The sequence below is a fragment of the Zalophus californianus genome, chromosome 5 (genome assembly GCF_009762305.2).
Source record: "Zalophus californianus isolate mZalCal1 chromosome 5, mZalCal1.pri.v2, whole genome shotgun sequence".
NCBI classification, from domain to species: domain Eukaryota; kingdom Metazoa; phylum Chordata; class Mammalia; order Carnivora; family Otariidae; genus Zalophus; species Zalophus californianus.
The window spans coordinates 843,334-913,441 of NC_045599.1; the positions used below are offsets into that span (position 1 = coordinate 843,334).

General features: G+C 55.2%; 2 protein-coding genes and 1 non-coding gene across 7 annotated transcripts; 2 read left to right on the plus strand and 1 right to left on the minus strand.

Annotated features, from left to right (window-relative positions):
- Positions 1-17,688: 17,688 nt before the first annotated feature.
- On the minus strand, positions 17,689-44,214 carry ZNF496 (zinc finger protein 496). Of its 5 annotated transcripts, XM_027624364.1 has the most exons (11): positions 44,073-44,214; positions 43,611-43,710; positions 42,828-43,039; positions 41,706-41,821; positions 40,952-41,378; positions 40,425-40,608; positions 38,748-38,824; positions 24,554-24,686; positions 24,044-24,151; positions 23,189-23,302; positions 17,689-18,463 (listed from the first exon to the last, which is right to left on the minus strand). In XM_027624364.1, exons 5-11 carry the CDS (start codon positions 41,339-41,341, stop codon positions 17,718-17,720), a joined length of 1,752 nt encoding a protein of 583 aa, XP_027480165.1. In that variant the 5' UTR covers positions 41,342-41,378; positions 41,706-41,821; positions 42,828-43,039; positions 43,611-43,710; positions 44,073-44,214; the 3' UTR covers positions 17,689-17,717. The 5 variants fall into 5 exon arrangements, with proteins under 5 accessions (XP_027480165.1, XP_027480166.1, XP_027480167.1 ...); XM_027624365.1 differs by having other exon boundaries at positions 43,611-44,077; XM_027624366.1 differs by lacking the exon at positions 44,073-44,214 and having other exon boundaries at positions 43,533-43,632.
- LOC113938899 lies at positions 44,043-49,805 on the plus strand. Its single transcript, XM_027624368.2, has 3 exons — positions 44,043-44,179; positions 44,572-44,761; positions 45,026-49,805. Exons 2-3 carry the CDS (start codon positions 44,581-44,583, stop codon positions 45,802-45,804), a joined length of 960 nt encoding a protein of 319 aa, XP_027480169.1. The 5' UTR covers positions 44,043-44,179; positions 44,572-44,580; the 3' UTR covers positions 45,805-49,805.
- A 16,936-nt stretch (positions 49,806-66,741) lies between these two features.
- On the plus strand, positions 66,742-66,849 carry LOC113938931. The gene has a single exon (XR_003525061.1). It is a non-coding gene; the product is annotated as a U6 spliceosomal RNA (small nuclear RNA).
- Positions 66,850-70,108: the final 3,259 nt, after the last annotated feature.

The following is a 70,108-nucleotide window of genomic DNA, read 5'->3' on the forward strand; positions in this document are numbered from 1 at the left end:
GTCAAACCATCATTGTCTTGCAATCAGTCAAGGGTGTGTTTTTGCTGGCTCAGGGCAGTCCTTATTTACTTGAGGGGGTAGTTCTGGAGGATGCTTTGCCCTTGGGGTCTTCCACCTGAGCCAAGAGACAAGGTGGAAAGAACCCAACTAGAAAGTTTGAGGTCAAAATGGAGGTGGCCTAAGACCGCTTTCATTTTCTGACCCCACTGAGTAAGGGCAACTTCCCCAATATGTTCTCTCTGTCACCCTATCACAGCATAATTTAAAAGGTATTTGTGCAATTTGTTATCCAATGCCTGAGATGGCAGTTGCTCGCTCAGCATGAGGGAATGCCCAGACTACCTAGATGGGCTTCCATGAATTGGAATCTTGGGTCTGTTGTGTCTCATACATGCCCATTTCTTAACCATTGTGCCTCCCTGTGAAACGAGGGACTAATGGTGCTTGCTCTGCAGGATGATCACGCAGATTCGAGTTGGCATGTGGAAAGAGCTTCCAAGCTTTTCTAATCAACATGGAGCAGTTGCCGGGACAAGTAAATACACAAGTTTCCTCCAGGTAATAGGAAGGTGCCTGAACTTCCTTTTCTGCCTCTCAGTTCATCAACCAAAGGGAGGGGCATATTGTGGTTTAGATAAAGTCTTGCACAATGCAGGTGGCTTTCTCTTCCTAGCTCCAATGACCCCAACCTAGGGCCGAGCTTAGGTTACAGGTGCTGCAGTCACTGCTGCACCTCTGTCTACCCAAGGCCAGGAGGCTGTTACTGCGCAGACCTCTGAGGCTCAGAGCAGTTAAATGAGTCCCAGGAAACCATTTAGGGTCATCAGAAAGTAGTGGGACCAGAATCCAGTCAGTTCTCCTTCTTCGGTCTCTCCTCTGCACTCAGGTGTCCTTCTGGAAAACAGATGAAAAGACAGAGGCTGGGGAGGGGCAGGAGATTAGAGGTGGGAGAACTGCATGCCTTCAAGATGTCTGCGGTCAGCATGTCCACAGCTCACTCTGGAGGTTTGATCTGATTATCACGACAAAATGTGCACAAGATATCCAGAAATGGGCACTACCACCCAGCTTCTGCTGTAGCCCTGAAAGCAATGCTCTGGAGTTCCAAAAAGAGCTGCCACTCTGAGTAAAGAGTAGATGGCACCCAGGAGTTTATGTCCACCTACCAGCACACAGCAGCCAAGCCAAGGGGTCCTGGCCTTTTATAAGTTCCTCACCACCTGGCCTGCTGCTGAGGTGGCAAAGTTGAGGGATAGGCAATGAGAACAGCCCTAAGTCTTCCAGGTAAAACCCGTCCTCTCTTCCCGTAGTCTCCCCTCACATTCAAAGTACATTGGGGTCTTCCGATTAGACATTATCTTTTTTCAAATTTTTCCTTTTTCCTTCTCTGGATTTATCATGACTACGCCCTTACTTTCCAGAGCCTGAAGCTCACCCAGGGCTGCAGCTCAGTCTTCAGCCACACCCTGTGACCTGGGCACTGACCTGCCTGGAGGAAACTCCCTGGCCAGAGCAGCACCCCCCAACACACACACACACACACACACACACACACACACACACACACACACACACACACACACACACACCCCTTTCCAGGAGGACCTTCCCCCAGGCTAAGGGGGATGAGCTCAGATTGGGGGAGGAGCAGGTTCTCTGGCTTCAGATAAGCATTTGTCTTAGACTTCTCCTTCCCAAGTGTCCACTGATGTAGGAAAGAACATTAGGGTTTAAAGCCAACGGCCAAGAAAGAATTCTTGACATGCCTTCATTGCAAAAAGGTGATTTTATGAAACCCCGGAGGCAGGACCTGTGGGCAGAAAGAGCAGCACTGGGGTCATGAGGAGAGGCCCAGTATATACTTTCAAGTTGGGAGGGGGTTAGGGATAGTGTGAGTCTCTAAGGAATTTGGAAGCAAAGTTTCCAGGACCTTGAGAGGGCTAGCTATTGTTGGGAAAAGGTCATTTATTACCGTCTAAAAAAACCTTAGTCTTGAGACCCTTCAGATGTATAGCGGTGGGCCATATGCCTGGGGGATGATGGGAGGCACTGCCTTTAGGCAAATAAGGAATTCCAGGAACTCAGATGCCTTTAGCTCAAAACTATACTTACCCCCACAGTGGCATATTTTGGGGGGTTTAGAGATAAAGGAAGTTTCCAAAGGAATTTTTATACGTTAAAGTAGACTCTCATGATCCTGGGGGGTCGGGCTAGGATTACCTGTTGCCCTTAGCAAAGTATTAACATCCAGGCAGGTGAATCCTTAGAGGAAGCTCAGTCACTATTCCTGTTTCAAGGACTTGTCAGTGGGCTCTAGGTAGTAAGGACATTTAATAATTTTTCTTTTGTTTCCCACATCATCCATGAAGATGCAGAAAAGCAGTTTTCTTTCCTCTGCCTCTTAAAACCTGGCTCAAAATCTCACCTCCACGAAAACATAGTGACAACAATCATGCGTTCCACGTTCTCAGACTGTCCAGCCTAGCAGGAGAGAACTGCATCTCTTACATTTATTCCCCCTCCAAGGGGACTCCCAGGGATGGGGTGGAGGCAGTGGTAACACACAAGGCCTTTTCTGCCACCCATGGCCAGTAAAGCAGTGATTGGGCGAGGCACTTCCCAGGAAGCACTGAAGGGCATCAGGATGTGCCACCCCAAAATATGCCTCTGTGGGGGTAACTCCAGTTTTGAGCTAAAGGCATTTGAGTTCCTGGAATGCCTTATTTGCCTAAAAGCAGTGCCTCCCAAATGAACTGATATCCTAAATCCCCTCCCCTCCTGGGAGCGTCACCAAAAGTCCATAAAAGGTTGACTTTTATCACAGGAAAGGCGACTAGAAGTCAGCACCACACCCACACAGACTTTGTTGTAAACTATGGTACCTCCCATCTGTTCTCCTAAGGGCCCTTTCAATAAAGTCCTTTGTGTTTCCATAAGCACCCTTTCTCCCCACCCTTCTAAGAAGTCATTTGTTCTCCCCTCTGGCCTTCCCCACCACCTATTAAGATGCTATATAAGCCCCAAACTCCAACCACCACCTGGAATCACAGTTCTCTATGAATTTGTCTACATGTGCATAAAAATCCGTCTTTTCTCCTGTTTATCTATCTTTTGCCAGTTTTATTTGGAGGTTCCCAATTAATGAATAGAAGAGGGTAGAGAAAGAGTTTTTTCTCCCCAGCAGTGCTCAGTGAAGACCAGCTGAGACCAGGCACAGAAACTGGGTTTTGAAATGTGGAAGTGCGACAGGAAATTGGGCCCAAAGAGAACAGGATGGTACAGATGACCATGTACGCAGAGCAGGTGCCAGCCCTGGGTGAGGGAAACCGAGCTTCAAGAAGAGATGCCCCAGCTGCAAGTAACAGAGGTGCTCTGAACCTGGGGGAACCTGCGCCAAGTGATGTGAAGAACAAAGGCAAAAGAAATGCAGATGAAATGAAATTTCTTTACAATTTGCAGCCCATTGACCAGTACTTGAGACAGGCAAGAGTATGGCATTCCTCCACGAACTCACAACTGCCTTCTTATTAATGCTTTGCTGGAGGCAAAGCTGGCTTGACAATAGCCAGCCTCCAGGAGTCTTTTTTAACATATGAAAGTCCTTTGGGAAGCAAGGTTTCCAGGATCCTGAGAGGGGCTAAGTAGTGTTAGGAAAGGTAATTTATTACTGTCTAATAAAACCGGAGTCATGAGACCCTTCAGATGTATATCGGTGGGTCATATGCTTGGGGAATTGCAAACATGTATCTTGCGGGGGGGTTGGTGGTTAGAGATAAAGGAAGTTTCCAAAGGAATTTTTATATGTTAAAGTAGACTTACAGGATCCTGGGGGGTTGGGCTAAGATTACCTGTTGCCTTTAGCAAAGTATTGACATGGAGGCAGGTGAGTCCCTAGAGGAATGTCACTCTGCCTGGTTCAAGGACTTGTCAATGGGCTGTAGATAGTGAGGAAATTTAAAATAATTGTTTTTCTGCCTTTGTGTCCCACATCATCCTGTCCTCATGTTGAGTTTTGCTCAGTTTGTGAAAGTCGCATTCATAGTCTAGGCAATTTAATCTCAGCATGTCAGGTAGGAGAAGAAGGTGGTGGCATGGAGTTTCAACCTTGCCACTCAGAGTAGAAACAATGGTTGAGCCTAGAGTTGGGAGAGAGGTCCCTGATTTGGAGCATAGCCTCTGAATGGAGGAAAACAGGCCACCACAATATTCTTCTCAGCTTGCCTTCCTGCTTCTCTAGGAGGTGGGCTTGGATAAGCTCCTGAGCAGGGAGATGCAGAATAGGAGGTATCAGGATGGGGGCAGCTGGTGGCAGGAGGGGGGCAGGAAGGAAGGGAAGGAAGAAAACAGATTCATGGGTCTGTTTTCTTTCCGTCAACTTGAGGCAGTGAGTTATGGAAGCTGTGGAAGAGAGAAGAGGGCAGGTGTTTGTTTAGGCCTCTGGGTGGACACCCAAGTATGGAGCAGGGGAGATGATCAGGGGCACTGGCTTCTGGAGCCCAGAGGTCAGGTGCTCACCAGGGGACATCATGTCCACCTGTCCCCTGTAAGCTGCCTTGAGTAGGCTGCCCAAACCATGGCATGGGTGCCATCAGGGAGCCAGGGATGCCCTGGGCCTGTCCAGAACCCTCCTGAGAGAAACCAAGGAGGCCTCTCTGCCAGCCAGTCAGTTTCACCCATGCAGCATGTCGGAAGCTCAGCGAAGTTTCATCTCACCTCTAAAGGTCATCTTCCTGCCTCCCAATTATTTACCCTCTTGAGGTTCAGTCATTCTTTGAACAGTCACATCCTAAGAAGATCCTCTAGATTGTGCAGAGATAATACATAATATATAACATACAGTTCCTCCCACCCCCTTCTTCTTTCCCTAAGTGGGGGACAAAGTCAGCAAGGAGGGGAATGGCAGGACTCTGGCAAGAGGCAGGACTGGTGAGTGGCCAGGAGCACGAGAATGGGGTGTCCAGAGCTGTGTATAGCCCTGACCCATGGCTTCCGCTGGCTGTGCCTAGGGTTGGTTCTAGCTGACCCCATCGTGACAATGCTCAGGACACTCAAGGGACTCTTGAGAATTTCAGCACTAATTGAGAGGCTTGGAACAGAGCTCTGTCCTGACCAGACCTGAATTTACTTTCATGATGAAGAGCCAACTGTAGACCTGGCCGGCCATTAACCTGGCCATAGGGCTAATTTGGAACCCACGTTTTTAACTCACTCAAGACTTCTTGTCACCAGCTACCTGAGAAAGTGGGGATTTTGCCTCTGTGGCACAGAATGGGTCACCTAAAGAAGTGGGAATCTAAGTGTGATGGGTGATTGTATGTGTCAAAGTGGGGGGGTCGTGGTGGGCAGATATTTGGTCAAAAAATTTTTGGATGTTTCTGGGAAGGTGTACTTGGATGAGACTAACAGTTAAATCAGTAGGTGTTGAATAAAGCAGATTGCTCTCCGTACTGTGGGTGGGCCTCAGCCAATCAGATGAAGGCTGCTATGGCCTGAATGTTTGTATCCTCCCCAAATTTATATGTTGAAACCTAATCTTCAGTGTAATGCTCTGAGGAAGTGGAGCCTTGGGAGGTGATTAGGTCATGAGCTTCTTGACGGGATTAATGCGCCCTATACGGAGATCCAGAGAGCTCCCTCACCCCTTCCACCATAAGGTCCCAGCAAGATGTCTGCTTATGAACTAGGAACTGGGTTCTCACCAGACACCAGATCCACTGGAGCCTCATCTTGGACTTCCCAAATCCCATAACTGTGAGCAATGTTTAAGAAACATTGCCTTGCCCCCCAGTCTCTGGCACTTTTGTTATTGCAGCCCCAACTAGGACACTAGCCTTAATAAAATCCTGGCCTTTCTCAAGAAAGAAGAATTCTGCCAGCAGACCGCCCGTAGACTCTAAATGCAAGCCTTCCTGAGCGTCCAGCCAGCCAGTGCCCCCTGTAGATTCTAGACTTGCTAGCCCCCACAATCATGTGTGCAACTTCCTTGAAATAAATTCCTATTTTTCCTTTCTGTGTATACACATCCTGTGTTGGTGCCATTTCTGTGGAAAATCCTGATAGATACTGTTAAGATTATTTATTTATTATTATTTTTTAATTTTCTAAAGATTTTATTTATTTATTTATTTATTTATTTCAGAGAGAGAGAGACAGAGAGAGCAAGAGAGAGCAAGAGCGAGGAAGGAGAGGGAGAAGCAGACTCCCTGCCGAGCAGGGAGCCCGATGCAGGGCTCGATCCCAGGACCCTGGGATCATGATCTGAGCTGAAGCAGATGTTTAACTGACTGAGCCACCCAGGCACCCCAAGATTGCTTATTTTTTTATAAAAATAATCTCTACACTCGCTCAACATGGGTCTCGAACTCACGACCCCAAGATCAGGAGTTACACACTCCACTGACTGAGCGAGCCGGGTGCCCCTCTTGACAGAGACCATTAAAAAACAAAACAAAGCTCAACTGAGTAAATTTAAAGATCTAATTGGCTTTATTCCGTGATTCATGAATTAGGCAGCATTCCATCTAGTGAATAGAAGGGAACTCTGAGGTGCTCTATAAAGTGGAAGGCTTTAATAGGCAGAGAGGGGCAGGGTCAAGGGAGTCATAAGCAAAAGAAATTATTATTTCAGGCGAGGTCACCTTCCTTTGTGGTAAGGGTGAGGATCTATCATGCAGATTACCTTCTAGTGTTGATCAGGAAATTCCAGACTGAGGGGTTGAAAATTCTACTCTAGGAGAGGCTGAAACTGCAGTTGGGTTAGTTATTAAGTCTTGATGGAGCTTAGCAAGAGGGACTCCACTTTGGGCCTGTTGTTTCTTTTTATCAACACACTGAGGTATCACCCTGTCTCTCTTCTCACCAACCCTGGTGTTGCAGACTGGGATCCTGGCCCAGCAGCTGACATCCTGGGTTCTTCCTCCTGGTCTAGGATCTCACACAAAGCCAAACTGTCCCCTCCTACCAAGGAAGGTTCAGGTAAGTATTCTTGGTTCTTTCAGGTTTAACACTCTGGACTCTTGACTGAAGAGAATCATTTCCTGGGGGAGCATTTCTTTATTGTGGAAAACCAGACTCTCAAGGGTGGTTTTAATTAGTCAGCATGGTAGAACATTACTAATTGACTGGCTGGATTTGATTATAATCCTCCCATGAAAGAGTCAGATCCTCAGTAATCACCATAGCAAGTTGAACGGGGCCCCCTCAAAGATCTGTTTCCTGAAGCTTGTGAATGTAACCTTATTTGGAGAAAGGGACTCTGCAGATTAACTAAAATAAGGTTCTTGAGATGAGACCATCAAGGATTATGGGTTGTTCTTAATTCCAATGAGACAGAAGATGTGGTGAAGAGACAGAGGCAGGGTTTGCGATCCTGCAGCCACAAGCCAAGGGATGCCTGGAGCCAACAGAAGCTGGTGTAAGGGAGGGATGTCACAACAAATTGTCACAAACCGTGTGGCTTAAAACATCCAGAGTGTGTTCTGACACAGCTCTAGAGGCCCAAAGTCTGAAATCAAGGTGTTGAAGGCTCTAGGGTTTGATCATTTCTTGCATCCGCCAGCTCCCGTTGGCTCGAGGCTCCCTCAGCTTGTGGCCCCTCACTCCAGTCTCTGCCTCTGTTCTGACAGAGCTTGCTCCCGTGTGTCCCCTCTTCTGTGTCTCTTCTTGTAAGAACACTTGTCGTTGCATTTCAGGTAACACTGGAGAACCTATTCCAAAATGTTTAACCTGATTACATCAGCAAAGACCCTTTTTCTCTAAATAAAAAAGGTTTTGGAGGTTAGGACATGGACATATGACCTTTTTGAGGGATAGAATTCAACCCTCTCATTCCCATCCAGTTTCTCAGTGTCTTCTCTTACTCCCCCCTGGGGCCATGTTTTACCCCATTTTATTTGTAGCTTGTTGTTGTCTTGTTTATACCAGATTCTCAGGAATCTTTAATGAACATTCTTTCTCCCAAGAATATTTGTTTAACTTGGGATTTCACTCTTAGTAGTGAGGTCTCCTATGGAGTCTCAAGATTAATAACACAAGAAACAACAGATAGTGGCAAGAATGTGGAGAAAGGGGAACCCTCTTACACTTTTGGTGGGAATGCAAGCTGGTGCAGCCACACTGGAAAACAGTGTGGAGTTTCCTCAAGAAGTTAAAAATAGAACTACCCTACCACCCAGCAGTTGCACTACTGGGTATTTACCCAAAGGATACCAAAATACTAATTTGAAGGGGCACCTGCCCCCCCCCTCCCGTGTTTGTAGCAGCATTACCTACAATAGCCAAAATGTGGAAAGAGCCCAAATGTCCATCAACAGACAAAAGGATAAAGAAGATGTGATGCACATATGCAGTGGACTTATTACTCAGGGCAGGTCTTTCTGCCCACGGGTCCTGTCCCCATGCTTTAATAAAACCACCTTTTTGCACCAAACAAACAAATAAACAAAACAAAAACAAAAAAACAATGGAATATTACTCAGCCATCAAAAATAATAAAATCTTGCCATTTGCAGTGAGGTTGATGGAGCTAGAGAATATTATGCTAAGCGTCATAAGTTAGTTAAAGACAAATACCATATGATTTCACTTCTATGTGGAGGTTAAGAAACAAACCAAGCAAACATAGGGGCGAAAATAGAGACAAACCAAGAAAGAGACTCTTAAGTACAGAGAAGAAACTGCTGGTTACCAGCGGGGTGGTGGGTGGGGAGATGGCTAGATGGGTGATGGTCATTAAGGAGGGCACTTGTTGTGATGGGCATATACCTGAGACTAATGGGGGAGCAAATTCAGCAAGGAGGGGAATGGCAGTTATTCCACTCTGTAATAACTAACTGGAATTTAAATAGAAACCTAAAAAAAGAAAAAGAAGGAAACCTATGGTGCCCCGTTGGGTAGTGAGGTGTGGATATTTGTGGCTACTCATACCAAGAGTCCCAGGAAGAGCATTCAGGAGATGTGGCCATTGGTCTGAATGGTTCTGCATCAAATCAGCCACCTGGTCAACCCTGAGGTCTTACTATCAGGACCCTGACCAAGGTGTTCATGAGTCTCAGGTTCTACAGCTCTAAAGCTGGCTCTCCATGAGGCATATTCCTCGCTTTTTCTTCCTCCTCCTCCTCCTCTTCCTCCTTCTTCTTCTTGAAAGGGAGAGGGGTGGGGAGGGCAGAGGGAGAGAGAGAGAGAGAATCTTAAGTAGGCTCCATGCCCAGCACAGAGCTGACCCAGGGCGTGAAATCACAACCCTGAGATCATGACCTGAGCTGAAATCATGAATCAGACACTTAAGGGACTGAGCCACTCAGGCGCCCAAGACAAAATCCCTTTATGTCTTTCCTACTATTTTTATCCCTTGACCTTTAATAATTGCTTCTGTGCTTGGGGTTGTGCTGGTCTCCTGTTTCCAAGGGTTGTGTGGATAAATTGTGAATACAAATGTGTTGGAGGACTGGTTTCCTGGGAGTAGGAAACAGAGCCAAATACACATACTTTAGCCTAAATTATTTCATGTCTTTTCAGACTCTCTACCTCATCTGCTTCAAAATGAGGGGCTAGAAGAGCCCCTCTGACGCTCATTTCTTTTTCTTTTTTTTTTTTTTTTAAATGTTTTCTTTATTTAGTCATGAGAGTCAGAGAGAGAGGGAGAGAGGCAGAGGCAGAGGGAGAAGCAGGCTCCCTGCCTAGCAGGGAGCCCGATGTGGGGCTCGATCCCAGGACCCCGGGATCATGACCCGAGCCGAAGGCAGACGCTTAACCATCTGAGCCACCCAGGCACTCCTGACACTCATTTCTTTGGGGGGCAGGGGCCTGCCTTTCCGGTGACTCTGCTATTTTGTTGACAGCTTTGTGCCAGTGGGGCATCCGGAAGAATCCACACGGACAGCGACAAGGAGCCGGCCTCCTGGGAAAGCGCCCCAGTCGTATTAAGGGCTTAGTGAATGCAGCGAAGTGAGTCAGTGTGCTCGCCCAAAGCATTTCTCTTCTTTAGGCTGATGAAGCATTTGCAAACATGCACCGGGGCTGCAAACCATCTAAGAAGAGGCAGGCAGGGGGTCGCATGGTGGGAGCTTCCACAACTGGGAACTGAAGGAAGCATGACTAGGTCACTGTCAGCAAAGACCACTGGGGTTTCCAGTTCCCGCGCGGGTCTAACACGTAGCATGTGAGGTTTAGCACAGACTGAGGAAGGTAATTGTGGATGGGAACAGCAGTATTGCCCTGTAGCCCCAGGAGGGGTCTGTCTGGAGCAACAGAGAGTTCCATATTTGTTGGCTAGTGTTTGACACGCTCATACCCCCGTTCACCACTCCTTTACATCTGGGAGTCCGCTAAGACACGTAGAGACAGGCTTTCCCTGTTGTAGACACAAAGGGGGAGGGTGCAGAGAAATACCTTCTCGAAAATCACACGGTATTAAACCCAATCACCTGCAACCCTTTACCACACCAGGGCTAACTCCCTGAGTACGAAAGATTTCTCGAAAAGTTCTCTTTTCGGAGTTGCCTCTGGTTAGAAACGTTTAGGATTTGAAGGTCTGACGTGTGAGAACATTCACCTGCAGGCATTCCTTCCCAAGGTCTGAGCTTGAGTCTCCATCTGGAGACTAAAGTCACGGCCATGTAGTGTTTTGTTTTTGCAGGGGTGGTGTTGGTGTTTTTGGTGGGGTGTGGAGCCAACGGCCACAAAAGAATTCTGGAGACGGCTTCAGTGCAAAAAGTGGTTTTATTAAAAGTACAGGGACAGGACCCGTGGGCAGAAAGAGCCGCTGCAGCCCCGGGATTACGTCCCTTGGGGTTGGTGGGAATAAAATAAGGGAAGTTCCAAAAGGCCTTTCATATGCTAAAGACTCACAGGATCTTGGAGGAATGTCCCACTGCCTATATCCCAAGCATTAGTCAGTGGGCTGCCGGTTACAAGGACCTCTCCCTACATTTCCTTCTGCCTGTTTCCCACATCAATGGGGCTGATCTCCTGGCCCGCCCGGTGCCGGCCACCCTGGCATGCATCGTGGGGCTGCGGGGGGGATTGGCATCGGTCAATACAAAATCATGTCCTTAGGGAGGAGCCCACCATCTTTGAGTAAAATCCTCAAAGCCAAGGCCACTTTGTTGTTCCCCTAGTGTATGATTGTGCGATTCTCTTAGCTGCTTGAAATTGGGGTGGATCAGAAGTACTAGTTAGTACTACTCAAACCAGCCATTCCCAGGAAAGCGCCTGTCCTGCAGGTCCAGGGGCCTCTGCCGCCCGCGGCGTTTCTGGGAAGCTGGCAAGCTGACCTCCGTAAGCGAAGCAGCACAGGCAGGTGCAGCCAGGAGGGGGCGTGGCGCCGCGGGCACAGGACAGGAGCAGCATGGGGCCACCTCCCCGAGACACGGAGGCACAATAAAGACTGTATCTGCTCTCGGTCCCGGCTCCTGCACAGGACCTCAACTATCCGGAGGGGCAGACGTGTCTGTGTTATGCTGATGGGGCGATTCGTGCTGGGGGTCGGGGGTGTAGCCTCAGGATGGGGCTGGTCACCAGGAAAAGCAAGCACTTGACGCAGGGCTTGGGACCTCGGGCCAAACCCAGTCACACGGGGCACTGTGATGAAACTCCGACAAGAACTCGGAGCGGCTCGGCTCTGGGGAGCTTTCGGATGCGGAACACAGTGTTGTGCTGGGAGGCGGATGCACCCTGACCCCACAGAGAAAGGGCACAGAGCTCTGCACTGTGACCCTGCCTGCCCCTGCCCCGTGCATGCCTTCCATGTGGCCGGTCCTCCGGTGTATCCTTTACACTAAAAACTGACCGTGAAGACAGTGCCCTCAGTGAGTCTGCTGCAAGATGAGGGGTCACTGGAGCCCCGATTTGCAGCCAGCCCAGAGGAAGTAAGAGTGGCCCCTGAGACGTGTGGTTGACACCCAAAGTGGGGACCGTCTAGTGCAGGATTCCGCCCTTGAAACTGCGGGATCTGATGTTAATCCCCAGTCAGAGTCCGGATAGAATTGAATTGTTGGACGCTTACTCGGGGGAAAGGAATTGGCATTAGGACACTGCGTGGCAGGCTGTCCTGGGCTCCTGGACAAGCTGGTTTCCAAGCCTCCATGTCAGCTCCTAGAGGGAAGAAGCGATGGGGTCCAGCCCTATGGGGCACACATCAAAGTCCCATTTTAACAGACACTGAGCTGCCGAGATAAACGGATGAACACATTGAGGTTCCTGCCTTTGGTGAGAAGCTGTGGAGAAAATTTTGAGAAGATGCACTATCATCTACGTGCCCTCTTAGTCCCAGCTGCAGCGTGGGTCTGTGCTCACCTTCTCGGAGCCCCAAGCCTGCCTACCTGCCTAACAGCGTTTCACAGGACAGGGCAGCTACACACGGGGACTGGAGACTGCCTTCAGGATGCTGCCCCCCAAGCCATGCACCCCTGTCCGGGTGGCTGTATTTGCTGGAACACCTGGTCTGCCTCTACAAATTTGGTGAGTGCCCATGCAGACTTTGGGCTTCTTGAGCGCAGACTAAAGGAAGTTGGTAGTGAAGGTTTCGGATCTTGGCCACAGAATATCATCCTAATAGCAGCCAAGCCGTTTTAGAAAAATACGAGTAGCCAACAGGGCCACAATATAAATATGGTCCAGCCACCCTCCGTCCCCAGCTCCCATTGCTACCCTGTCCACCCCACAACTAGAGGACCCAGTGTTGGCTGAAGATGCAAAGTGCTGGTAGGATTTCCACCTGACTTTAGATACTTTCCCGCTGCAGATGGTCTTCTTGGGGAAAGAGCCGGGGAGAACACAAGTATCCAGAAATCTCACTCTGAGTTTACCTTCACACTGGGCTGGAGGCAGGTCTGTCTCTCCTTAGAGCCACACTTTCAGAAGCGCTCCGCCTTACTTTGGGTGGGATCAGCTGGCCCCAGCTACCAGTTGTCTTTTCTGACCTGTATGGTTTTCAAGCAGGCCTCCCAGTCCCTCCATATTTTGACAGGATGGAGCAAGACCTGAATATATACCTTGTTGTTTTTTTTAAGCAGAACGTGAAAAACAAAGGCAATCCCTTGACAATTGCTTGTGTGGTGAGACAGCCCCTGCCTCCAGGAGGTCTCCCGCCTGCCTGTGAGCCCCTCCGCTGTAGCTAAAATGTTGCGGGTAAGCCCCTGGCTCTTCACACTTGTGTGTTCCTGAGGAATCCGCTTTCTCATCTCCTCTGCAGAGAGTTCTGCCTCTTACGTGGAATTTCTGCGGCTTCAATGCACTGTGGTAATTATATGCACGTTAAACATGGTGCCCTGTTGTAGACTACGGTTTCCAGAGGATTGAGTTCCCCGTGGGTGCTGGATGGTCAGAGCAGGTATGGATAGACCCCCAGGGCTCTGCCCTTGATGAACTGATCTCTGATAACCAACGTCTGGAGGCTGGGTGCGCTGCGAGCGGGGTGGGGCAGCAGGAGGCCCGGATCATCCAGTCTTTCCCCCACTGCCCCTTCCCTGCCCAGCCTGCCTTCCTGATCCCTCTTCCTAACTTGTTGCCTCGTTACATGGAGCACTGGAGGGCACTGACCGCTCCTTTATTTTTTAATTTTTTCAAACATTTATTTATTTTAGAAAGAGCACGTGAGGACGGTGGGGGTTAGAGGGAGAGGGAGAATCCTCAAGCCAACTCCCCTCTGAGCGTGGAGCCCAGTGGGGCTGGATCCCAGGACCCTGAGATCACCACCTGAGCTGAAATCGAGTGGGCGGCTTAACCGCCTGCACCACCCAGGTGCCCCGACAGTATCAACTTTGTCTTTGCCAGTAGAAAACGTGCCTAGCCTTGCTTGATGGGACTGGAGACCGTCAATGCCCCTACACTACTCTGCAAGCCGAAGAGCTTGCGCCTGGTCCAAGTTCCCGGTTTTGGCGGAGGGAAACCATCTTGGGGGGAGAGCACCTTGGACCAATCCCCAGGTCTAGGGCTGGTGTGCACGCGCACCTTCTCTTCCGTCTGTGTCAAGGTGTGACTTAGGAGTGGCAAGAGACCCCCCCTGGCACTGGTCTTTGTCTTGCCCAGGCAAGAGGTCAGAGGACAGAGGATACACCAAACCCTGGCCAGTCCTGGGGTAAGTGGCTGTGGCGTTGATGTGGTTTTGGAATACAGGTGGGGTTTGGTGGGGTGGAGTCCAGAGGCGACGGCCAAGAAAGAATTCTTGAGGTGTCTTTGGCGCAAAATGGTGGTTTATTGAGGCACGGGGACAAGGCCCGTGAGCAGAAGGACCTGCCGCCCCAGGGTGCCGAGGGGCGGCTGATTATATACTACGGGGTTCGGGAGGTAAGGAAAAGGGGCGGTTTTGAAAGAACTTTCACGTATTAAAGAAGACACTCAGGAGGATATCGGAGGCTTTGTGGTTTGTCAAGTTGAGGTGGTTTTCCCTTCTAGGAACCATTAACTGGGATCACTGAGGGCTTCCTGGAGGAACGTTACATTCCTCCGATCACAGGCCCTTATCAATGGGCTGTAGGCTTAAAAGAAATTCAATTTTATGTACATTTCCTCCTCCCTCAGGCTCCGTCAACCTTTTCAAGGGGTGGGTGACGTTAGGGCTTCAGGAAACTTGAGTGACGGGTCTCCGGAGGTCAGGCTATTGATAAGAAAGCTTCTTCATTGTAAATCACGAGGACACGTGTAAACTGCGGGAGACTCAGGTCTTGCAGGATCGTGATCTCTGTAAGGTAACCATTTGTTTTTCCTTTAGGGCCCCCAGGAGTGCCCGAGGAATGTCACAAATATCCCAAAGTGGGGGAGGGTTGTGGGGTGTCAGCCTCTGCTCTGTCCCCAGCAAGCCTTCCGTTCCCTCATCACTGTGAGCGGGTCTGTAAGCTCCGCCCGGTGTAGGGAGACCCTCTCTCCCCCAGACAGGGTCACGTCAGGCGACTGACACTGAGACCTACGTTTCCCAAGGCGATGCCTGACGTCCCGAAGGACCGTTTCCAGGGTCCCTGCACCTCCAGCTCTCCAACCGAGTGACCCTCTCTCAGGCTGTGGTTTTTTTTTTTTTTTAATACAATTAAGTCTAACACGAATGTTAATTCAGTGAGTTTTTATTATGCACCTGTTAAGTTGGTGGGAAAAATGCCAAGGGATGAGAGGAACAGGGAGGGCAGATGTCCCTCAGATGTGCGGTCTCTGAACCTCATGGCAAGGCAGACCCCTCACCTGCCTGCCCAGCCCCCACAGGGGGAGGGTGGAACCAAGCGGGGGCCAGCTCTCCTCTCTGGAGCTTCCCGCCGTGCGGGTAACCCTGGCCTCTCACGCGTGGCATGAACCTGGGACCTGAGCTCCATCGCCCGGGAAGGTCTCCCGGGGCAACGTCAACTCCCAGTTCCCCAGGCGCCCCAGTCAGCTCTGGGTCAGTGAATGCAAGAAGGCCGCACAGTATTTGATGGGCACCCGAGGAAATGCACAGCCTGTTACATACATTCCATTTGCTTCTTATTTAGGACCCGACTTTACACAGAAAATACACTGGTGAGTTGAACGATGCTCTTTTTAGGCAAGTTTCTGACACGGGTGGGTTGATACACTCACCACCAACGGAACCTTTGGGCAAGAGCTCAGGTGGATGGGAGTCGGGCTTCTACTTGGAATTTCCACTCTCTTAGGCTTAAACGATTTTGGGGGTTCCTTCTCCCCTTTCAAGAGGCAAGCTATTTAGAAACAAAGAGCCCCAATAGTTTTGTTGAGGGTATGACCAAACGGTTTTATTGCATTTACTGTCCCTGGCTAGGTGGAGGCATCTACGCAGGTCCGGAGCTCGATGGCAGGACCTGGTAATGCTCACTGGGTTTGGGGGAGTGGCGTCTCGATGTGGCAGTGAAATGTCACCCGATAAGGGGAACGGGTGGCTGAGGGGCCCGGGCATACAACTATACAGGACACCCGGGCTGGAAACAGGAGCTTGGGTCTGAATCCGGCCAGTCTGTATGGATTCTCCCGTGACCTGGGAATGACAGCAGCCTTGCAGGACTGGCCGGTGTTGTGGGTTGAATGTGTCCAAGCCCACAACTTGTAGGTTTACGTCCTAACCCCGGTACGTCAGTGTGACTTTATTTGGAAATACAGCCGCGGCGGATGTCATTAGCAAAGATAGGAACAGATAGGAGTCGGAAGGGTAGGTCTTACATATGGTTGGTGTCCTGGGAGCAAGGGAAACGTGGAGACAGACACACACACCACCATGTGAAGATGACGCATGGATGGGGCGATGCTTCTACAAGTCATGGCATATCAATCAACTGCCCGCAACCACCCGCCAGAGCAGACACGGGACACACACGCTCCCTCTCAAGGACCCAACCCTGTGGGCACCTCCGTGTCCGACTGTTGCCTCCAGATCTCAGAGGAGGCATCTAAGCCATCCCGTTTTTACAGCAAGCCTAGCGAACAAACGGGACCAGAGGCTGAGTCAATGCTCACAGAACGCCGTGTCCCCTGCCCACCTCACCCAGACAACGCTGGGGGCTGAGCTCCCCGTTCCCAGACCAGGTGGGATGGGATGGGGACCACACTCCACCCCCCCGTGACTACTTATGAGGGCCTCCCAGGTTCCAGACACATTTTGGGGAGGGCGTGCAATAGTGTAAAATGTGGGCTTTGCCTTCGATGACCTCACGTTCCCGAATAACCAGACACCATGACAAATAAAAGGGCGGGACCGTCTACCTGTGCAGGGAGCGCTTGCCCCCCCCCCCCCCCAGGCTCCCGATGACAGTGGATTGTTCCTATGGCCAGACGGTGATGGGGGGCCGACTTCTGAGGACCGGACACGCGGGGTGCCTGGCCCTGCCGCCCACATGCCCCAGGGGGACACCTGCCCACGGCCTTCCCCCCAGCCCACCCCCACCCCCGAAGCTTCTTGCTGTCAGGCAGAAGTGCAGTTACTCCCGACCTCAGGTTGGGGGAAGGGACGATGTGGAACAGGGCTCTATGGGCGTGTGTTTAGACTGGCTGACACGGGACATGGCCCCGGGGGGTCACCACGGTGGGGAGCGGCCCAGTCCCTCCCTGCTTGGAAAGCAGTGCAGGGGGTTCGCGAAGACCTGGAAAGATGGAAGAGTCAAAGCTGGTGGAGACAAGCCCTCCCTGCTTTTTGGCATAGCATAGACAGAACAAACGCTCAATCGGCCACTATCTCGTTTCTACCTGAGAGCAAAGGGCAGGAGGATTGTGACTCTGTCCTGGGGGAGGAGCATGGCGGGCGGGGGGTGGGACCAGTCGGTACCGAGGGTCTTGCCCTGCTCTGCGGGGACGGAGGGATGCTACCCTGCCCGGGGAAGGGGGGGTGGCAGTGCGCCCTGCTGGAGTGGGGGGACATGCGCCCTGCCCGGGGAGCGGGGGGTGGCAGTGCGTCCTGCTCCGGGGGAGGTGGAACACGCGCCCTGCGCCGGGGGGATGTGCCCTGCCCGAGGAAGGGGGGGTGGCAGTGCGCCCTGCTCCGGAGGAGGGGGGACGCGCGCCCTGCTCCGGGGGCATGCGCCCTGCCCGGGGAAGGGGAGGGTGGCAGTGCGCCCTGCTCCGGGGGGACGCGCCCTGCCCGGGAAAGGGGGGGTGGCAGTGCGCCCTGCTCCGGGGGGACGCGCCCTGCCCGGGGAAGGGGGGGTGGCAGTGCGCCCTGCTCCGGGGGGACGCGCCCTGCCCGGGGAAGGGGGGGTGGCAGTGCGCCCTGCTCCGGGGGGGGCGCGCCGCCACCCCCGCAGGCCCCCTCAGTAGGAGTTCAGAGCCTGCTTGGAGCGGCGCTTCATGTGCAGACGCTGGTGGCGGAGGAGGTCACAGTTCTGCGAGAAGCTCTTGACGCAGTAACGGCACTGGAAGGGCCGCGCCTTGTCCTTGGCGTGCACACTGCTGCGGTGGCGCGCCAGGTGGTCGGGCCGCTGGAAGGCCTTGCCGCACTCGCAGCACTGGAAGCGGAGCTTGGCCGCGCCGTCACCCGCGCCCGCGGGACCCCCGCCCATGGGACCCGCGCCCGCCGCGCCCGGCTCGCGCTTCTGCAGAGGCGGCAGCCTGCCGGCGTGCAGGTGGGCGCGCCCGTGCGACAGCAGGTGCGAGTTGAGGCGGAAGCTCTTCCCGCAGGCGCCGCAGCGGAACGGTTTCTGCGCCTCGTGGCTCTCCAGGTGCCCGTCCAGGTCCTCGCTGTCACCGAACAGCTCCCCGCACACCGAGCACTCGTGCGGCTTCTCCTGCTCCCTGCGGCTGCGCAGGTGTCGGATGAAGTTGACCCTCCAGCGGAAGATCTTCCCGCAGTTCGGGCAGATGTACGACTTGTTAGAGGATGACGTCTGCACCTCGCCCGCCGCCTCGGCGCCGCTCCGGCGGGCGGCGGGCAGGCTCCGCGGCTCCTCCGCGCAGTAGGGGCCGAGCTGGGAGTCCTCGTCCCCCGAGCTGGACAGGACGATCTCGATGGTCACCTCCTCATCCAGGCCGTTCCCTGGCGTCAGGGCGTCAGCTCCGGCTACGGGAAAGCCCCGGGGAGGGTCGGCCGTGCTGCGCCAGCCACGGCCCCGCACCTACCAGCCCGACTCGGCGAGGCTCGGCTTCGCTCCCTCCGCCCGCGGCCCCGAACCCCGCTCCTTGTTCTTCCTCTCTAGGCACTGAGACCCCTACAATCTCTGACGACTTTGGGTCTCTCTGCGTCAAGCCCTGGCCACACACCCATCAGGCAGCAGCGCCCTACCTAACCCCGCATCGGGCACCCGAAAGACCCCCGAGAGGAAAAGACCCTCTACCCCAGAAAAGCAGGGTAGACGCCGGCGACCACATGCTGAGCGCTGAGGTCCAACAGACCCATCTGCTCTGGGACACAACCCTGTGACCTGTTCCTTGCCAAATTATACACACGAGCCAACCTGGGTGACACGCTCTGGGCTCAGGGCGGAAGAGGGAGCTGGCCTCGCTGTGCTGACTGCCCGACCACCGCCACCACCCGGGTCACCCGTGGCCCCTCTGAGGCCCACCAGTGGGGCAGGGTAGTGGTTCTGGACTTTATAACCTAGTCGGAAGCAGACTCAATGAATCCCAAGTTTGTGATGTGAGGGGGGATGTGGGGGCCTGAGGTCACAGCCCACAGCCCCCACACAGCTCCCCCTTGGTTCTGTTTCCTCACTTCGAAATGTGGGACTCGGGTCTAGAACGGGGACTAGTGGTGCCAGACCCCTGGAGACAGAAGCAGGAATAGGGTGGTTCCAGATGCAATCTCCGGAGGAAGGAGAGTTCTGCCAGGTTCGGGCGCCCGAGGGCAGTTCTGCGAGGTTCGGGCGCCCGAGGGCAGATGGAGCTGGAGACAGAGGCAGGGCAGGAAGACCGGGAAGCCACACAGAGCAGGAGACTGCAGGCAACAAGAGACCTACGGGAACATCTGCTCCCCAGAAGACAAGGGTCAGGGGGCTCGGCACAACATGAGGCTGGGGGATGGGAGGAGATGTGAGTATCTGGAAAATTCCAGTTTCACCCACATGGGAGAAAGCGACAAAGCGTGCTCTGGAGAGAACACACAGGAGTGGCTGGAGAAGCATCAGGTGAAGGGTCAGGGGTGTGAGGCCCGGATCCAGTCGAGCAGCGGAGATGAGGCGGGAAAGACCCTGGAGGACCCGCCTGCTGGACGGCCTGAACTCCCAGGGACCGCACGGGGCCCAACGCTGGTTCTGAGACTCGTGTCTGAGCGGGAACATGGCTAGCCGGGGCCAAAGGGCAAAAGACGGATGAACCTTGGGGTGCAGAGCTCCTCACCCTCGATGCCCGGGGCAGGCCGGCTGCAGAGGCCGTCCCTCCGGAGACCGGACTCCAACCGCATGCCAGGCCGACGGGGACAGAGCCCTGAGCCTACCGTTCCCCGCAAGCCGCATATTCTCATGGCTCACTGAATTCCAACCCTTGCTTGGGGGCCATCAGCCTTTCTTCCTCCAAGTTTTTCCCTTTTGAAGATTTTATTTATTTGTCAGAGAGAAAGCACAAGCAGGCGGAGAAGCAGCAGAGGGAGAAGCAGGCCCCTGCCGAGCCCGGAGCTCGAAGCGGGGCTCAATCCCAGGACCCCAGGATCATGACCTGAGCCGAAGGCAGACGCTTCACCGACGGAGCCCCCAGACGCCCCCAATTTCTCCCTTTTGGAATGAGAAGGTCCATTCTACGCCCACCCCACCACTGCATTTTGGGAGGCACATAACGTGATATGTGGTCTCGCAGCTTTGCATCTGGAGAGGAACACACCTGGGTGTGCCCCACGCCTGCTCTACAGGATGTTTCGGTGAGATGCTGGCTACAGGGCGGATGCTGGAACACACTGAGGGACGTTTGGAGAGGGTGAGTGTCTGCGTGAGGGTACGTGAGGAGGACAGGAGCTTTGGGGCACCTGAGGGTGGAACGCAACGAGCTGAGATGCATCCCCTGAAAAATCTGTATGTTGAAGTCCTGAGCCCGATACCTCGAAGGCGACTGTATTTGGAGATAAGGCATTTATTTCAAGGGGTAAAGAGGTTAAAATGAGGCCATCAGGGCAGGCCCTCCTCCAGCAAGTGTCCTTCTAAGGAGAGATCGGGGCACAGACATCCGGAGATGAGCCATGTGCAGCCGCGGGGAGACCTCCATCCACAGGCCAGGAAGGGAGGCCTCAGGGGAAGGACACCATGCCACCCGCCTGCAGCCTACACTTCGAGCCCTGAGATTCCTGAGAAATCGGTGTCTGCTGCTTGTCATGCGTCCGTCTCTGGTGTTTGGGGAGCAGCCCTAGGAGACTAACATAATGCCTACGGGGTGACATGCCCTCCCCATCAGAGCTCAGTGCCACGCATGGAGGAGTCACTCAGGGTGAGCGCGGGGGCGGGCAGGATTATAGGATTACTGGCCCAGGTGCTCCTACGTGAATTATTTAATCCTATGACTCCACCGGCGGCCAAGACCGTTCCCTCTGAGAGGCAATGCTGCCCAGGGCTTCAAGACAGCAAAGACGGAGCCCGAGCTTGGCGAGCTGCAGGCGGGAAGAGCCAGCCCGCGGGGTGTGCTGGGGGCACGTGCATATGGCCACACTGGGAGCTCCTGCCTCGGGAAGGGCACCCGTGGCCTGCAAACGCACCGCTTGCCGGATGGGGGGCTGAGTCACGGCAAGGGAGGGCAGCCGGACGTGACCATAAACAAATAAATAAAAACCCGGGCATCCTAAGAAATACATGCTTGTCCTGTTGGAACGGGGAGCCTTTCTTACAAGACATAAAACCTGAAAGGAGAGCATGGAAAAATCTACATTATTAAAACGTAGAAAGGCTTTCCTGGGTGGCTCAGTCCTTAAGCGTCTGCCTTCGGCTCAGGTCATGATTCCAGGGTCCGGGGATTGAGCCCCGCATCGGGCTCCCTGCTCCGCGGGAAGCCTGCTTCTCCCTCTGCCTCACCCTCTCCCCCTGCTTGTGCGCGCTCTCAAATAAATAAAATCTTAAAAAAAAAAAATGGAGAAAAAAATGGGTTCACATACAAAGTCTAAAAGAAGGGAAGGAACTGCGTGCAAATGTGTAAGAGGCAACCGATGCAGGCCCATAACTGAGAATTTTGAGGAGATTCCCAGAGAGGGCAAGCCCGGTGAGGTGCAGGCACAGCCCGGAAGCCCTAACTTGCATGAGGGCCTCAGGTAGGGCGGCCTCTGGGAGGCAGCTGGGCCTAGACGCAGTCCTGACGGTGGGACCCCCGTGCTGGCTGAGCACTTACAAGGGAAGAAGAGGCAGGACGGCATGACCTGTGTCCAACAGCAGGGAGAGGCCACGTGAGCACACAGGGAGAAGGCAGGCGTTCCAGGCCAGGGAGCGCTCTCACCGTCCATGGAGCCCCTCCAGGACCGGGAGAAGGTCCTGCTGTTTTAGCGGACCTCACGGAGGTGTCATCAGCCCAGGATGCACACGCAGCACCTTGCACAGACCTGGCGCTGCTGCAGGGCCTGGGGCCCCAGCAGAGCTCACCCCGCGGGCGGGGACACAGGCAAACACCGGGACCGCGGAGTACTACGCGGGCAGTGCCGAGAGAGCACGCCGAGCCAGAAGACAGTCCGTCTCAGTGCGGCCTTACGGCGGCCAGGCTGGGAGCAGCAGGGGGTGCAGGCCCCTTCCTGCTGAGGGGCCACGGGCCACCAACGGCTTGGAAACCTAGCATCCCTCCCTGTTCTCAGACAGCAACACTCAGCATCTTGCTGTTTCAGAGCCAAATCCCCGCCGGGCCGGGGCAGGGGGCGCGGAGCCGGGTACTCCTCAAGCCGTGACCACCCTCAGCACGCAGACCCCCGCAACCCGCAGAGGGAAGGCATGGAGGGGAGGGTCCTGAGCAACAAGACCAGCGCAAGCAGTGAATAATCCACAGGAGCAATCAGTGCGGATCTGCGAGACCCTAGGACCCCCCCCAGCAGCACACACATGCACACACCCCATGCACGCACACGTGCACACACATGCAAGTCACACTCAGTGCACGCACATACACGTGACAGCACACGCACACGCCCCCTGCACACACACTCAGCACACGCACACACACATGCAAGTCACACTCAGCACACACCCCCTGCATGCACACACCCCATGTACGCACACGTGCACACACATGCAAGCCACACTCAGCACACACCCCCTGCATGCACACACCCCATGCACGCACATGCCCCCTGCGTGCACTCAGCACACGCACACACACGCAAGTCACACTCAGTGCACGCACATACACGTGACAGCACACGCACATGCCCCCTACATGCACACGCCCCCTGCACGCACTCAGCACATGCACACACACATGCAAGTCACACTCAGCACACACCCCCCCTGCATGCACACACCCCATGCACGCACACGCCCCCTGCATGCACTCAGCACACGCACATGCACGTGACACTCAGCACACGCACACGCCCCCTGCACGCACACACACCCTGCATGCACACATGCACGTCACACAGCACACGCCCCCTGCATGCACTCAGCACACGCACATGCACGTGACACTCAGCACACGCCCCCTGCACGCACACACCCCGCATGCACACATGCACATCACACTCAGCACACGCACACACACCCTGCATGCACACATGCACGTCACACAGCACACGCACACTGTATGCACAGATGTATGTGACAGCGCACGCACACACACATGCACACATGCATGTCACACTCTGCTCGCGCAGGTGCCCCCCCCAGCCCTTCGGTACCTGGGCAGGTGTTCTGGGTGAGCATCAGCTGTTGGCAGGTTTGGAACTCTGGCACCTGTAGCTCGTCCCGTTTTCGTCTCTCTTCTATCTGGAATGGCTGGAGGCTTGGAAAGTCTTTCCAGAGAAGAAAATGGAGAAACCGATTTGTCGTGCAGCTAGTGGGCCGTGGTCGGAGCAGCCCCGGGCTCCCGTGCAGGTGGCCACGCCCGGACATGGGTGCTGAAACTGGGCAGGACTGTCCGTGCTGGGTGTCTACGGGGCGTACGGGGTCCCGCACCCCGCAGGGATGGTGCACAGACACAGCCTGCAGTCGGCCGGAGCACGCACACGCTTGTTCTGGGCGGGGATGGGGCCCAAACCTAGGGTCCCGAGGGGAAGGGGCCGTGGGGTTGCTGCTCATACGTCACAGAGCCCACTCCCCTGCAGGAGATGTGTCCACGGCTCAGAGGCTATGGGCCTGAGCTCTGTGGCCACACGTGGGGAGGGAGGAGCCGAGAAACCACCACCACCGAGCCCTAGCTCCTCCCCATGCAACAGCCCCGAGTGACACAGCCCCGCGGCCTGGGGCTGCAAGCTAGAGTGTCCCAGCACCCGCTCCTCGTCCCCAGCCTGACGTCTGGGGAGGATCTGTGCTCACTCGTGGCCGGGCCACCTGGGCAGCACAGGGACGGACTCCTGTCGAACGTCTGTGGTCGAGGCGGGTGGCTGCGTTAACCGCTCACGTCCTCTCTGGCAGGAGTCAGGGAGGAGGCCAGACGCGGTGCAGGGCTGACACCGGGGTGCAGGAGGGGCGGAGGGACGGGCCTGCCTCTGCCCAGCGGCAACCTTCCACCCAGTTCTGGACCCATTACTCACCCAAGTACGAGACCTGGGTCACCTCCTTCCCTTGGGGGTCCTGCAACTCGGGGACCCGGGGCTCGTTCTCCTCTCCCTGGGAGAGATCCAGCTGGGCGGCCGGGTCGTCTGTTCACAAAGGGAGGACACACACCCATGAGCCGTGGGTGCCCACAGGAAACCTGGGCGGGTGGGGGGCCAGGACCCCACAGGTCCAGAGGACAGAGCTGGAGGCTCGCAGCCCGGGCCCGGCCCCACGGGGGCGGGCAGGCCTCCTGAGAGAAAGCAGGGAGGGGGCAGGGTCTCAGAGACGAGCAGGGCGAGGGCGCCCCCTGCAGGACCACCAGGCAAACAGAAGCAAGCGAGCACAGCCCACCGACCACAGAACCAGGCGCACGGAGAGCACGTTACACTAGGGTGAAGTGCAGAGCAGCCAGGTAGGCCCGGCGTGCGCGCCAGGTCGGGGGGAGCAGCGAGGCAGATGCGGGCCCCACCGGCCTCTGGTGTCAGGACACAGGGGCGACGTCTTACTTGGAGGCAGCGAGACGCCACAGTCCTCTCCGATGATGAACTCGCCGTAGAAGCCGGTCTGCGCAGGGTCCAGAAGGGACCAGTCCTCTTGCGAGAAGCAGAAGATCATGTCCTTGAAGGGGGAGACCCGGCTCTGAAACCACAGGAGGGCAGCAGGGACGCCTCAGTCCCGGATCGGGCCAGGGCAGGCGTGCTCTGAGCGCGGGGAGGGCCAGGGGTCCCGCCAGGCGAGCGAGCATAAGGGCTGCCCTGGAGCCCACGCTCTCCCTCGCTCCAGCCCCACATCCTCCCCCCGCCGCTCGGGTCTGGCAGGTAGGGATCCCTCCACCGTCTGCTGCTGCCTGTCCCCACCGGGAGGCGTCTCGTGGCCAGGGGCGCCGGCGGCTGCTACAGGGGCCGCACGAGATTACTACTGCACGGACACGGTTCGGAGGCTTTGAGTCATGGACCCCGGGAATGTGTCAAAATTCCTTTTGATCTAGAACATGGGGCGCCTGGGCGGCTTAGCTGGGGAGGCATCTGCCTTGGGCTCCGGTCATGACCCCGGGGCCCTGGGATCGAGCCCCGCGTCGGGCTCCCTGCTCCCCCTGTCTCTCAGAAACCATGAAGGCATATCCACATGACAACACGAAGTGGGGGTCATGAGCTTCCCGTGAACTGCGATTTGACAGACAGTAACAGTAAAGGTGCAAAAATGATTCATTTTCTCTGTAATAAATACTCTGGGACCTCGTGTCTGAGAGAACGTTTGGCAGAAGTGAAACGTGGAAGCAGCGCGGTCTCGCCGACACTTCTGTCCGGACAGAAGCACGGAAATGCTGATTTCCACTGGCAGTGACTGTGTATCCACCGGCCCAACGAGCCAAGTATTTCCGCAAAGGCTTCCAATCACAAAGCCCTTAAAATTCCAATTTGCACTGACAAATGGTGAGCCCTTTAACTGGAAAGGAGTTCAAAATGAAATGTGGAGGGAAGAATGCAGCCAGTACGAACATCTGCTGTAAATAAATGAAAACGAATTCACGGTGTTTGCAACGCAGGTCTGGCATGCCCCTCGATTTCTGGAAGGTCGGCATCCGTGCCAGCCGGGTGCCTTGGGGGCCTGGCCCGCGAAGCAGGATTTTCTCCGTCAGTCCTGTCTGGCCCCTTTGGACTCCCACTCCCTCACGTGCACGCCTGATGTCCCCAGTGGGCACGTGTGTCACTCGCATCCTCCCGCTCTCACATCCGCTGCTCGGGCTCCTTCCCCTGATCTCCGCGGAACCACAGGCGTGCGCGCCGGCCCGGGGGGCCTGCCTACCTCCGCTGCAGGGTGGGCGCCCCTGGCACCGACTGCCGGGCCTCGGACGGCCCCACGCAGCTAAGAGCGACCGGCCACCACGTCCCCAGAGCCACGGTGGACAGACTGCACTGCAACACCCCAGAAACTGCACCCGGGTCCGGTGACCTCATCCCGTGTTGTGCGAATTATGAAAGTCTTCCCTTTCCAAGGAAAAAAATCACAGAGGTGCAGAGGTGCTGGTGACGCGCAGGGAGGATGGGGAACCGCTGGGTTAACCTACTAACGGGGCCCCAGAAACCCTGCCGGACATAAGTGTGTCTTTACACACCCAGCAACAGGGATCCCACTGAAATTCGACAGTCCTAGCTTCGCACTCACTAGCTTTTGTTTCTGGGTTTTTTTTTGGCCCAGGAGCATCTGAAATGTCCCGCTTCCCTGCGTCCTTTGAGAATTTGGGAAACGGGTCCTTACGCACACTGAGCAGAAACGCACGTCTGCGGACCCGGGGGGAAGACGTAAGAGGCACGCCCACCGTTTCTGGGCGGTTCAGAGACGCAGGCAGGAGCGCGCAGAGCACGCCGCGGGCGGAACCATGTGAGCTTCCCCTGCAGGCTTCTCCGTCGCGTCCCCGGAGCGCGCACCGTCTATGGCGCCAGCTCTGGGGAGAGCATTCCTCACCACTTGCACCGCAGTACTGACACTGACACTGACCCAACACACGCACGTACGTGTAAGAACCAGGGGCACTCACAGCCTCGGTCTGGGGTCGGCAGGGGTGTCGTCTGCGCTCCGCGCGCAGCCCCACCTGCAGGCCTTGCAGAGGGAGGCCGCCTCGGGGCCCGGAGCTGCGCGGTCACTGCCTGCCTCGGGGCCCCCACCAGATCTGAACGCAGGCTCCACAGCGCTGAAGCCCGGTCGGCTCGCCCTCCCGTTCGGCTGCGTTCCCGGCACGCGTCCAGGCCACGGACTGCGCTGAGGCGTCCCTCGGAGCGCAGCAGACCCACCCATTCTTCCAGGGCTCCCCAACAGTCCGCCGCTACGGAGCAGCTCCGCGAGCTCTCGGGGCCTCCCCGTCCGTGCGCAGGGGCCTCCAGGGACACACGCAGCGCCGCACACCTGAGCCTTGTCTCCCCACGGCGCGCCACGGTCTGCAGCTCCAACGACTGCTGCGCAGCAGTCCGACCGAGGACATACCTGCTCCCTCCCCAAGAACCTTGCCTCTGGCTTACTGGCCAGTCTGCGTCCGTCTGCTTTGAAACACTACTCTGTTCTCTTTGCCTATTTTTCTATTGTCTAATGGCTCCTTTTTCTGTTTTGTTTTTTTAAACCAGCTTGTTTAAAATTGTGGATATACCTCACTCTTATTTTTAAAATAAAAGCATAATGTTATTTTAATTTTAAAATAAAAAAAATCCTATCACTTTATGGTGGGAAAAAAAAAATCGGTAAACGTTAGTGGGGTATAGGATGAACCGCAGGAAAATGCTGAACACATCAGCACAGGAACAATTTTGATAAGAGAACTTGGAAGTAAACATACGGTTTTGGAACAAAACAGACCCACATAGAAGAAACAGTCATGACACAGGATTGAACAGATAAAACCTAACCTACGTGAAAAAGCCAAATCCTATTCAGTGCAGAAAGGGAAGACATAATTTTTATCCAATGTATTTGATATAGTTGGTTGACTAGAAATAAAACGAGATCCTGATCCTTGATCAAACTAATATAAAAATATAAAACCCTTAAGGGCACCTGGCAGGCCCAGTTGGTGGCGTGTGCGACTCTCAGCCCATGTCGGGTGCACAGCTTGCCTAAAACAAATTAAAAAACAAAATAAACCCCCCAAAAGCCTTAAAGTACCAAAAGGGGGAAAATGGCTTTTGGGGAATAAAAATAAGGACCATACAGAGAAATACTGGGCAGACACCTGAAACTTACGAATATGCACAGTAATGATGCAGCCTGAACGCGATTAAGACACAGGTGCACCAGGAATGAACGGGAAGGGGGCTGAGAATCCACCGAGCGCCTGGCACACAATCAGAGAGCCTTTAGTGCCCGCTGAAGGAAGAGGGAAGCAAGCTCACCTCGACCCGTGCACGAACACACGGCCAGGAGACCGCCTTACTGTCCTGACGCAGACTGGAAGGCAGGTGAGGGGTGTCAGCCATCTCTGACCACTCAGCAGGGGCTGGGAACTGCCGGCAGGAGCCCGGGCCCCTGCACTTACACCCTGAGAACCTCTGTCCCCTTGCTCTGCCCTGCGGGGGGTGGGGGGCTTTCACTGCTGCTGGACTCTGCTCGCCGGGGCTGCCCTGCACCGGCCGGGGTCCCCCTCCACCTGCTGGGGTCACCTGCGGCGGCCGGGGTCCCCCCCTACCCTCCAGCGGCCAGGGTCCCCCTCTACCCTCCAGGGTCCCCCTGCACCGGCCAGGGTCCCCCTCTACCCTCCAGGGTCCCCCTGCACTGGCCGGGGTCCCCCTCTACCCTCCAGCGGCCAGGGTCCCCCTCTACCCTCCAGGGTCCCCCTGCACCGGCCGGGGTCCCCCTGCACCGGCCGGGGTCCCCCTCTACCCTCCAGGGTCACCCTGCGGCGGCCGGGGTCCCCCTCTACCCTCCAGGGTCCCCCTGCGGCGGCCGGGGTCCCCCCCACCCTCCAGGGTCCCCCTGCGGCGGCCGGGGTCCCCGTCTACCCTCCAGGGTCCCCCTGCGGTGGCCGGGGTCCCCCTCTACCCTCCAGGGTCCCCCTGTGGCGGCCGGGGTCCCCCTCTACCCTCCAGGGTCCCCCTGCGGCGGCCGGGGTCTTGATTCACTCATCCCACATCTGATTGGGTCCCCCCACTTTAGGAGGACCTTGACCCCGGGGCTCTCCCTGGATCTTCTGGGGATCTCTGGGGACTCTCCCTGGTGCACCGATGACCTCCCCTGCAGGTGACTCCTGGGTGAGGACCCGAAGCCCCGGGGGGGATCCCGCCACATGGCCCCTGCCCACAAGGATGATGGGTACCCCCTCCCATACTTCGGGGGACCCCTCCCTTCCTTCCCCCTGCAGCCCTGCGGCAGCCAAGCCCCCGTTCTCCCCGGATGACTGAAGGCCTCCAGCCAGGGTGGCTCTGCGGGGTGGTCTGAAGGGCGCCCAGGGGGGCTGTGGGCACCTGGGGGGTTGGGACCCCTTTCCCCGGCACTCCCACTCGGCCCCCCGCGTCTCCGTTCCCAGCGCGCGGAGCAGCTGGGTCACGGCCGACGGGGACCCTGTCTGGAAGGGCTGGTCCCCGCTGCCCGGCTCCTTCCTCCCGGGCCCCTTGTCCACCTTCATCCACCGCAAACCCAGTCCTTCACCTGCCTGGTTTTCGGGGAAACCCACCATGGCTCTCCCAACTCCCTCCCTCCTTAGCACTGCTGCTCTCAGTACTCAGACCCCTCGTTCTTGGTCCCCTTTCTTTAATCTGTTAGTCGGTCTCATAGCGACTCCACCAATTCCATATGGGAAGGACTGTGCCATCGGAGGGGCCCCTCCCCCTAAATCCCATGGCCCTGGCCACCCAGGAATGTCACCCAAAGGACCAAACCACACTCTGGTCCGTAACTGCACCCCTGCTGGACGGGCCGCCCCCCCCACCCCCGCCTCAGCAGGAACCAGCCACATCACCTCCACCCAATGCCACAGATCCGTCCTTGTCCGTCTGTGCGGGGGGCGGGGGGCAGGCCGCCTTCAGAAGCCTCAGCAAGACAGGCCCATCGGGCAGCCAGCTCAGAACAGCCACAGGCCGGAGTGGACCAACAGGCCACTTACCACTGAGCACAAAAAAGGAAGCCTTCCCTACGTCCCCAAACCTCCTCACCTTCCCCCTGCGCCACAGCCCCCGACCGCCTCCTGGCACACGGTCTCCGCTCTGCCGTCCAGCCCCGCTCCCTGGCACTGTAATCAATAACCCTGTATCTGCTCTCAAACACCTGGACCACCGCCTCGCTGGATCCTCCCAATCATAGGAAGGCCTTGGGATCTTCTGGAAAGATGGTACCTGATAGGTAAAAATAACAAGGTTGCTGGCCAGCAAGCCAACCTACAAACAGCTGTATGGGCACAGTAACTGGGAGATGAAAATAAAAAAAAACAAAACAAAACAGACCACTTACAACCTCAAAACCGAGGACTTCCTAAGGAAAATGAATGCAAACTCCGTATGCCGCCCGGACACGGAAGCACTGAACACGTTTCTAGACCGTTACGATGTCAGTTCGCCCCACAACGACCTGTAGATTCTAGGCGATCCCGCACAAAAGCCCCACGGGGCATTTGTAAAGAAACTGATGTACTAATTCTGAAAATGATATGGACAAGCAAAGCACTTAGAGCAGCAGAAAGAATTCAGAAAACAAAGCATCAAACAGGAGGACCCCACGACCCTGCTGCAAACCTTACTATGAAGTTCTGGTGGTTTGGCGCAAAGAATCAAAGCACACATCAACCACGGTGCTGCCCAGAAGCTCAGAAGTAGGTGGACAACTGATTTTTGACAAAGGTATCAGGGCCACTCAGTGGAAGAAAGGAAAACCTTTTTTTTTTTTTTTTAAAGGTTTTATTTATTTATTTGACAGAGAGAAACACAGCGAGAGCGGGAACACAAGCAGGGGGAGTGGGAGAGGGAGAAGCAGGCTTCCTGCCGAGCAGGGAGTCCGATGCAGGGCTGATCCCAGGACCTTGGGACCATGACCTGAGCCGAAGGCAGATGCTTACTGACTGAGCCACCCAGGCGCCCCAGGAAAATCTTTTATATATTAAGATAAAAAAATAACCCCACAACTCCTATCAAACACACACAAAAATAACGTGAAATTAATCAAAGACCTAAATGTAACAACCCACAGCTCTAAAACTTCCAGAAGAAAATGCTTTGTGACCTTGGGGTAGACAAAGATTTCTTGAATGACGAAAGAAAGAAGTCGATAAACTTGAGCTCGTGACAATTAAACATGTCTGACCTTCCAGAGACACCATTAAAACAAGGAAAAGGCAAACCACAGGCTTCCAGTACATGTATCGGACAGACGACTCTCCTCCAGAACACATGATTTGTACAAAGTTCTTAAAACACGGCCAGACGGGCGCCCGGCTGGCTGAGTGGGAGAGGGCGAGTGCTGACCTCAGGGTCCTAAGTTCGAGCCCCACGCTGGACGGAGAACTTACTCAAGCCTATGCAGTAGACAAGGAACCCGAACCCAGTCAGTACACAGGCTATCTGGACGCTTCACAGAGGACAGAGAGGAATGATTCACAAGCACACGGAAGGGTGATACGCTTCGTGAGTCAACACGGAAATGCAAGCTAAAACCGTAACGGTTACTCTAATGGCCAAATGCATACTTTGTCTAAGAAAATGAGAACAGCAGCAAATGGGGAAGATGGGCATTCCCTAGGTGGGAGTGTAGTGTACATCCCCAGGGAAAATGGCCGTCCTTTCCGGTGTCATCGATCACACCCTCATCCCCTGACAGCGTCCCTCCCAGAAGAAATAAAAATATATATCCGCAAAAAGACGTACAAATGTTCCAGAAGTTCCTTCATAACAGCCAACAATGGAAGTGAGCAAAATGCCCGTGGACAGGCTGTCACCACCCGCGGATGCCACTCGGTGATGAACGGGCACACGTGAGTGATGCCTGGGTCCCCGGGCTGGGTAAGAGACCGCATACCGTACGAGTCCGTTTAGTGCAATTCCAGGAGAGAAGCTTGAGTTCAGAGGCGGCGGAGAGAGGCCCCGGCGCGAGGGCCCGGCTCCACCGCGCACGGGTGCCAGGGTGCCTCTGGGGTGACGCAGAGACACTCCCCATGCTCATGGGGGCGACTGGCACTGCAGTGCACACGCTTGTCAAACACTCTGCAAGCCGGACGCAGAAACAGGTGCACCGTATGCAAATCACAGCCCAAAATTAGACTGTTTTTTTAAAGTAGGCTCCATGCCCAGTGTGGAGCCCAACCTGGGGCTTGAACTCACCACCCTGAGACCGAGACCCCCGCTGAGATCCAGAGTCAGATGCTTAACCGATGGAGCCCCCCAGGCGCTCCTCAAAATTAGATTTAAGGAACTACAAACCCAGCATTTTCCACCGTCGTTCTGGCGAAGATGAGAAGATGCTCATATAAAAGCGTACGTGTGCAATACACACTGTATGAGGCGTCAAGCCCCCCGAGACCCGTCCTCCCATTGGCGTGCACGCATCTCCTGCAGAGCTGACCGCAGCTTAGCGAGGGCCAGTCTTCACCCGCCAGAGCGGACGGTGGACCGTGGAAGCCACGGGCTTGCTGCAGAGTCAGGTGTAGGTCTCAGAGCCGGTCCCAAAGGGCCACCATCCCCAAACATGCCACTGTGGCGCCGGGACTTTCCAGTTGAGGGAAACCGAGGAAGGACACCGCGGAGAAGGTGCTCTGCTCGCCCGTCTCTGCCTAAAGCCAGGACGGTTCTTCCTGAAGGAGAGCCCCTCGCCTCTCCCTGCCTGGAAGGGCCAATGGGCCCTTAGACTCCAGAGAGGGCCGCACCCTGGCCGGCCCAGAGACGGCATAACAAACGTCACCGAGCAGACCTTAGTGTCTGTCACTGTCCCCAGACGTGGACCTTCCCACGGTTTACCAACCCCGGAGCTCGCATCTGGAGCTTGGTCCTGCTTTCTCCTGAACGCATCGCGCGGGCAAATGCTCTGTGGATGTGACCCCCTGCTTGGGGCCCTCACAGCGCGTCCGCGACGCTCCGCGCACGGACACACACGCAGAACACACATACACACACACGCAGGACACACGCACGGACACGCAGGGCCCTTCTCTCCGGCACGCACACACGCGCACTCACGCAGGGCCCCCTTCTCTCCGGCACGCACACACGCGCACTCACGCAGGGCCCCCTTCTCTCTGGCACACACGCAGGACACATGCACACACGTGCACTCAGGCAGGGCCCTTCTCTCCGGCATGCACACACGCGCACTCACGCAGGGCCCCCTTCTCTCCGGCACGCACACACGCGCACTCACGCAGGGCCCCCTTCTCTCCGGCACACACGCAGGACACACGCACACACACGCACTCATGCAGGGCCCCCTTCTCTCCGGCACGCACACACGCGCACTCACGCAGGGCCCCCTTCTCTCCTGCACACACGCAGGACACACGCACACACGTGCACTCAGGCAGGGCCCTTCTCTCCGGCATGCACACACGCGCACTCACGCAGGGCCCCCTTCTCTCCGGCACGCACACACGCGCACTCACGCAGGGCCCCCTTCTCTCCGGCACACACGCGCACTCACGCAGGGCCCCCTTCTCTCCGGCACACACACGCACTCATGCAGGGCCCCCTTCTCTCCGGCACGCACACACGCGCACTCACGCAGGGCCCCCTTCTTTCTGGCACGCACACACGCGCACTCACGCAGGGCCCCCTTCTCTCCGGCACACACGCAGGACACACGCACACACACGCACTCATGCAGGGCCCCCTTCTCTCCGGCACGCACACACGCGCACTCACGCAGGGCCCCCTTCTCTCCTGCACACACGCAGGACACACGCACACACACGCACTCACGCAGGGCCCTTCTCTCCGGCACGCACACGCGTAACGCCCCCTTCTCTCCCGCACGCTGCCCGGCGGCTGCTGCGCAGGCCAGCACTGACCCCGGGCGAGAAGCGGAAGGGGCTTGCTCCCCGACGTCTGCGGACGAGGAAAGCATGGCAGCACCACAGCTGGGGGACAGAAGGGAAGCAGAGCTGCCCGCCCGCAGCGCCTGCCACCTCTGCGGCTCCGGGGAAACAACGGACTCCGCATCGTGACAAGACTTACGCACTCCCCTCCCTCACCCTCGGGCCGGCGCCTGGGAACGCACCCAAGGAAGAGGAACGCAACCCAGTGGGCAGAGAGCCCAGCCCCACGGCCCCGCGAGTGGGATCGCAGATGCGCCCTGGCCGGCCACGGAGCCCCAGGGGACCCCGCACGGCACGGACGGGCGCTCAACAGTTCAGAGAATGAAAACCAATTCTAAACAACCTCCTGAGGAAATCAAGAGCGGACCCATCCTGACTCATCTTGCGAACCTAGCATAACGCGGATACCAAAGCCGGACAAAGACCGTGAAGACCAGGAGCTCCAGGAATCCCTAACGAAATGTACGTGACCCTTGCACTATGCGGGGCTCAGGGGCACAACCCTCCCCCTGCAACACACAATCCATGTATACCTTCTGACGTCCCCCAAACTTGCCGGAAACAGTCGACAAACATATTTTGTATGTTATACGTATCACATGCCGTAGTCTTACAATAAAGGAAGCAACAAGGGGGACTATTAAGAAAATCAAACTGACATCAACAATAAGAAAATTAAAAAAAAAAAAATCAAACCGAGGAGAAGGCACATTGATGGTACTCTACTGTATTTGTAAAAAAAAAAAATCTGCACGTAAATGGACAAGCACAGTTCAAATTCGTGTTGTTCAAGGGTCAATTGTAAAAGCAAATAAAATTCGGCACTGTACCCACAGAATGTTACTCCACGACCAGAAGAGGTCCATTCCAGGGATGCAAGGCTGGTTTGATATCCACAAGTCAATAAAGATAACCCACAACGTTAACAGTCTACAGAAAATCCACGTGACCAACTGGAACAGAAGTTTTGACAAGTTTCAACAGCCACCTGTTATAATTAAAACTGCAGGACAACAGGATCGAGGAAGTTTCCCAACTGCACGAGGGGTATTTCCAAACCCCTGTGGCTGCCGTTGTCGTGGATGGTGACAGCGGACGGTCAAAGACTGAACCCTTTCCTGCTAAGCCCCGACACGGTGCTGGGAGTTCTCGGCTGAACGAAGCCGGGAAAGGAACAAGACACAGACCGGAAAGAAGTACGACTGTCTTTACGTGCACACACCGTGACTGTGAACAAGGAAATCTAGAGCACGCCGTTTGAAAACAAATGGATGCACAAATCCAGCAAGGTCACAGGATACAAGAGAAACCTACAAAAACGAACTGCACTTCTTTTTTTTTTTTTAAAGATTTTATTTATTCATTTGTCAGAGAGAGAGCACAGCAGGAGAGCAGCAGGCAGAGGGAGAAGCGGGCTCCCCGCCGAGCAGGGAGCCCGATGTGGGACTCGATCCCAGGACTCCAGGATCATGAGCCGAAGGCAGCCGCTCAACCGACTGAGCCACCCAGGCATCCCAACCAACTGCACTTCTTAGACAAGAAATGAGTATGTTGTCATGAAAGTACTAAAATGATAATCATATCGTTTGCCATTGCTCAAAAAATGAAGTACTTAGGTATAAATCTAACAAAACACGAGGGCGCCTGGGTGGCTCAGTTGGGGAGTGTGCTACTCACTCTTGATCTCTGGGTCGTGGGGTGAGCCCCACCTGGGGTGTAGAGGTTATTTAAAGACAATAAAAATAAAAAAAAAATCTTAAAAAAAAAGAAGTAAATGGAGAGGCACGGCACATCCACGGACAGAATGAGTCAGAGGGCAAAAATGTCAATGCTCCCCAAACGGACATGCAGGCTTAACAAAATTCCTATCAAAATCTCAGTTAAGAGTTTTTGAGGATGGGGACAAGATTATTCTAAAATTTACACAGAAAGCAGCAGGACTGACAGAGCTAAATAATTAAAAAAAAATAACACAATGGGAGGAATCAGTACCTGACTTCCAGACCCAGTGTGCGTGTGGCTACAGCAGTCAAGAGACGCAAAAGTGCATGACCCCGACGAAGAAGCCGGAACAGACCCACAGAAATGGGCTCCAATGAGGTTTGCACTCCGAGCGAGGACAGAACCTTCCAGCACTCGCGGCTGGAGCAAGCTGGCATCCGCTCCCCAAATCAGAGACACCGCAAGCCCAGTCCCACACCGGATACAAGAGGGACTGCTCACGGGCTCCAGTGTGAGCGATCACAGGTCCTGGATTAAATGCAGCGTGGACTTGAAGTGCAAGATGTTCAATGACATGACTTTTAGGGAAAAACAGAGCAGGAAGTCTTGGGGATCGAAGAGGGTTCCTGGCCTTTGCACCGAGAGCATGATCCTTAAAAAAGGAAAACCGCAGAACCTGGACTAAATCCGAATGAAACACTTTTGTGCTTCAACCATACTTTAATACAAAATAAAGTAAAATGAAATGATTGAAATCCTGGGGAGAGAAAACACAAGACACTTTTGCTCTGCTAAGCACCGTGAAAAGGGATGGCAAGACAAGCCCGAAAATGAGACACACACCCAACGAAGAACGAATCTCCAGAACAGACACGGAGCTGCCAAAGCACCTGCAGAAACGCAAATGGAAACACCTCGAGGGAGAGGATACACAGAGCCGCCGGGTCAGCGCCCGACTCGACACCGAAGCCTGCGACTCCAGCGATGATCACGTACACCGCAACAAGCCGGCGACATGGCGCAGAGTCAGAGGGGCCGAAAGAAAACACCGTGCCACCGGCAGACAGTGGCCGGGACGTGAGAGTGGGCGCCGCTCACACGGCGCTCGGGAACGTCATGCCACAGTCCCTCTGGAAAAGGACGTGGCAGTTTCTCACAAAATATGCACGTACCGTACAACCCAGCAAGTGCAAACCTGGGGCTTCATCCCCCAGCAAGAAGGCGATGCTCCCACGGTGGCCGGCACGCCGGTATCTACACCAGCTTTGTGCAAAATGACCCCAGACTGGAAACAAGCCGGCGGTTTCAACAGCGGAGTGGTCGCGTGCACCGCGGTGCACCCCAGCCGTGGACTCTCACCGCACACAGCAAGGCACGAGCCAACGACACCTGCAAAGCCCGCCCCACTGCACTGCTGCACAGACTGAAAGCACGCAGTCCACAGATGTGGGATCCGTTTACAAACGTCCGTGGTTGGGCAGCCCGAGGACAGAGCAACACAGGCGTGGGCCTGCGATCAAGGGCAATGGGAAGGATGGCCCCGGTGAGGCCATGTTCTGCATCTTGTGTGCATCCACACCAACGTGCTGGCCACGACCGTCTACGGTATTTTCCCGACACGACCGTGTAGTGCGATGAGTACAAGGGAGCTCTGTTCTCTCTGGCCGCTGCAGAGAATGCAGTCATCCCCAGAAAGACAAAGATCAACCATACGTTTACGTGTGTGTGTCTGTGTTCACAGCAGCACTGCTCACGGGGGCCGCGAGCTAGATGCAGGCCAAGTGCCAGGGACAAGGGAGTGAAGAGAACGCATTACGTGCACGCCACGCGGTATTACTCAGCCTCAGAAAGGAAGGAGAGCCTGTCACGTGACAGTGTGACCGAACCTCGAGGACACCACGGTGCACGAAACACGCCAGCCAAGGAGACACAAACGCTGTAAAGGTGTCCCTGCACTTGCACGAGCTATGAGGAGTAGTCGAATATAGAGGCAGAAGGGCCGTTTCTGTGTGTTGGGGCGAGGGGAGTTACTCCCTAACCAGCAGCAGGTTTCCATTTTGGAAGATGAGACAGTTCTGGAGACCGTCTGCACGACAGTGGGAACGTAGCTAATATCGCTGAATGCTTAAAGACGCTGCCGTGCGTTAAAAATAGTTAAGATGGGCAATTTTATGTAATATGTACTTTACCACAATTAAGAATTTAACGAATTTCAGGGCGCCTGGGTGACTCAGTCGTTACGCGTCTGCCTTCAGCTCAGGTCATGATCCCGGGGTCCTGGGATCGAGCCCTGCATCTGGCTCCCCGCGCCGCAGGAAGCCTGCTTCTCCCTCTCCCACTCCCCCTGCTGGTGTTCCCTCTTTCACTGTGTCTCTCTCTGTCAAATAAATAAAATCTTAAAAAAAAAAAGAAAAAAAGAATTTAACGAATTTCATCAAAAACTAATGATATAATGTATGGCGATTAACATAACATAATAAATAATTCCAAAAAAAAAAAAGAATTTAACGAATTTCAAAATGATTCTGAAAAAATAAGACCTCTGTGACAGTCACTTCCAGTGCCCTGAGCAGAGGTGGAGCGAGCAGAGGGCGCTGACTCACCGAAACCCGTCTTCCCGTTGTACAGGAGCAGACGGAGCCTCGGATGGGTGCCGGGCTCACTGGATGCGGAGCTCACAGCACCTCTCTGCACGTCATACCGGTCAGAAGTCTTGACCTTTACTAAGAAACGTGTGTTTCACCTCCTTTGGGTCAGTCTGTTCTACAGCCGTCACGGCACACAGCCGATGCCATGGATAAGGCTCGAGATACAAGAGCCCCTGGATAAGGCTCAAGGGGAACGGGGGACGGGGAACGGAGACGTCCTGAGCCACATACTCACTAGCTCCTCCCCACCCTGAGCCGACCCCACTCCCAGGTCCCAAGTCCCGTTGGATGCACGGTGCTGGAGGCACACCTGGGACCCTCAGACAGCGCTCCATCTGCCAGGTCCATGCCTCACGGCACCCACTTCCCCACGGAATGAGACCACATCGCCTGCCAGCCAGGGGAACGTGTCAGGAAAACTTCCAAAGGAGGCATTATGAGAAGCTGCAGCCAAAGGCAGCAACAAGGCCGGAAAGGAGGGAGCGAGACCACTCGTCGGACAGGCTCTCCATCGCATGGGGCACGCTTACGAAAGGAAGCCTTGCTTGGATGTGTGCTGTATCACACGGGAACGTACCACAGAGACTCCCGGACAATGCGCCCGGCTGTGTACGGTACTGCAATGACCTGTGCCTTCTCCCTGCACCTCCCAACACTCTGGAACTCAATCAGTGTGACGATTAGGACAGAAACGGGTACGCTGTGCGGTCTCCCATCTTTCACGGGGGGCCCTAGAGCGTCCAGAGGACGGTGCATGGGGATCTGAGGCCGCTGCGCTCCACCATGCTGTGCGCAGAGGGCAGTGGGGGTTCAGGAGCTCTGGCGGAAATCACTCACCGGGGGCAGCTGGAGGGCGGTCACCTGCTGTGCATCCCTCAAACTCGCTTCCTGAAGAAGGGGAGTGTCTTGCAGAACTGAAAGAGAGAGAAGTGCGTCTCTTTCCTCACCCGCAGGAGGCGGCCCATGAAGAGCACCTGCGAACCACAGCGATTTCCGTCACTCTGACACCATCAGCCCGCCCGCCCTCACCCGGGGCCCCTGGCAGCTCCGCGCCGCTGTGGGAGGAGGCCTCTCCCGCCTGGACCCTACCGCGTCGCAGGCGGGGAGCCATGCACCTGGCCCATGGGGCCGCCCCGTGAGAGACAGCTGTTTCGAAACCTGCTCCTTCCCCGGAGGAAGGCTTGGAGCACTCGCGTCTGCCGGGTCAGGGCCAATCCAGGAGGCGAAGCCTATGTCACATGCTGAATCCCCACCCAAGCTGACGCTAGCATCTGGTGCCCGTCCCCGGCAGGGCTGGGCCACGAGCCTCCACCACAGCGAGGGCGAGCGGCCGGGTGAGCTCAGCCGGCAGGGACAGGTGTCCTCGCTGAGCGGCAGCCTCTTCACTCTGCCGCCCCTCGCGCAGGCTGCGCGGGCTCGCATTGGGGGGGGGCTGTTGTACTTCCGGTCTCGTACCTGCTGCCTTCCAGGCAGTGGTCTACAGCCCTCCCCCACCCGTCCCCGAGAGAAAGAAGTGTATGGACACCGTGGAAATCACCCTGGAGAGCCTTCAGTCTCCACCGAAATGTAGCTTTTTAGGAACACCTGCGTGATGAGGAACCATATGGCTTTTACTGCACGCTCCCCCCAGTGACCGGTCACGAACGTGTAACCTCGGAGTGCGACGGCACCCAGAGATACGGTCTTCCGAGGGGTAACTGAGCTACACTGAGGTCCCACGGGCCAGTGACTCCTGATCAAAAGGGTTAGGACCCGGACGGACACGGGGAGAATAGGCTTGTGAGAAAGCCACCCTGTCCGCGCGCGACGGAGAGCGCCGGCCCCCCAGAACTGTGAGAATATGCGTTTCTGCTGTGGGAGCTGCCCGGGGCATGACGCTGCGTCACGGAAGCCCCAGCGAGCCAACGCAGCCAGCCACCCCCACGTTAAAGCAGGGAGAAGCTGAAGACTTGCACAGAAGGCGGGTGAATTTCACACAGAGAGAACTTATAAGATGCCTTTTTTTTTTGTTTTATCTACAAACCTTACTATGTCACAAAGGACCACAAGCATGCTCCCCTGGCTTTTTGCCCGCTGTAGCCACAGGACAACGTGGCGAGTCCACCCAAACCAACCCTCCCACTGTGGAGGTCACCGCAACCTCCCAGGATGACCATGGGCGGCCCGCGCCCCTGCTCTCAACAAACCCCGTAAGGCACTGGGGACTCGCCACCAGGAAAAGCCATATGGTTCCTAATCGAGCAGTGATGGTGCCTGGCTGGTCCCCAAGCCGGCAGGGCCCGCAGATGCACCCCCCCCAACAGGTGGCAGTGGTCCCCATGCGTGGGCCGAGCACAGACATGAGGGCAGACGTGCTCCTCGGAGTCTGACCGCATCACTCTGGGGAAGGACCCAGACCCCGCACACGGCACGTTCGTGGCTTTCCGGTGGATGAGAACGAGACACCCAGGCCGGGGGCCGCTGCAAGGGCACAGGGAGGGGTAGGCATGCCTCCCTCACCCCCTTGGCTGGTACCTGGATCCCCACTGAGCTGGCCTGGCGGTCTGCTTGGGAGCCCGGGGCCTGGCGCCAGGGCCACAGGCTGGGTGTCCTGACTCCTGGCGAGGTCGCCCTGGGCTTCTGCCGGCAGCCGTTCCTGCTCCGGGTCCGGAGGGCCGTCCCCATCCTCGATCACCACGGGGTCCTCACGGTGCTTGAGCTGCAATCCCAGGGAGGGTGTTTCAGGGCCAGGGGGGCAGGTCCCTGGCCAGGCGAGGGCTGGTGGCTGAGCCAGAAACTGGACCAACACCGTCCCCCGGCCCAGGCCCGCCGGGCACCTTCCCGGCGGAGCACGGGAGGCTCACACAGGACCCCTCAAGGAGCGGAACCCGCCGTCTCGGGAAACCGACTCCAGCGGGAGCCTCGCCGAAGCCCGGCGCTCCAGACGGAATTTCTCACCCCTGGCCAGGGGACACGTGATGCCGCCGAGCTTCCAAGTCCACGGCAGCCCCTCTCCACCAACGCCCCCCGCCCCGGCCAGCCCAGAGCAGACCCACGCTCACCCACTGCCACGGTCTCCCTGGTTCCCGCTCCAGAGCCTCCACGGCCGCCACAGCCTGGTCGCCGCTCTCGGGCTCCTGGGCCCGCACCCAGCCCTGGATCTCCCGGGGCAGGATGGCCAGGAACTGCTCCAGCACCAGCAGCTCCAGGATCTGCTCCTTGGTGTGCCTCTCAGGCCGCAGCCAGCCCCGGCACAGGTCCCAGAGGCGGTGCAGGGCCTCCCGGGGGCCCGCCGCCTCCTGGTAGCGGAACCGGCGGAAGAGGCGGCGGGAGGACTCGGGGCTGGGAAGCTCCCCCTGGGGGCTAGGGTTCTCTCCCGGTGGGCTCCTCATTTTCCTGGGCTCCTCACTTTCCTTCGGAGCCAAGACTCGGGGGCACAGGGCTGTGGGCATGATGGGGTTTGATGGGGGTCAGCAGCAGAAGACGACCCTATTTCCAAACAGAAATCACTGGCTTCAGTGTTCCGGTCTGCTGTGGTAGGTTCTTGGGGGTGGTGTTGGGGAGTGTGCAGAGCCCACGGAGACCAGCCCTTGGGAGAAGGTCTGGGACGCGCGGGAGGGGTCCACGTGGCTGCCCTTTACACAAGGGGGTGAGGGAAATCCCACCCCCGCCCCCAACAGCACCATCACGTGATCCCCCTCGCTGGGTGACCAGACACCCAAGGCGGGGGGGTCTGGGAGAGAAGCGCTATATGGCAAGACGGGACACGGACGGGGCCACACGCAGCACTCAGATGGAAGGAAGGCGCTGTGGTACCTTTGGTGGCCAGGTTCTCGGAACAGGACCTGAGACGCACGCGCCGAGCGGGACGTTATCTTGAGGCTCTGGAGCCAAAGTCGCCGTCCTCGCCCTTGAGACTTTTGCAGGAAGAGCTGGGAAGATAAAGGCAGACGTGCCTGGGAAGGGCATTCAGAGCAGACCCGGGACCAGAAGTCAACCCCGCAGGGGGCCGGGGCCGAGCACCGGTGGGTGCTGGACCTGCCAGACTGAGCCGGACAGAACAGAACTGCCGATGAGAGGCGCGGAGAGGCCAGAGACGGGCAGAGACGAGAGACAGGGAGAGGCGAGAGACGCAGCCGCATCCTGCGCGCAACCAGAGAGAACCGGCTGTGTACTTGGAAGCAGCAGCGCCGCAGCTCAGCCTCCGCCCCTCACTCCAAAGTCTGGATACAACTTTGGGTACCAAGCCGTCCTCCCTGGCCTTCGGCCTGCACCCCTCGCGTGTCATTCCCAACCATGCTGAAGGCGACAGCACACAGCTCACGGCCCTTCCTCAGACAGGACAGGGGTGGGGCGCTCGGCACGGGGGCTGGGGGGGGGCGCACCTCCCCAGGAACATCAGGGAGCCGCGACGGCTCCTGGGGGGGGAGGGCGGGGGACTCCCGGAACGTGAAGGGCACATGGGGAGACACGGCCCCTTCCCTACCGCTCAGGCCTCACCAAAGCACTCGGGGGGTGTCTGCGCCACCATCTGGAACACCGTCCCCGCGCGCCTGGCCGCCAGCTTCTAGGAGCTCGGCCCTCACCCCGCGGCACGGCGTCCAGGGCGCTCAGGTCGGCCCCCGGGCTGGGAGCCCCGCGCCGCGCCGCGCCTGCAGCGCTCCGGGCGCTGCGGATGACCCCCGAGCACACAGCCCGGTCCCTCTGGGTCACCCGGGCCCCTGGCACACGCAGGCGGCTCGGCAGGAGATGCCCGCTGGTCCAGGGGGCATTCCCGGAGGGGGCGGGGCGAGCTGAAAGCCGCTCCCGGAGGACGCAGCCCGGGCGGCGGAAAGGAAGGAGGGTGGCAGGCCAGGCCGGGCGGAGCGGCCGGCCTCCCTCGCCTCCCCGCCGGCCACCCAGGCGCGCCCGTAGCCCCGCCCGCTCCCGCCTGCTCACCGCACCGCCTGGAACTGCGGCCCGGCGTCTAACCCGAATGCCTGCTGCTGCGGCGGAAGTCTCCGGCAGCAGCTCCTCATCCTCCCAGCCCGCTGCCCCGGGCGTCCTTCCTGAGGCGGGCCGGTTCCTCGCAGGGGCCCACTCCGTCCCCGGCTCATCCAGAAAGCCGCGGCCGCGCTCGCGACTGGAGACGTGGGAGCAAATGGAGGCGCCTGAAAAACAGCATTTGTGTCGCCTTGCGGCCCCGCCCGCAGCGTCCCCGCCGCTCGGCTCCGGGCAGGGCGGCCGGGGCGCGCGGGGAAGCGGGGCGCGCGCGGGGAGCCGGGGCGCGCGGGGAAGCGGGGCGCGCGCGGGGAGCCGGGGCGCGCGGGGAGCCGGGCGGCCCAGGCCGCACTCACCGCCGCGGCGCGTCCCCGGTGGCGGGCCGCGCGAGCCTGGCCGCCGCGGAGCCCGCCGGACGCGCAGGAAAGGAAAGGCCGGAGCCCTCCGGCTCCCTCCCCTGGGACACTTCCTGCTCCGCTCTAGGACCGGGGAGGTCTCCGCATCTCAGTGGTTCGCTCCCCCGCCCCCCGGCCGAGGTGTGCGCGGGGGGTGACATCCGACACCCCCCGGCCCGGCCCGGCCCGCGCGCCCCGCCCCGCCCCGCCCCGCCCCGGCTCCGCGCGCCCGGGCCTCGGCGTCCGGCCGGGGGCTTTGTGGACCCACCGCGCGGTGGCGGCCTGGGCGACCCGGAGCTTGGGAGAAAGCATGTCGGGTCCCTGAGCAGGCCTGATGGGTACCAACCCTTCTGCATCCCCTGCTCCTCGCTGCAGCTGGCCTCTCCCACGGAAGAGGAGGCAAAGGAAAGGTTCCGGGTCCCACAGGGGCGCCTGAGTGCGGATCGCTGTTTGAGGCCAAGCAGAAAGAAAACCAGTTCGCCCAAAGAGAGTGGCCTGGCCCAATAGAGGGGGAGAGAGCGAACGGACTTGAGGAATCTGGACCCTCATCTGTGTGTTCTCAGTCCGTGGGCCTGGGCGCCTCCCGTTTCCCATAAACTCCAAATAATCAGTCCTGACCAGCGCGGTTACTGGGAGCGCCATTTGCCATTGCCAGTCGCCTGGATTCTGACTTTAGAAGGAGATGCACCAAAGTGAAGGAGTGGAGCTTTTTGTGAACAGTGAGTGTTGCCCCCCCAATGACAGACACAGGCAGGGCCACCCAGAGGTCTGCTGTGGAGCCACCCCCTTCGGACTTGAGCAGACTCACCGTTAGCAGGATTCACGCACACCTCAAACCTCAGGAGCACCCGCCAGCCCGGCTCCTGCGGCTCAGAGGGGAGATTCCCCCGGGGAGGGACCAAGGATCCGCCCAAGGTAGGCTGGGCTTCGGTGCAGGCACTGGCTTTGCATGTCCACACCCTCCTTTTGCTGCGACCGGTTGGGGAGCCGGCAGCTGAGTGCTGGGAATCTGGCGCTCACGGCTCTGCCCGGGGCAGTTCTACCCCAGATAAAACGTGGAGCCTAGAAAATGGCTAGCGTACAGCATCAGATCAGTCTGTGCTGCTTCGCCCAGTTCCTTCCCCTGAACGGACCCCTCCCGGTGACCTGTGCACCCTTCATAGCTCAGAGTAGGCCCTTAGGTTGCATGGCTTCTGCATTTCACTCTGCACAGGGGTTAGAACCAGCCCCTGGGAGAAATCCTGCCTCCTCATGTCCAGCTGATCTCAGGCGTCCTGCGCCTTGCTGAGCCTAGTTCCTTCATCCAGGATACACAGATGAAGCTGTCCACCTCACTGAGGGCATCTGGGATCCTTCCGGCACTCAGTAAACACACTGAGCCCCTGCCAGGCACTCAGGGCACATCCAGGAGCACAGCCGGCTCGTCCGGGGAGGGTGCAGGCAAGCAGTCAGCAAACTCTGTAACTCCATCTGCTGTGTCCGATGCGTGTTGCAGAGGTGAGCAGTGTCAAGGAACGGGGCCTGGAGAGGGGCTGGCGGTGCTCGCGGTATTCGAGAAGGCAGGGCAGGATCCCGTGTGACAGGGATCTCTGCGTCGGTCAAGCTCAAGCAGGGGGGAGCACAGCGTCCCAGGTGGAGGCCCGAGGGGGAGTTACAGGGAGGTGGTCCTGGAGCTAGAGGAGCGGGCTCTCGGGAGGGCGGGGGTTGGGGGCAGCGCCACAGCACAGGCGCCGTGGAAACGTGTCTTTCTGCCGCTGCCAGGGATTGTCAGGTGCGGCAAGCACGGGAGGAACCTGCGTGGAGACCCTGCCCGAGGACCGTCCACCATCTCACACCCCATGTGTACGTTTCTTTGGTTTCCATTACTGCCGCTGACCATGTATATTTCTACCAGATATTTTCCATTTGCCACCAATTCTTCCATCCTTGGAGACACCGCAGTGGACAGAAGACTCTGGCTTCCCTTCTGGAGGCCTGCAGGGAAATCAGGTAGTAAATACAGTGCTGGTGAGAGATGCCGTGAAGATGAAAGGCGCACAATACAACAGGGTGAGGACTGGAAGATGCTGCCTGAGGTGACGTTGGGACAGAGAGCAGGGCGGGGGCTCAGCAGCTGTTCTGACAAGCAGAGCAGAGGGGTGTGGGGACGAGCATTCCAGCAGAGGGAACAGGGAGAGAGCGGGGCGCTGGAACAGAGCGACCGCCCTTCAACTCAGCAAGTCCAGGAGGGCCCGGGCCGCAGGGACCTTGTCTTTCCGCGGTCGCTGTGCCGAACGGGTTGGAGGGACACAGAAGAGGCAGGGGCTGTGTCGAAGCCGCCAGGGAAGGCGCGGGCAGGAGGTGCCAGTTCCGCCGTGGCTGCTGGAGGTGCCCCAGGCGGGCGGCAGCACAATTTCCCACAGGCGTCCTGTAGGATGGTAGAGGATGGGCTGTGCTTTGGGTCCGAATTGGGTGAGTCAGGGGCTTGTCTGGGAAACAGTGAGCGGGTTTCTGGACAGGGCTTGGGGGACAGGGTGGATTTCGGGATGTGCTGCGTCTGAAAGGCCCAAATGACAGGTAGGGATGACTCTTGGGGGAGAAGGCAGAGGTTGGAGGTGGGAATCTGGGCTCACAATACACACGCAGGGGTGGAGAAGAGCAGGCCGACCCGGGCCATGGCAGCTCCCCGACTGGGGAGAGAGTGGGGGGTGCAGAGGACACCCAGGGGGAGGAAGAGGAGGGGGAACAGCAGGCCCCCCCAGGTGGTGGGAACCTGGGCAGCGCTGAGCCTTGTGTGTGTGATTCACGGAAGGGGGGGTGCCTGGGGTGCGTCCCGCTGCCAGGCCCACGTGCATGTAAACACTGGCCTGGGCTTGGGTAGAGATGCCCCTGAGTGGACTGGAGGCCACGGAGCCACTGGGCTGGAGCACCGTTTGGGGTGAGCAGGGAGGTGAGGGAGAGGAGACTGCCAGAGAAACGGGGCCCCAGGTGGGTGGGGGCAGCCCAAGCCCCATAGGGAGGAGAATAGGGAAGGTGGCCTCTGGGCGCCCCCCTCCCCAGCTCACAGGCTGCGGGTGTGTGGCCGTCCGGGAGCCGGAGGTGGACACAGTCCACTAACGGAAGAAGCAGGTGTGATGGTCTATTTATGTGTCAGCTTGGCCGGGCCCAGGTGCCCAGGTCGCGGTCAAACGCTGCTTTAGATTTGCTAGGAAGGTACTTTTAGGGTTTTGTTTGAGAGAGAGACAGAGCGTCCGCACGAGTGGAGAGCGAGGAGCCCGTGGAACTCCATCTCAGGCCCCTGAGGTCATGACCTGAGCCACCCAAAGGTGGTTTTAGATGAGGTTAACATTGAAATCAGTAAACTTTGGGTAAAGCAGCTTACCCTCCGTAATGTGGATGGGCCTCACTCAGCCTCCATGATCTAGTGAGCCAGTCCCACCCCCCATCTCTCTAAATCTCTCCATCTACACACGTACCCTAAATATGTCTACATGCATATCTCTAAATATCTCTGCAGACACACCCTAAATGTGTCTACACACATACCCTAAATATCTCTACATGCATATCCTAAATATCTCTACACATGTACCCTAAATATGTCTACATGCATATCTCTAAATATCTCTGCAGACACACCCTAAATGTGTCTACACACATACCCTAAATATCTCTACATGCATATCCTAAATATCTCTACACATGTACCCTAAATATGTCTACATGCATATCTCTAAATATCTCTGCAGACACACCCTAAATATCTCTACACGCATATCCTAAATATCTCTACACATGTACCCTAAATATCTCTACATGCATATCCTAAATATCTCTGCAGACACACCCTAAATGTGTCTACACACATACCCTAAATATGTCTACATGCATATCTCTAAATATCTCTACAGACACACCCTAAATGTGTCTACACACATACCCTAAATATCTCTACACATGTACCCTAAATATGTCCACATGCATATCTCTAAATATCTCTGCAGACACACCCTAAATGTGTCTACACACATACCCTAAATATCTCTACATGCATATCTCTACAGACACACCCTAAATATCTCTACATGCATACCCTAAATATCTCTACAGACACACCCTAAACATCTCTACATGCATATCCTAAATATCTCTACACATGTACCCTAAATATCTCTAAACACATACCGTACATATGTCTACACACATAGCCTAAACATCTACACGCATACCCTAAACATCTCTACACACACCCCGTAAATAAGTCTACACGCACACACGTGCCGTGGATTTTTCCCCGGGCTTACCGAGAGGAGTGGGAGGGCTGGAGGCCTGAGTGCAGAAGGCGGTGGTGTGACAGGCTCATTTTACACCCTGGGAGGGTGGCAGGGATATCGCAAAGGAGGTGACGAATTCCGCCTCCCGTGGGATGGGAACTGCCCCAAACCCGGAGTCTGCACACAGCCAGGTCTGCCCTGGGGAGCCGGTCACTACTCCACACGGGCGGCCCGTAGTCCTACAGCAAACACCGACATGTGAGGATGTGCGGCCTCCCCACGGGGTCCCGGGCCAGCCCTGTCCGCAGTCCCTGGGAGCTCGTTAGACACAGAAGCCCCCAGGCTGCACGCCCAGCCTGCGTGGTTAACCAGGCACCGGGCGACCGTCCAGCTCTTTGTGGTTTGCGAAGCTCTGTCGCTCACGGGTCTTCATGGTTCCTGGCAGACTAGGTGCTCAGTCAACTCTAGCTTTGCAAAGAGTCCTAGGAATAACAGTGCCAGATATCACTGTGACTTATTCTCGGGCTCCCGGGAGGTGAGGACAGCGGGGCTTGCCGTGGCACCCCAGATCCAGCAGAGGTCATGTCCCATGGAGACTCCACTGAGTGAAGGAATTTGGCTTCCTTAATTCTGTCACAAGACAGCTGCTCTATTTTTATGGGTTTTCTTTTTTCTTCTGTGCAAGGGAAAGGACTTTCAGAACTACACGGAGCGGTGCTCAGGGGCTCCGATGAGAACCTCTGGAGGGCCACATGGTCCCTTGGGAAACATGCCATCCCTTTCCATGAACTCATTCGTGGTCAGAAAAACCGAGACCTCCCCAGCCTTAGTTTTGGGAGCGGTCTGGGAGCACCGGGGTGTGGAGGTGTGAGTGCAGGAGGAGATGCGGGGAGCCAACCCAGCCAGACCACCAGCAGCCAGCCTGTAGTCTGACACGCTCGGATTGCCCGAGGCAACCAGGGTTTTGGGGGGGGGCCTTCAGGGAGGAGGCTGGGGAGGCTGGAGTGAGGCTTGATGAACGGGGAAGAGCAAAGTGGCCCGTGAGGTTGGTTCCCGCAAGGATGGAGGAGGAGACGGGCACCAGGGACGCCTCCGCGGGTGGATGCCCTCAGAGAGTGACAGCTAGGCACACAGCCGCGCTGCTGGGTCTGTCTTCCCTCCGGGCCTCCGTCCCGCTGATTTTCACGCTTGGGCTCTGCGCAGGTTTCCGCTCATTCTGACCTTCCTTTCTGTCTGCTCAAGGGAGGTGAATCCCAGGATGCTGCAGTTTCAGGCCGGGCCCCTGAGGCTCAGGGGGAGGAAGGAGCTCAGGGGCCCCAAGGGGCGGGTGTGCGTGTGTGCGAGGCTGGAGGCAGGACCAGAGACACTGCACAGGATCCGGTTGCCTGCGCTAGGAGAACCATCAGCATTTTATCACAGTGCTCCCCGGACTCCCGGAAGCCGGAGCCGAAAGTACCGCATAGTCTCCTGCAGCATTGGAGGGCCCGGTGCTGAGTCCCTCATTCTTACGTGTACGCTGACCTCCCTCTCAGAGCACGGACCGTGTTCTGCCTCCTCATCCAGCATCAGGACTGAGGGGTCCTTTAAGTCCTGGAAGCCTGGTGTCCTTACCTTGGGAGTTTCCTGTTCCAGGAGCAGGGAAATCTGGTATGTGCCGCCTGCTGTGTAAAGGTACCTAAATGCTGGGAGGGGTGGAGATGTGTCTCCGTGAAGACCTGGTGAGACAGCTCAAACGTCAAAAACGTTATGTATGTATCCAGCGCAAAGCCAGCGATGCCGAGTGGGTACTTCTCCCCCTCCTCCATTAGCTGCCTGTGAACCTCGACCCCTCTTAATTTAGTGTATATCCATTTATTCTTCTGCTGTGAAACCCCTAGATCCATCTATGGAGTTTTGCTGCAGACGTGAATTCTGCACGACTCCAAGCGGTTCTGCTGAACGCTCTGGAACTTAGTGCCACGGCTTCCGGAATTTCCTGATAGCATAGCTACTGGCCTTCCCGGTCTGCTGGCCTCTCCCTCAAGCTCAGAGCCTCCTGTGCATGTAGGGGTGACCCTGACGGCAGGCTGGGCCTCAGCGTGTCCCCAGCCAGGTATGCTGAAGCGATGGCCCTTCACGCCTATGAATGTGCTTTACCTGAAAACTGGGTCTTCAAAGATGTAGTCAAGTTCAGAAGAGGTTGCACTGAATTACACTGAGCCCTAACTATTTTCATCATTATTATTTTTATTTAAAGATTTTATTTTTTTTATTTGACGGGGGGAGACACAGCGAGAGAGGGAACACAAGCAGGGGGAGTGGCAGAGGGAGAAGCAGGCTTCCCACTGAGCAGGGAGCCTGATGCGGGGCTCGATCCGAGGACCCCAGGATCATGACCTGGGCCGAAGGCAGACGCTTAACGACGGAGCCACCCAGGCGCCCCCATCTTGAACTTTTTTTTATTTAAAGATTTTATTTATTTATTTGACAGAGACACAGAGTGAGAGAGGGAACACAAGCAGGGGGAGCGGGAGAGGGAGAAGCAGGCTTCGTGCGGAGCAGGGAGCCCGATGCGGGGCTCGATCCCGGGACCCTGGGATCATGACCTGAGCCGAAGGCAGACGCTTAACGACTGAGCCACCCAGGCGCCCTAGTCTGAACCCTAAGTCTAAGGATGCCTTACACATAGGCCACCTGGGGTCCTGGCTCTCTGTGGTGGTGAGGCATGCGACTCTGGATCTGGGGGTCATGAGTTCAAGTCCCACGTTGGACATAGAGATTACTTAAAAATAAAATAGTTTAGGTGTATTTATTGTATTGATTAACCTCTACACCCAATGTGGGCTGGACCCACAAATGCAAGATCAAGAGTTGCTGCTCTTCCAACAGAGCCAGCCAGGCGCCCCTAAAAATAAAATCTTAAAAAAATCCCCAAGAACAACAAAAGTAAGGAGGCCACGTGTAGACAGACCCCGAGAACTCCTGACGTTACAGGCGGAGACTGGGGTGATGGGCTTCCAAGGCCTGCAAAGACCCCCTCCCCCCCACACCCACTAACCTGACTTGCCACTTAGGACCTGTGTCCAGTCTTGCTTCTTTATAATGATTATTTCCAGTCTCCTGTGCAGTCTCTTGTGGATAAATGGGACCCTTCAATGCGACTTGAAACTTGTCACCTTCACCTTTCTCCTGTCCTTTACCTGCCACATCTAACGGGCAGACTTGAGAAGTGTTCCCCTGGCCATCTCTGCAGGCCTGTCCGTCTTCGCTGAGAGCTGACTCCTCAGAATAGGGACCTAATTGCCAGCACATCGGCTGTCCTCTCTCCTCTTTGGATTAATCCAGAGCATTTTGTGGGTGTCATTTACGGGCATCAACTCAGAGTGGGCGACCTGAAAACCCCATAGGCACAACACAAAGATGAACTAAGGGAAAACGTGGCCATTAGCTGAGGAGGGTGGTGATCCCCTTTCTGGGAGAGGAACAAAATGCTTCCCTGTTGAGCCCCGTCCCCCCCCCCCCCCCCCCCCAGGGACGGTCTGCAGAAGCCCTACGCCCTGCAGAGGTGTGTGCCGCCAGGAAGGAACCTGCAGGTGACCAGAGTCTCAGTGCACTTTGAAGGGATCAGGTGGGCAGTCAGTGGCAAATGGGGCCCCCCAGCTTCAGTCTTCCCTCCGCGGTTGGCCTGCAATAATAGCTCCAAGGGGGCATCATGGACGTTTGGCTTAGGTGTATCAGGGGACCTCACCAGCTTAAACGTAGGCGGGAGGGGTACCTGGGAAGCTAACACAAAGGTGAGGTCCCCTGAAGACACTTGCTGTTTGGACGGAACTGCGTGAGAAACCCGGAGACCAGGCCACCAGGCTAAAGAGCGTGGATTTCGCTCTGCAGGTCAGCGTTTCCCATGCTTTTCTGCCTGCAGCCTGGACAAGGCACATGCCTCACGATGCACTCTGAGCACTAACAAGTGTTGTGATTTTTTTTCCCCCTTTAACACTGGCACAGACTGTAATGCATCTTTTAATATAATGGGGGTGTTGATGAAGGGTTCTCAGAAAGCTAGGACGATCTTGACAGGTGTTGGTTCAGGTAGCATTTTGGGAAAGGCCAGGAAAGAGAGGTGTGGGTTGCTGGCTCACTGGACAGCTGCCTCTTACCAGTGTCTGAATCCAGCAGTCGCTGAAGGGGCCTCTTGTACGTCTCGGCCACCAACAGCCTGTGGAAAGACAGTGTCCCGTAAAAATTCTCTCCCAGATTTGTGGGATGCCTGGGAGCCAAAACCTCTTTAGCCTGTAACATCTTCTGTGAAGCCTGCATTGTGGGAAATGAGAAAGGTCTGGCTCCCAAGCCTCCCCGGGAATGGTAAGGCCCTAGAATGCTGCACCTGTAAGGGAGGTGGGTCCCGGATCTGGGCACCCCGGGGCAGGAGGGACAGATGCACCAGCTAGAACTGACTCCGTGTGACCCATGTCTTCCATGATCCAGGTTTCCAAGTCCAGGAATGGATAGTTTAAATGTGCCTTTGTATTCTCATTCTTTCTTTACGTATTCTCGTGCGGAAAGTTAGAATTTACTTGTATCCTTAGCATCACATCCCCCAAATCTGCATGTCTCAAGATCAGTTATTTACGCCCACAACTCTTCGATATAATTTCTTTAAGCAGTTTTATTATTATTATTTAATTTGCTGCTTCCACTAGCACAGAGTTAATGCCATGATAAATCCTCGGCAACTATCCAAGTACCAGATTCCTGAACTGTTGAAACTTAGGCCCGGAAAACGTCGAGGAATTTCTGGGGGCACACAGTGCCTTTGACTTCCGATTTGCGGCTCTCTTCCGGGGCCGTTTCTACCTGGTCTTTCTAGGATTCCACAACCTTCCCCTTGTGTCCAGCCGGACCCGCCATGACCTTCCTCTGCCCCGGCCTCTCCACGAGGCGCCCGGCTTCGCGCCGTTCCTGCGCCGTGCGCCCCGGGTCACAGCCGGGGTCCCCGCCCGCGCTCCGGGAGTTTCCGGGGGCCCTCCTGCCAGTATCGCGTCCTGGGGCGCTCGGCCTCCGCTGCGAAACCAGCGGTGGGCGGGCCCAGGGGAGGGTCTGGAAGCCGACCCTCTCCGCGGCCGCGCGCCTTCCCTGGGAAGCCGAGGGTCGGGGAGGTGGGCGCACGTCTGTAACGTCTGCATCTCTGCCAGGTGGCTCGGCCGCTGGCTGCACCCACCGTCAGTGCGCGACTTCGGTGTCGGGACTCGTTGGTAAGGGCTCGCTCGGCCTCCAGCACCGCCCGTGGGGTGGTGGAATGGGAGCCTCGGGTAGCTCCGGCCCTCCCCCAGAGATGAGTGGCAGAGGCTTCGGGGACGCGTGCCCACAACCACATTGTCATGCAGATATTTGGGGCGGAAGGGGGTTTAAATAGAGTTTTCAAGCAAATCATGTTCCTGGGGAATCTCCTTCGGAGGAAGAAGGGAAGCTAGACGGTCCCCGGCGCTCTAGTGTTCGGACGCACTGTTAGCGACCAGTTAAAGCAAGAAGGGGCGCGGGCTTCCTGCGCCCGACGGGGGCGGCTCTCAACCCTGGAGCGGAGTTTGCAATTGCGAACGTGCGGAGTCTCCTCGGGCGCACCCGCGGGAGGAAGAATCACCTGCAGGTGCGAACTTCCATCCTCTTTCATTAACTACAGCTGCTCCCCGGGTTCTGCTTAATGCGGGTGGGGGGGGTGCAGTGTTGTTTTCCTCTCCTCCCTCTTCCAGAAACTTCGGCAAACGCCAAAAAAGCGACCCAAATATCCATTTCAAAGAGGCGTGAGAGGAGTCGGGGCTTCCTTCAGAACAAGGAGAATGTGAGGAATTTTGTTGTGGTTTTTCCACTCTTAGAGCAGGTGACCTAGTTCTGGTGATGGAGGGGCTCCTTCTTCTCCTCGCCGGGTCAGCGTGTCGTTCCCGGCAATTTGTTCTCATTTTATAGGTACACGCCTTTGCACACACATGCATAGAGGGTGAGACGAGTTTCTTTGGCTTTCAGTTTAAGAAAGTGTGAAAGACAGTAGCCATATTAAACCCCGAGTTCCTAAAGGGCCGTCTGTGGGGTTACCTATATTGTACCCGAATCCTGGCCGCCCCCTCAAACCTTCCCAGTAGGAAAAACAGAGCCCGTCAGTCTCCATTTCTCAAAATGCGGCGTGCGGATACTCCCAGGACTTACTTGGTAGCTGGGAAGTTTGCACCTTTTGGCCACCTTCGTCCATTCCGCTTCCTACCCGCCCCGCCAGCTCAGTATTTCAATGGGGAACAAAAGACGAGTTCCCCAGGCAGGGAGGGGCTGTAAAGCCCCAAGCGTCAATCTGCCCAAGCTCCCGCCGGGGACTTGCGCGCTGGGAGGCTGCGCCGCGGTGCGCTCCGCAGGAACGCGAAGGCAAACGTGCGCGCGCGTACCCGCGGGAGTGGAGCGGGGCGTGTAGTTCACGAGCTCCCTGCGCAATCCCTGCTCCGAGCGCTTATCAGCAATCCTGTACTCTTCTTAAAAATAAAGTGGCTTGCTAGAAGACTGAAAAACTCTCTCTAAAAAAAGTTGTGTACTGTGCGCCCCGCCTCCCCCGGGAGATCCCCCTGTCGCCGCGAATGACTTCCCTGCAGTCTTGCCCGAAGGTTACCCTGAGGCGTTCAGGGCATCAGGGCACGCCCTGCCGGGAACGCGCGCCACAGGTCCTCCAAGACTGGACGAAACGCGGGGTGACAAGGGCGCGACCGTCCGTGCCGCGGGGGTTCAGGCTGCAGAGGGGCTCCAGACGCGCGGGCGCTGCGGAGACCGGGCGTGCCCAGCTGGGGCGCACACGTGCGGTGAAATGGTGACCCGCGTAGAGCCACAGGCCCGGGACGTTTTTATTTTATTTCTTATAAAAATTGCAAGGTCAAGCGTTTCCCGCGGGACTGCTGTGCAGTCCAACGTAAGTCCGTCCGGGACACCCCCGAGCGTAGCGGAGGTAAAACTGCCCACCAGGTTTACTTCGCTGTCGCCGCCAGAGGGCGGAGAAGGGGCCGGAGCCGCGTTTGGCGTTCGGGTTCAAATTGTGCTTTCTCCATCCTGCCAGCTAGAAGGTGATTTGGGAAGGGTCACCCTGAGAACCCCGGGGCTGGCTCCCTTCCCAGTGCTGACGCGATTCCTCACCTCTGAGCGGCCACAGCGACTGGCCGGGGGACGCGCGCCCCGGACGCACGAGCGCTCCACCGTCCACGCGCACTCGGGCCGCCCGGCTGAGCGCCCCCGCAGCGCGGGGTGGGGCTTCTCTGCGTGGTCCACCCCTTCCTCCTCCGTGGTCCTTCCTCTTCCACCAACCTCCTAACCCCTCCTCCTGCCAGGCACCCTACAAATTGTCCCTTCGGTGTATGCTTCCCAGTTGCGGTGTAAAGCACACCATTTGCCTTTATTGTGGTCAGTGACGGATAATATCAAACTTCTAAAGTTTCACCAAATCTGACAGGTGAGGGGTAGGTTCCTTCTGTTCCCATTTGCGTCCCCTCGCTCTGTGGATAACCGTGTTTATGTCGATGACAGCCAGCATCGAAGGCGGCCCCTGTTGCTCACACCCTGTGGCCCCTCCCCATGCCGCAGGGTCCCTCTGTGTGACCCTCAGCCGCTCCCGGCAAGACGAGGTGACAGGGGCCTGTGGCTTTCGTCCCCTGTAGGTCCCCCTCAGTCTCTCGCATCCTTGCTCTGGGGAGGCCGCTGTAGAGGACCAGTCTTAGGGGAGGCCTTGTGGCCGGGAGCGCAGCCTCCCAGCGGCGGCGGGCGGGTGGAGTGGAAGTGGGTCCTCAGACGCTCAGCCGGAACCCACACCCCGGATGCACAGACAGCATGTAACCCGTGTTTGCTCTTGGAAGCCCCGTGTTACACACACGGCAACGGCCCATACGACTTCTCTGCTCGCTTCTTTGTAGTAGGCTTTTACACTTTTTGGCTATTGGAAATTTGTTGTATAAAATGAGAATATTTTCACCAATGCTATCCTGCATCATTTGATGTTTTAACTTTATGACATCTTTTGGAGCGCCTGGGTGGCTCAGTCGGTGAGGCGTCAGCCTTCGGCTCAGGTCATGATCCCAGGGTCCTGGGATCCAGTCCCGCATCAGGCTCCGTGCTCGGCGGGAAGCCTGCTTCTCCCTCTGCCCTCTGCCGCTCCCCCTGCTTGTGCTCTCTTGCTGTCAAATAAACAAAATCTTAAAAAAACCACGAAAACCCTTTATGGCTCTTTTGTCAAATACAAGGTTTAGAATCTAGGAAATGTGAAGCCGACTGGGGATAACCATTTCCAATTGAAGCAGGGGGAGAAAACTGTCGAACGGAAGAAGATCCTTGGAGGTGTGGTGACCGAGAGCTCTGAGACAAATTCCTGTCCAGGCGGCTCTGAGAGGGCGGTTGAGGGGAGTGTTTGCAGCAAGTGCAGATCAGCCGCAGGGCTGCCACCGGCGGGGTGTGCGCCACTGCACATCCTTGACCTTCTCTGCAGCACAGTGGGCTCACTTGTCCAGTGATAATACCAAATAGGGTTCCTGTAGGAATGAAACATCCAATCGCTGTGCTACAGAATGCGAGACATAAACTGATGCCCGGGACTCTGGACGATGGCACGGTACCTCATACACCGTGTATGGCTGATGGTGTGGCTCCACACCCTGGTTTAGATGGCGGTCTTCTGCCTACACGGAGCAGGTGTTGTAGTGCCCGCTGTGATCATCCCTGGGGCTTCAGCGTCCTCGTTGACAGAACGGAGGTGTCGATCCTTCAGAGTGCATGCCACTGTGAGTGTCTGATAATAAGTATATATTTGGTCTTTGTCCCTGGCTCCTGACATAGAATTTCTAGAACCCTTGGAATTTATGGAGTGAGATGGGTCAGAGGATCACCTTTTGTTATTCCCAACAAGCCCCCTTTTTAAGCTACTGAGGGGACTCTAGGTGGGGCCCCTGCATTGCCCCGGGTTGGGGGCTGGTTGGTGGACAAACCCATCATGTGATTAGAGCACTGGAACCTTCAGTCCCATCCTCAGACCTCCCGGGAGGGGAGAGGGCTGGAGATGGAGTTCAATCACCAGTATGCTCAGGGATTTAATGGTTCATGCATGTGTAATGACACCTCCATAAATACCCCCAAGTGAGGGGGTCCGGAGAGCTTTCAGAAGGGCGAACACGGAGCCGTGGCTGGACGATGATGTGCCCACAGAGGGCGTGGAAGCTCCGTCCCCCGCCCCAACCCTAATACCTTGTCTGTGTGCGGCCTCCATTGGGCCATTACTGAGTTGTATCTTTTATGATAAACTAGCAAAGTGCTTTTCTGAGTTCTGTGAGTCATTCTAGAAAGGTCTGAACTTGAGGTGGGGAGTGGGCACGGAAACCCTTGAATCACGTCCCGGTGACAACCTGATGAGATGGGCACCTGCGGTGGGGGCCGTCGTGTGGGACTGAGCCCCGAACCGGTGAGATTTGACACCTGCTCTGGGCATCTGTCAGAATTGAGTTATAGGGGAATTGGTGAGTGGAAGTAAAGGGTTAAATAGGGTGATGTTAGCTAAGAGTTTTCACCATCCTCACACACAGTCTTCTAGGACGATCTTGAAATTACTGAGCAAGAAGAAACTGAGTCTTTTTCTCTTGTTTAAATCTGTCTTGATTGACACCAAGCCCCCTTTTTAGTTTTATGTTACTCCATCCTTATTTCATTTTTTTTGAAAGATTTTATTTATTCATTTGAGAGAGAGAGAATGAGAGAGAGCACATGAGAGGGGGGAGGGTCAGAGGGAGAAGCAGACTCCCCGCTGAGCAGGGAGCCTGACGCGGGACTCGATCCCAGGACTCCAGGATCATGACCTGAGCTGAAGGCAGACACTTCACCGACTGAGCCACCCAGGTGCCCCTCATTTTTTATTTTATTGAAAGTTTACTTCTTTCTTTATTTTTCAGTAATCTCTGCACCTGGCATGGGGCTCAGACTCACGATATTGCGATCAAGAGTTGCATGCTTTTGCAAGAGAGCCAGCCAGGAGTCCCAAACTTGAATCCTTTTAAACCAACGCGTGTAAGTCAATGGATGCTGATCCTCTAGTTGTATGTGCAGACCTGGGCTGCCTCCTGGAAGAGGCAGAGAGGGTGGCCTCGGGTGCGACGTGCATGCAGACATATGCTCTAATAGTTGGGAATGAAGGAAAGAGGAGAAACCGGGGAGGCAAGCCCGTCTGACCTGCCGAGTCGGCGGTCTCTACCACGCCTCACTTCCTCGGGTCTTTCCAGAAAAGTGGGTGGAAGTAAGCCTCCAGCGCTGCTGGGGGCATGGGGGCGATTGTACGACTGGGGTTCCACCAGGCTGCCAGAGACACGGGCCATGTTTGAACCGGTGACCCTGGGCTGCCGTAAGGACCACGACCTGGGCCAGTTCTACAGCAGAGGTTACAGGTCGCCGTTCTGGAGGCTGTACATCTGCGATCAGGCGCCGTCAGGGTTGTTTCATTCTGAGGTCACCATGGCCTCTGGGTGCTCATGAAGACACGCGGGAAGATCTGTCTTCCTGCTGCTGTGAGGACCCTGACTCCAGCACGAGGCTGCACCCGGGGACCTCATCGAACAGAAATCCTGTCCCAGCTCCCAACACCCTCCCGCGGGGATAGAGCTCCAGCTGAGAATTCAGCCCACAGCTGGCTTGCACACAGCTCGTCTGAGTCTCACCGGAAGCCTTGTGATCGTGCCCACAGCGAGCCCGTGATGCGCTGTCGGTGGGGCCGTCGTCCATGGTGAGCCCGTGACGCGCTGTCGGCAGGGCCGTCGTCCACGGCGAGCCCGTGACACCCCGTCGGCGGGGCTGTCATCCACAGTGAGCCCATGATGCGCCATCGGTGAGGCCACGGTGAGCCCGTGACACTGTGTTGGCAGGGCCGTCATCCGTGGTGAGCCCGTGACGCCCCATCAGTGAGGCCGTCATCCACGGAGAGCCCGTGACACTGTATCGGCAGGGCCGTCATCCACGGTGAGCCCGTGACACCCCGTCGGCGGGGCTGTCGTCCACAGTGAGCCCATGATGCGCCATCGGCGAGGCCACGGTGAGCCCGTGACACTGTGTCGGCGGGGCCGTCGTCCATGGTGAGCCCGTGACGCCCCATCGGTGGGGCTGTCGTCCATGGTGAGCCCGTGACACTGTGTCAGCGGGACCGTCGTCCACGGCGAGCCCGTGATGCGCCGTCGGCAAGGCCACGGTGAGCCCGTGACATGCTGTTGGCGGGGCCGTCATCGACGGCGAGCCCGTGACGCCCTGTCGGCGGGGCCGTCGTCCACAGCGAGCCCGTGACGCCCTGTCGGTGAGGGCATCGTCCACGGCGAGCCTGTGATGCGCCGTTGGGGAGGCCGTTGTCCACGGTTGTGCGGTGTGCGGCCTTCTGGGAGCGGAGCACCACACACGGAACCCCTTAGACACACCGTAGGCCAAGCGCTCAGCTGTGAGGCGACCCACCCCCAGCTCTCTGGTCAGGATATTTGGGGTGTGGGATGAGGGCCATGGGGACCTGGTGGGGCTCTGATCTCATATCCGAACCTCATCGCGGTTTGACTGTCTGCTCACCAGCCGAATCATCAAGCCCGGCCTTGTCCTGCGTGTGCTTCCCACGTGTCCACAGGGGCCCCCGGAGCCCGAGCTGGGCAGTGGGGTGAGTGTGTTCAGTCGTCCCAAGGGCAGAGGAGCATCACAGCATTTAGTGAGTGGGCCAGGTTCTGCCTGAAGACACATATTTGTCCTAAAATGCCGGTAGTGTCTGCTCCTAGCGCCCTGCACCCCTTTGTGAACACGGGGATGGTGCAGGAAGGCACCGGGTGGCGGTGTGCATGAATTTGCTGGGGCAGCTGTAACAGAACCATAGAAATTTGTGTTTTCACGGTTGTGGAGGCTGAAGTCTTGAGATCATAGTGTGGGCAGGGCTAGCTTCTGCTGAGGCCTCTCTCCTTGGCTTGTTGATCACCATTTTGGGCTCACACAGCCATCCCTCTGTGCGAGTGGGTGTCCTAATCTCTTCATATAAGGACATCACTCGTTTGGATCAGGGCCAATTCAAGTGACCTAATTTAACTGTATTACCTCTCCAAAGACCCTATCTCCAAGGCAAACCCTCCTACAATGTTGGTGGGAATGCAAGCTGGTGCAGCCACTCTGGAAAACAGTATGGAGGTGCCTCAAAAAGTTGAAAATAGAGCTACCCTATGACCCAGCAATTGCACTCCTGGGTGTTTACCCCGAAGACACAGAGGCAGTGAAAAGAAGGGCCATGTGCACCCCAATGTTCATAGCAGCAGTGTCCGCAATAGCCAAACTGTGGAAAGAGCCGAGATGCCCTTCAACAGATGAATGGATAAAGATGTGGTCCATATATACAAGGGAATATTACTCAGCCGTCAGAAAGGATGAATACCCAACTTTTACATCAACATGGGTGGGACTGGAGGAGATGATGCTCAGTGAAATAAGTCAAGCAGAGAAAGTCAAGTATCATATGGTTTCACTTATTTGTGGAACATAAGGAATAGCAGGACATTAGGAGAAGGAAGGGAAAAATGGGGGGGGGATTGGAGGGAGAGATGAACCACGAGAGACGATGGACTCTGAGAAACAAACAGGGTTCTAGAGGGGAGTGGGTGGGGGATGGGTTAGCCCGGTGGAGGGTATTAAGGAGGGCACGTACTGCATGGAGCACTGGGTGTTATATGCCAACAATGGATCGTGGCACACTACATGAAAACTAATGATGGTATAGTGGCTAACTGAACATAATAAAAATAAGTTATGGTCTTCCCTTCTCCCTCAAAAAAATACCCCCTCCAAGAACAACAAAGATCCTATCTCCAAATATGGTCACATTCAGAGGTCCTGGGGATTGGGACTTCAGCATAGGAATTTGGGAGGAATGCCAGTGCATCTGCAACACAGCAACACACAGGAGGGGGTATGAAAGCGCTGTGTGTTCAGACAGCTGGAAGCCTCTCTAGAGCATTTCCCGTTGCGCCCATGAAGACAGGAAATCCCAGGGAGCTGGGAGCACTCCGCTGCCTGTGTGAGTTCCGATCCGAGCACAAGCACACGGGTATGGACCGCACTGCCCTATCCCGTTCTGGTGGCCCCGTTGATTTCTGGTGATCCCTCGACCTTCCAGGGACGTGAGCATTTTCTCAGGCACGCACGGGCGTGCGGAGTCTTGGAGGCATGTAGACTGACTAGGGAAGAGTGGTGGGTTTGGGGTACTGAGTCCTGCTAGCCGAGGGTGGGGTTCATGTTTTCCCTGAGGCCCCTCGATGCCCCATAATGTCTCTTCATGTAGTCCCTGCACATTGCTTTTTTTTTCTTCTTACGTTTATATTGAAAAAATGACATAGGCTCATTTTAGACTAGTTGGAAAGTATAGAAAAGTATAAAAGAACAGAAAAAAATTCGTTACTAAAAATGTCTTCCCCAGAGGTCACTTTTATTACAACCAAATAGTCCTCTAATGTCTTGTATGGCTTATCAGGTAGTTGAGTTTATATTATAGTTAATATAAATGTTTTCCTTAATGGTACAAAATGAGCATGTCCCTGTACACGTAGTCATTCTGAGTTTTAACAGCTACAAACATTTTCTTTCTTAGATGTGCCATGAGTTTTAACCATTCACCTTTTAGTAGAATTTTAGGGTGGGTCCAGTTTTTTTCCACCATCATAAATAAAACTGAAACAAACATACACATGAAGATACAAAGTGCTTGCGCACTTCTTTCTTTTTAAAGTCTTTTATTTATTTCAATCAATTTTTATTGTAATACATTTCATTTATTTATTTTCGAGAGACAGAAAGAGAGCGTGGACAAGCGGGGGGGGGGGGCAGAGGGAGAGTGAGAATCTCAAGCCGACTCCCCACTGAACGCAGAGACCAATGGGGCTCGATCTCACCACCCGCGAGGTCATGAGCTGAGCCGAAACCAAGAGTGCCGGCTTCACCCACGGAGCCACCCACGTGCCCCTTGCTCACATCTTAAATACCATTCACCTGTTTGGTGTTCGTTCTTTTTGTTTGCTGTTATAAGTATGTTTTCTTCCTTTTTACCTTTAATTTGTTTTTATACACGGAATGTACCGATTTCTGCCGTTTTGGGTTCAGTGGCAAGTTTTAACTTTCCGAGCGCTCTCAACAATTTCTGAGTTACCTCTCGGGCAAGGAAGTTAGATTTCCTCAGGAGACCATCACGTGGCCTGGAAAGAATGACAATGCGATGTTCCTGATTGGTTCTTATACTGCTCATTTTTCTCTGACCTGACTGTGCAGGTCACCACCTCCGGACGAGGGTTAAAAATACCCGTGGGTGGACTGGTCCTGCTCCCACGTATAATTGCACATACATATATATATGCACATACCCCTGGGAGGGCTGCCTGGAGGAGTCACATCCCATCCCTTCTGGAAACAGGTGTGCTCTTGGGGAAGGGAGCTGCATGGGAGACTTGTAGGATTCGTATTTTCAGGACTGGCTGCTTTTGCAACCACAGGGCGTTTTTCTCACAAAAGGTCATATATGTATATACATGAGCGAGACAGACAGAGAAGGAGAGAGGAGAGGGAGAGATACCGCATTTTCTTTACCCACTCATCCGTTGATGGACACTTAGGTTGTTTCCACGCCCCGGCTACTATGAATAATGCTGCAGTGAATGTGGGGGTACCGGCATCTTCGGCATGAATTTCATTTCGTTTGGGTATATACCCAGAAGCGGAATTGCTAGCTCATCTGGTAGTTCTACTTTTTAATTTTTTGAGGAACTTCCCCACTGTGTTCTCTAGTGGGTGTACTAATTTACGATTCCACCAACACTGCAAGAGATTAACCAATTTCTTAACACTGGAAAGTCTCTCTCCGCTCCCCCTGCCCCCCCCCTTTAAAGTCTTTGGATGCGCTCCCAGATCCAGGGGTTTGTGGGTGCTCAGCAAATTTGTGTCTGTATTCCTCCTATCTGGTTAAAGCTGGAAGGAAAGGGCACCCTCCTGGAGTCCTGGAGCAGAGAGCTCAGGCGGGAGAAGGGAGCAGGGCAGAGCTGACGGGGCTGAGAGGCAGGGAGGGGTAGAGGGACACAGGCAGCACCCGGATCTGCAGCTCGCCCTCTTCAATCTGTGGGTCCCAGGATGGAGGCTCTCCTCCCCACAGCAACCTCTGTAGGCTCCCTACTGACGGTGTGAAGGCAACATGTCCTCCACGCCCTGGGTGGCCCCAGCGGTACCACCTGAACCACTCAGCACTGTTGGATTAGAAAGAAAGACTGCAGGAGTGTTTTTCACCATGGAGTGCACCAGGACGTAGAGTGTGCATAGGCAGGAGAGCCCCGTGCCCCAGGAGCAGCCCCGCGTGCAGGGCCAAGCCGCAGGAACGTGCTCGCACCAAAGGTGTGTGTTCTCCACCTGCAGCCACGCAGGAGCCCGACGTCCGCAGCTCTCCTTCGGGTTCTGTGAGGAGAAGACCGGCCATCATTTTGTGGTGACTCACGCAACTTCTCTTTTCAGACCGGTCCTCCCTAACGTATTCAGATTTTTCTATAAAGCTCTAACCAGATTTTTTATTTATTTTTTTAATAGGTGAGAGGTAACATGATAAGACATAATAGCGTCAGAGGATGTCAAAGCAGCAGATGGAGATTTGGGAGACACTCCAGATGGCTACGTGGAGTTCTTAAAGTGCAGCTGGAGAACCCTCCTGAGCCCTGGCAGCCTTTCAGGGGATCTGCGAGGCTCCCACTACTTTCACAACAGAATGGAGACATCTCTTTTTCAGCCTCACAAGGGCGCAGTGGAATTTCAGTAGGCTCCGTGATGTACGATATTGCAACAGACAGAATGCAGAAGCAGATGTGAGAATTCAGTTTTCCACTCACTCAGACCTTCAGGAGATGTGCCAAATGTAAAACACTGTCACTCCTCTTACCAGACGTTCGTTTGTTTTGGGAAACAGTTATTTTTATGAGAACTGTGTTATGGAGGTTTACGTGTTTATTATTATTTTAAAACAAAGTAATAAGTACTTAACATTTTTCTCCCCGTTAATTTATGGCACCGTAGATATTGATGGATGTGGTGCTCCCACGAAGGCCCCCGGGGGTTCTCATTTCGGGGAGTGGAAAGGGTCCTTGAGACCCAATCCGTGGAGAACCGGTGCTGCAGACTTTTAAACGCTGAGCACGCCAACCTCTCCAACCCTGCCGAGTCTCGGTTAAAGGGAGAGCCTTAGATGGGACGGTTTCCAATGTCGCTTCTGAACAGTTGCAGGCTTGCAGGCGCCTTTCTCGTGGCTGGCTGTCCGTGAGGCGCGGGTGCAGCGAGCGGACTGCCCCGCCGGCGTGGGGGCTCCGCAGGGCGCGGCTCAGGGGTTCAGTGCGTGCAGAGCCGGGGATCTGATTTGAACAGGACTGCGGATCTGCGAGCACAAAGGAGCGCAGGAAAGGACCCGCGGGGGTGGATCAGCCTGGAGAGGGTGTGGAGAGGGTGTGCCGAAGTCACGAGCTCACAGCTCCGCGGGCGCGCAGCAGGGCGCATGGAGCCTTTGGTCCCAGTTCCCAGCAAAGGAGGCGCAGGCTCCCGCAGGCTCAGGGAAGGGAGCTGGGTGGGGGGCCGCTTGGAGGGCTGCCTGGAGGAGTCACACCCGCCCTTCTGGAAACAGGCGCGCTCTCGGGAAGAGAGCTGCGTGGGAGACTTGTAGGAACTGGACAGGACTGGCTGCTTTTGCAACCACAGCGCGTTTTTTTCTCGCAAAAGGTCACAGTAATCACTGGATGCCAGACTCACTCCCCCTCCTGTCCTCGCCCACTCCTGCCGGCGGCGACATGCCCCTCCATCCGGACAAACAGCATCTTCCGCCGGCCTCCCGGCCGTTCCCTGTCCCGGCTGCTCCAAGGCCTCGTGCGCGGCTCTCTCCTCCGTTTCCAGGCCTGTGCACGCGTTCTGTTCCTCATCTCCATCTGGGGGTGAGGGCGCGAGACCTGCCGCCGACAGCCACAAGCAGTAGAGGGCGGCAGCGAGCAGCAAGCCGCGCTGCGGGGCACCCCGACACCCCGAGTTAGACCCGGGCAGCTGTTGGGGCTGCAGAGGCCTGCGGGCCACGCAGCAGGATTCGCTAAGAGTCCTGGGCGGGAGAGACAGAGCGACGCCGAGACAGAGGCCAGGCCAGGCCTGCTGAGATTACCCCGGCTAGGTTGCCGCTGCGCTCGGGGTCTGGAAAGGAGAAGTGCCTGGAATGTGGGCAGGAAAAGTATTGCGACAGCACAAGTCAGGCCACTTCCATTCCCCTCCCCCCGCCCTCTTTTTTTGTGATTTGAGAATCCCAGTGCATTCAAAAAAAAAAAAAAAAAAAAAGAAGAGGAAGAAATGACAAAGCAGAGTTACAAAACGGGTGTGTTGGCACTGGTTACCTGGGATAAACCTGCATTTACATTTATTCAAGGTCCCGTGCAATGACATCTTATTTCTAGGAGCCCACAAAGGCAGTGATGGGGCTCTCCGCCCGGCGCAGAAGTTAAAGTTCTGTTTCTGGACACAGTCATCTCACTCTGGGATTCTAGCTGCACTGGGACGTTTTATACAAAGTAGGAGCTTCAGCGACCGTTGTGAAAGAAAAAAAGTCATCCTGACACTTGTTACAGTGGGAAGACTTCACAGGACTACTGTTAACAGGGGTCTTGCAGGAGGGGAGAGAGATCCCGCGCAACCCGAAATACAGCGGAGACCACTGGGGATTCACAGCCCCGAAAACAGGGAGGGCGTCGGTGGCCAAGGGTGCTCCTGAAACCCACCTAACAGGATTCTTGCTAAAGGCCCAGGGGGCTGAACCTTCCGGGGTGGGGCTGAGAAACCCGATCGGATGTCCTCGGGCGGGGGCAGGGCTTCGCAGGAATCTCCCTGAGGCTGGCCTGGCCGGCAGAAGGCAGGATGAAGGCCAGTTTCAGGGTCTCCTCAAGAATAGGCTCAAAGGAACCTGAGTGAATTCTGGTCAAGGTGAGGCTTCTGTTACTGTGCAACATTACCTGAAAGGCTGATTTTTTTTTTTTTTAAGTCTCCTACCATACTTAGAAATACCTTCCATAATATTGTGCTTTGAACAAAAGACTTGCAGAAATATGAAAAAAAATATTAGAATGATGTACTGCAGGGAGTATTGATGTAGGAAAGACATTAGGGTTCGAGGCCGACAGCCAAGAAAGAGTTCTCGAGACGTCTTTGGTAAAAGGCGAAAGATTTATGCGATCTGAAGAGAAACCAGAGCATGTCTCTCGAGACGTCTTTGGTACAAAAAGGTGGTTTTGTTAAAAGCACGGGGCAGGACCCGTGGGCAGAAATAGCTGCTCTGGGGTCATGACGAGTGGCCCAGTATATACTTTGAGGTTGGGAGGGGGTTGGGAGAGCTTAAGTCTCTAAGGAATTTTGGAAGCAGGGTTTCCAGGACCTTGAGGGGGGCTAGCTATTGTTGGGAAAAGGTCATTTATTACCGGCTAATAAAACCTTAGTCATGAGACCCTTCAGGTGTCTGTCGGTGGCCCATATGCCTGGGGGATGATGGCCAATATGTATCTTGGGGGGTTAGAGATAAAGGAAGTTTCCAAAAGTACTTTTATATGTTAAAGTAGACTCACAGGATCCTGGGGGATGGGGCTAAGATTACCTGTCGTCCTTAGAAGAGTATTAACGTTGAGGCAGGTGAGTGCCTAGAGGAAGGTCACTCTGCCTGGTTCAAGGACTTGCCCGCGGGCTGTCGGTAGTGAGGAAATTTGATCATTGTTCCTCTGCCTTTATTTCCCACATCAATATGGCCAGGAAATAGGCCTGTGCTTACACTTGTGTGTGTGTGTGGAAAATTATATATATCTCCACCCTTCTGATTTGACTTCTATGTTGATTATTTTTTCCCACTTGATTGAGATACAGTTGACGTATAACACTGTAAACTTAAGGAGTACACGTTGTTGATTGGATACATGTATATGTTGCCGAATGGTCACCTCCATAGCCTTACCTAGTGCCTCCATTATAGCACATAATTACCGTGTCTTTTCCTGGTGAGAATATTTAAGATCTACTGCTTTTGCAACTTTCTAGTATGTAATACAGTATGGTTGACCATAATCCTCGTGTGCTGTTGGCAGAAATGTAAATTATTTCAACGACGTTGGAAAATAGAATGCAGGTTTCTCAAACAATTAAAAATAGTACGGCCATGTGCTCACTTCGGCAGCACAGATATTAAAATTGGAACAACACGGAGAAGATTAACATGGCCTCCCACGCAAGGATGACACGCAGATTTGTGAGGCCGTCCATATTTTCAGAGAAATTTTCATTCCAATGAATTCATATATTATTGGACATTTACATAAATCAGGGTTGGAATAAATTGAAGTCTGTTGGTCCATGTGGCTTAGTGTCCCACCTCCACATTAAACTCATGGCTATCTTTTAAGCATGAAAAAAAAAAAAGATTAGAATTACCGTACCATCCCACTATCGCACTTCTGGGTATAGCTCCGAAGGAAATGAAAACAGGATATCAAAGAGATATCTCCACTCCCATGCAGCACTACTCACTTTAGCCAAGATGTGGAAACAACCCAAGTGTCCACCAACGGAGAGTGAGGGAGCTCTGATCGAGTCTGAGGCTTCTGATCTCCGGCATCACGGAGGTGAGGATGCTTGCTCGCATCCTGGCCTGGGAACAGACAGGCACCTTTCCCTCCCCACGTCTTCCATGATTATTCCCTATTATTCCCGCAACCTCCTCCAGCCCTGAGGCCTCTCCTTTCCTCTTATCAAGACTAACTGTAGGCAACATGATTTTGGGGACTTCAAGCTACTCCCTCCATCCACCCCTGATTCTTTTCCTAAATACAAAACTCTGTGCTTCTTTTTACCAGCACCTGTCCTCAGAGGTGGTGTGGATGGACCTGTTTATGTTACGTGCATTTGAGCCTTTGCATTTTTCACATGGGACGAAAGGATCTGTTACCTGAAAAGACAATCCTAGACTTCTGTGAGCTGACAAGAAGTATAGTTTAAGACAGGAGTCCCTCCCTAGTTCCCCTCCTATGGGAAGCCGGCCAGTTGCCCCAAAGCCAGTTCATCTAACAGCAGTTTGCCCAATGCTCAATCACATTTGCCCTAAAATTATACAACTCAGACTCTGCTTTCACATATTTTAGGATAGTTTCAGCACCTTTTGTGATTTTGTCTGTTAGATGGCATTTCCTATTTGTCTACAATTTATCTTAAAAAAAAAAAAACACCTATTCAGTAGCTAACCTGCTTTCTTCTCAGGTTACCAATAAGAAGCACACTTTTCAATACTTAATGTGTGGCTTACTATATTTTCCTATTTGACCCTTCTCCTTGGGGTTTTGCTCTGTTTAAATGGGCATTTATCAGTGTTCCCAGCTTACCTATTAGCATGGTTTGTGTGGGTACCCTGCACTTGCCTGCATGCGGCCGTGATCTTGCTCACCTAGTGGTGCTTGTCTACCCTGGGTTCATGATGCTGGAAAGGGCTCAGAGATGTCCCTGTTGTCCTACTGCTACTGATTTCTAGTGTTAACCCATTATTGTAAGAGAACATGCTCTGTGTGATTTAAAATCTTTTAAATTTACTGAGTTTTTTTTTTAATGGTCCAAGGCAAGGTCTACTTTGATAAATGTTCCAATGTTCTATGACCCCTTGGATAAAAATGGGTGTTTTGCTATTTTGGGGTGGAGTGTTCTGTATATGTCAGTTCAATCCAGTTGGTTAATTTGGTGTTCAGTTCTGTTATCACCTCGCTGAATTGCTGTCTGTTCTGTTGATTACTGAGTGTTGAAGTCCCAACTGCGATTGTACATCTATATATTTCTTCTTTCAGCTCTATCTGTTTTTGCATTCTCTTGTTTGGGTTTTTAAAAAAAGTGTTAATTTTTGGATACTGTATCTTTTTTTTCCTGCTTTAGCTTTTCAACTTACCTATTGTATTTGGAACGACTGTAGATAGCTGTGGAATCTGAGTATGATGGGGTGGTAGGTAGGCTGAAAGACAAACCTCCCTTTTGGCCCCATTGGAAACTTGGAGTGGGGAGGGATGGGGTGAGTGTGTTTTCTAGTGCTATTTGAATGGGTATGGCCCTCCCAAATTTCCGTTTTTTGGTCTTCCTTTTCCTGGTGCTTTGACTAAGGGCAAGACACTTTTTGGCAACATTTTTTTTTTCAGTCGGCTGTTGGCGGTTCTGGGTTGGAGATATGGGGGAATCTTTTTTCTCTACCCTTTTATGTTCTCCGTTGGGGCCCCAGTAACAAAAGACATTAATAAGAGAAAAGCTTACAGATTTGTTTAATATTAGTTTTATATGACATGGGAACCTTCATGAGGGAATAAAGATCTGAAGAAGCAGTTAATTTACATTTTTACAAGAGGTTTGATGAAGAGTGGGAAGTCATGGAAAGATGTGATAGGACAAAAAAGGGTATAAGATAAAACTGCCATTTTTTTTTTTTACCAGCAAAAATGGGTTTACTCAGGAATAGCAGAGAATTGAGGGTTTTATGACCTGCTTCAGGGGAAGGTCAGAAAGTCCTTCCTTCACATGTCATTTCTTAATTCCTTCATCCTGAAATATTCCATGATGCCAAGGGGCCATATTTGGGGGCAGAGTGTCCTGAACTCCATCAGAGGATTCTTTACTGCTCTATCCAGGATGTAAGGGAAGCAATAAAGAAAGCCAGGGGCCTTACTGTTCTGTGGTCATGATATCTCAAGGCATCTACCTTCTTCTTTAGAACTTTCAGAGACTTCCTAGGCTTTTTTTTTGTTGTGTTGTATCCAGGATTCTTTAGTTGTGCAAAGGAGGACTTGGGATGGAGTTCCTTCATTTTGGCGGAGCCACAGGACCCTACCTCAGATTTTAAAAGAACCTGTTTATTAGAGTAGAAACTACTTCATTCTTTTTAGCGACTGTGGAGCATTCCATGGTCTGGGTGTGTCACATTTTATTTAAACTGTGGAATGGCGTTTATTGAAAATAAACTCTGTAACGCCCATTGGGATTTCCATCACCCACTTTCCTCTAGGAACACCAACCCAAAGCAATCTACACATTCGACACAATTCCTATCAATATAGCATCATCTTTCACAGAGCTAGAACAATCCTAAAAGCAATCTTGATCAAGAAAAGCAAAGCTGGAGGCATTCCAGTTCTGGACTTCAAGCTATATCACAAAGTTGTAGTGATCAACACAGCATGGTACTGGCACAAAAACAGACACATAGATCAATGGAACGAATAGAGAGCCCAGAAATGGACCCTCAACTCTGTGGTCAACTCATCTTTGACAAATCAGGAAAAAATATACAGTGGAAAAAAGACAGTGTCTTCAACAAATGGTGTTGGGACAATTGGACAGCCACATGCAGAATTAAACAGGACCATTTCTTTACATCATTCACAAAATTAGACTCAAAATGGATGAAAGACCTCCATGTGAGACAGGAATCCATCGAAATCCTAGAAGAGAACAGAGGCAGTAACCTCTTTGACATCAGCCACAGCAACTTCTTTCATGACACGTC

Bases quoted from the DNA above. Each gene is read 5' to 3' on its own strand.
- ZNF496 (XM_027624364.1), bottom strand. From the start codon at position 41,341: ATGCCCACAGCCCTGTGCCCCCGAGTCTTGGCTCCGAAGGAAAGTGAG. The intron at 24,152-24,553 runs GTAAGACGTCGC...CTTTGTGAACAG, and splicing joins TGGCGTCTCGCTGCCTCCAA to ACGACCCGGCCGCCCAGCTG. The intron at 18,464-23,188 runs GTACCGAAGGGC...GCTTTCCCGTAG, and splicing joins CACCCAGAACACCTGCCCAG to CCGGAGCTGACGCCCTGACG.
- LOC113938899 (XM_027624368.2), top strand. From the start codon at position 44,581: ATGAAGCTGTCCACCTCACTGAGGGCATCTGGGATCCTTCCGGCACTC. The intron at 44,762-45,025 runs GTGAGCAGTGTC...TGCCGCTGCCAG, and splicing joins GTCCGATGCGTGTTGCAGAG to GGATTGTCAGGTGCGGCAAG.